General features: G+C 44.0%; 1 long non-coding RNA gene across 1 annotated transcript; it reads left to right on the top strand.

Annotated features, from left to right (window-relative positions):
* Nucleotides 1-19,493: 19,493 nt before the first annotated feature.
* On the top strand, nt 19,494-54,194 carry LOC113975465. The gene is made up of 3 exons (XR_003536830.1): nt 19,494-19,762; nt 23,234-23,290; nt 54,032-54,194. It is a non-coding gene; the product is annotated as an uncharacterized LOC113975465 (long non-coding RNA).
* Nucleotides 54,195-71,910: the final 17,716 nt, after the last annotated feature.

The raw sequence follows: 71,910 nt of genomic DNA, 5'->3' as shown, positions 1-71,910 counted from the left end.
CCCACAAGTCCAATGTGAATTACAGCACGTGCCAGAGTTCTGCACAATGAGCAGTTCTCCACCCCTCAGGAGGAAATTTAGGTTGGGGTATGAAACCTGAAATGCTCACGTTTGGGACACAGTGGGGTTTGTCGTGTATTTTCATTTTCCCAAAAATACCGTGAGAATTTCAACTTGAATTCGAGTCCACATTGTGACAACCTGAACCAACTTCAGGGCTCTGCTGCACCTGACTGGGAATTTTCTGACACTGGGATTGAAAAATCCCAGCTGTAACAGAGAGGAGAGAACTCGAGTTGTTTCTCACAGAGACTTGGACATCTTTCTCCTTGTAAAGTAGATGTACCTGCCACCACGAGAGTAACCCTGAATTACTGAACCCTCCATCTCTGGAAAGCTTCACTTATTGTTGTTGCTTTTCCTTGAAACTTTGGACACTTTCAATTTCTGTCAAGAGACGCATCAAATGTCTCCCTCAATAAATACCCACAAGCAACTGCTGCCTAGTGCCATGTTTCTGGATGCTTGGCCAGCTGGCAAAGAAGGAATGGGATGTGGAGCTTTTCCAGAAGAGCTTCTGAAGAAGACAAAATTTTTTTTTTGCCTCGTTCCTGCTAGAAATCAAATACTAAATATTGTAGTCGAAACCCCAAATGGTTTGGGTTCCAGAAATAAGACATCGTGGTGCCTTAGGAGCTGCAGTTGCCATGTTTCTTGGTCCCTCTTTTTCTGGGAGGTGCTTTGGTCCCTCTCTTGTCTCAGACATGGGGCGATGGCAGTGGTCTATCACATGGAAACGTGCTCAGGATGTTTTCCAGGAGGAAAATCACCCAATAATGTTGTTTGAAAGAAAGTTTCCTTTTCAAACGAGAAACGGAATAGAATTTTGGCAAAGTCCCACCCGCCACCCCGTGTTATGGTTGTGTGGAGCATCAGAAACTGCTTTTAATATGGTTTTGGAAATTGGATGTTGAGTGCCTGGGTCTCAGTTTTCACGATGGAGAGGTGTCTCCTTGTCAAAGAGCCAAACGCTCTGCCAAGATTCCCAGTGTTCTGTCCCTATATAAAGCTGAGGTTTAGTTTCAGGCACAGTGACTGAGGAAGCTGACACTATTCCAACATGTTGTTCATATCCTGAAGTCTTTTAATTTCCCCTGGCTGCTGTTGCAACAGCCCCGTTTCGCTGAATAAATTAATCAGAACATAAGATTTGTTGAATATGAAGCCTCAAAAAACCCCCCCCAGGTTCCACTTGTGACTTTGACAAAGCTGTTCTAGTGGGTGGTTAGTCATTATTTTTCCCCTCTATGGGTGAAACGGTTACAAGAACCTCTGCTATTGTTGCTAGAAAAAGTGGCTTCCTGTGATATAAAGTAATTTTTTTAAATAGGAAACATATGGCTGGTCCCTAACAACAAAGTAATATTCAGGTGCTGATGGCATATGCCTCCAGTCCTATTACAGGAAGCTATCTTGGAAATCTGGTGGCAGAGGCTTAGACACTAATTTTCAGGAAGTGGGGTTGTGGGGGGATGGAACCTGAAACTGATATCAGAAATACATTTACATTTTTAATTTCGCTGGAAGTTCTTTGCTGTTCCCGCTTTAGAAGTCTCTGATATTCACTCCCTGTTAGCTACAGTAAACAAATGCTGTGTGAGGTCTGTGCTGCTCTGTTTAATTCTCATTTGAGGAAAAAAAACCCAGTAAATTCATCCTGAGAGTTCCTCTCAGGAGCTGGTGTCTCACGTGGGAGCACGGAGTGACAGGGCAAGGGGGAATGACTTCAAACTGAAAAAAAGTAGGTTTAGGTTGGATATTAGGAGGAAATTCTTGGCTGTGAGGGTGGTGAGGGCCTGGCACAGGTTGCCCAGAGAAGTTGTGGCTGCCCAATCCCTGGAAGTGTCCAAGGCCAGGTTGGAGCAACCTGGGCTAGTGGAAGGTGTCCCTGCCCATGGCAGGGGGTGGATGGGAGGATCTTTAATGTCCCTCCCAACCCAACCCATCTATGATTTCACTTGACTGTTCCAAGGTTGGCCACCTTAAGCTGGGATTGAACATGACTCTGTGATCCTCAGGTTGGAGAAGATGCCCTGTGGTCCAACTCCACTCTCCACCTCAGGATCACAAGACCCAGATTGTCCCTTAACAGATGTTTTTCCACTTCAATATTTTTTTTTCTCCTGAACCCCTTGGTGAGCAAATTCCTCATGCCTTGTACTGAGAATAAGAAACCTCTTGTTCTTAATCATCCTTTTTCTCTTCTTTTTTGCATCTGAATTTGTGGAACTGCTCTGTGGAACTGTGCATTAGCTCTTGCTTTGCATTTCCCTGCCTCTTGCGTGGCTTTCTGGGAGCTCCAAGGGCTGCTGGGGGTCACCATGTGCTCACTAAATTACATTGCTTTTGTTGTTGTTGTTGTTCTTGCATTACCAGAGCCAGACTTGGTCTGAACCATAGCTGGGGATTTTATTTTTATCCTCCACTGCTGGCATTTTTGCCTACCTGCTTCTAATAATTAATAATATTTACTTTTGTTTCCTTAACACTGAAACATGAGCCAAACTACCTTTTTTTTTTCTTCCCCCTGGGTTTTGGCTGAAAACTTTAATTTTTAATTAAAAATCCAAGTGTTGTTCATCATCCCTGATATTCAGGCCGCTTCTCAGCTGGAGCTTGGGTTGGACTCAGTGCTGGTCAGCAGGACCTGGAGGTTTGCTCTCCATGTGCTTCTGGGAGTGGCAAACAAACCAGGGATGTGTGGAATCAGCCTCACTGGTGGCACAGCTCTGTGGGTATCACTGGGGCACTGTCAAGCCACTAAAATCCATCCTGGTTTTTATCTTCCTTGGCAGAAACTCGTGCTTAGGGTTGCTCAGCCCACTGCAAAATCCCCTTCCCACCATCCCAGCTCTTGCCTTCCTTATTGCTCAGCTCCCAATTAGTGTTCCCACACCTGCACCTTCATTTACAAACATGCTTTAACCCTTGGGAGGGCTGGAAAAACATGTCAGGAAAAATCTCTGCATGTGGAGTGACTTTTGTGTCAAGAAGGGACGTTTGAGGTTGTTTTATCCCTGTACTCCAGGGGTCGACACCTGAGCAAAGCAGGCAGTGATTTTTTTTGTTTGGCAACAAGCTCTTAGGGGGCAAATGGCACTATGGAATGTCTAAACTTCCAGCAGGAGGAAATAAATAGGCAAGTGAGAGCGCCGAGGTTTTCTAGGGAGGATTCTGAATCGTGTAGGATTCTTCTCCAGAGTTTCAGGCAAGTTGCAAAGAGACACAACAGCTCAGCAGGACTGATTAAGTGTCTGCAACTCTGAGTCTAAGATAGTGCTATAATAAAAGTGACAAATGAGGAAGAGTGGTGTGTCTGCTGGAAACTTAGCATGACTGAATGAAAAAAGTGCACGGGGTAATTTATTGTCAATGAAGAACCATCAGCAGGAGAGAGGGAACCTAATTCATCCCACTTAATTAGGTGTGGGACTTAAACCTTGGGCTTGCACAGCTCCAGCCAGAGTCACTTGGGCTCTCGGAGGACTTTGGCTGCAAAACCTTGAAATGAGTTTTAATTGTTGGTTCAAATGGCTGCCTGAACAATAACTGAGAAAAACCCCCTGGATCAACCTTGGCTGGGAATGTCACCACTATCAGCAGCTTCCAGAGGCTTCACCTGGGTGTTTTCCTGCATGTCCAGAGCTATTTGAAGAAAAACTGTGGTTTTCAAGAGCGTGTGCTGTTCAAAACAGCCACGTGGGGTGGCACAGCTTTGTGTCACCCTGCCTGGGCGCAGGTGGGCTTGGGCTAAAAGATCTCCAGAGGTCCCTTCCAACCTCAACTATTCTGTGCTGTGGCTGTGCCCACCCAGACCCTCAGCAGCCCCCCCAAAACCTGCAGGTAGTTTAATACCCACCCTCCCCTCCCCAGCCCCATAAACACAGAGTCCTGCTGCTAAAAACAACATCTCTAGTCATTCCCCAGGGAATATTCCCTTCTCCCAAGCCTTAGGAAGCACTGAATCCATGGAGAGGGGAACAGCAGCACCTTTTGCATGCGTGGCCAGAGAGCACATTTGGAGGGATAAAGCACATTTTGAGGGTTAAAGCACAAAGATGATGTTTTTTACGGGGCTGGGTGAGGCTGCTGAGCAACAAAGGGATCCCACCACGCTGAGAGAGGGAGAATTCCATGTGATGTAATTCCCAACATGAAGCTCCAGGCAGAACCAGTGTGGTCAGCTTGAGGCTGGAGTGGCTGAGGGGGGGAGCAGGGAGGAGGAGGAGGGTATCCCAGACCGGGAATGTTTCTACAAATAAAGGAACAACGACACAAAAACGCTCCTCCTGGAGCTCTTCCTCCCCTGCCGGCAGAGCCCGGGCTGGGTGTGCGATCCACATGAGCCGGGCTTGTCCTACAAAAATGATTTGTTAGACAAGCAGAGCCGGGGCTGGGAGCAGGGGGAGGTGGAAGGAGTCGGGGCGGAGGGGGAACCTTGGAATGGATTCAGGAATGACTGATGGGCTCGAGCGAAAATTTTATCCGACTACTACCTCGTGGAGGGGTGGGGGCTGAGAAGTGGAAGGGGGAGAAGTGAGAAAAGGCGAATGGAGAAAGGCTGGGCTGTCTGCTGGAGCATCGTGATGTTTTATTTTTCGCTGCTAAATGCAAAATTGATTTTTTTTTTAGATGCATTAAAAAAAAAAAAAGGCAAGCAGCCTCTACCTCTCTCTCATAATTCCCAGACAAAGGAAGCTGAAGCAGACACCCCAGACAATGGATAGTCCTGTCTCCCTTAAGCATTTGCCTTTCTCAGCAGTTAAGGTGGGGGGAAGAAAAAAAAAAGAGAGAACCAGAAAAACCTAATTGAAGGAATGAATTAAAGAGATGACCCCGGAAAACGTGGCAGCCTTTTTATTTGATGAGGAATCAAGTTCACAGTGTGTCAGCAGAGGTGCTGCGATTCAGTCTTTTATTTGTTTCCTGGCAATAAGAACATTCCTTTTTAGTCTGATATCATCCTCTCATCTTCTCCCTCCCTCTTTCTATCCTTCCCTTCCTCGTCTCGCATCCTTTTTCCTTCCTCCCTTTTTTCTCTCTCTCACCCCCTCGCCCTTTTTTTCTCTTCGCTTGCCAGTTCAGGCATTCTCACATACATTACCCCTTCCTTTCATCTCCAGAATGACCTGAAATGACCTTTTGCCTGGCACTAGACGTGACTTAACTGATAATAGCAGATACTTGGGGGCCTCAAGCGGTGGCTTGTCTCGGCACGTAGAGGGAGGGGAGGGAAAAAAAAAATCCCTATTTTTTTTTTTTCATAGGGAAAGCATGGCTTTCTCTTTGTGGCAGCATTTCCTGCAAGGTAGCAATTAATGACACTTATTGCCCGCTGGATAAAATCCTTCAAAAGGCTTTCCCGAGACCCAAAGCTGTTACGGAGAGAGGGAGGGGAAGGGGGAGAAATCTGTCTGCAAGTGGTTAAAAACTCCCCAGCAGAATCCTGATGCCACTGGCTACTTGTGCTCTGCATTGCGTCTTCCCTGTCTTTGTGCTCCCGTCTCAGCCAAATACTTGTTGGAACAGCACAAATGTCCTTCTGTCTGCAATAATCGACACTTTTAGGTGACTAATCTGGGCAAAAGGTTATTATTTGGCTTCTTAGCGTCCCTCGAAGCCATCGTGGGGAAGATAAGATTGCAGCCAGACCCAGTGGGTCTCTGATTTTTTAATTTTCACTATTTATTTGGATACTCGGTGAGGCTGGGTGAGTTACCACAGCAACGACTCTGAGTCTTGAACATGAAAGGGCTCTTATTGTGCCATGTGGTGCCTCAGAGATACAGAGAAAGAAGGAGGCGGGGAGGAGAATTCCTCTTTAGAGAAACAATAGCCAGACATTATGTGAACTTTTGGGGCTTTATTATAAAGTTTGAAGGGGGGGGGAGGAGAAAAGGAGCTACAACAGTCTGCGGTGAAAAAAATGTGCTGACTTCCAGAACTTTGGGAAGAGAGGTGTATGTGTTTATGGGAATATTAATTAATTAACTGCGAAATAAAAGCTTAATCTCCAGACACGTATTTAGTTCTTTTTCTCTGACAGGTCGTTTAGCTGGTGGGGCTGTGGGACTGCCCAGGCAGATCAGAGCTCGGGGTCAGAACCTGAGATAGGGGGATTTTTTTTATTTTATTTAATTTTATTTTTTGAACTTTGTTCTGCCCTTTCTTTGGAGAGAAAGGAAAAGGGGTGGGTGTTAAAATGTCAAGAAAGGTACCACAGTGCAGTCTGGTTTTCATTGTCCAAAGGAGCGGAGCGGCTGGAACTCCAGACAATGGGAAAACGTGGATAATAGGGTTACTAAAGGATGCAGGGCAGGAATACTCAGTGAATGGCTGCTTGTAGGAGCAAGTTGGGTGCAGGGGAGCTCATTAGTTCAGATTTTCCTCCACCTTGACCAGTTGCAGTCTGGGACTGAGCAGGGTGACACTGCAGTGTCACTGTGTCCCAGAAGGGTTTATTGCTGGTCCCACACCTGGGTTTGGATTTATCCTGTGCTGGTGTGGGGCAGTTCAGGGTGTCCCTGCTCCACCTCGTATCAAACTGGGGGTGACTGTGTCCTATCCCCAAATATTCAGGTGTTAATTTAAGTTCTATGCCCATTTTGGTTGGCCTGAACCCCTCTGTTTCCTCTGGTGTGACTGTGCCCTGCAGAACTCATGAGCTCTGGCACCTTGTCACCTGCTATAACTCAGAGATAACCCATTTCCTTCCCAAACACCCATTTGCAAGTCAATTCCGATTTTTTTTTCTCCCAAATATTCACTCCAGCTCCAGGCACGGCCAGGATTTGGGGTGAGGGCAAAGCAGGAATCAGGGATGGACCTGCTCAAGGTGACACTTGAGCAGCTTCCTCTGCTCTTTCAGCTTACAAGGCTTGTTTTGCTTGGCAAGAGTGGGCAGTGAGATGTGAACCACTGTGCTGTGGTTTTCCAGGATATGTTGGCACTGGACAATCCCTAAAACTCCCAGTGAAACTCATCCCTATCTCCCGTGCTTTGATATCATTTATTTGGAGTGATCATGCCCTGAAATTCCACACTTCTCTCATCGCAACTGAACAAAGTTCTCGGGGTTCCCCTAAAATTTCACAAAAATATCACCTTTTGACAAAGGAAAAAGGAGTCAGGGATTTCACCCTGGCATTTAAAACTCTAGGAATTTTAAACAACCACGTGTCACTTGTGCAGTGCTTCCCGTTCCTCTCTGCTCTGTGATATGCAAATCTCGGTGTATTAATTGTCAGTAAAATTAACATCAGACATAAAGGTATAAAAAAAAGGCTAAATTAACATTGTGGGAGTTACCATCTCTCTGTGGAGTCTTTGACTCCAAAGTGCTTAATCTCATCATCTTGTTACGTGTTTGTACATGTTTTGTGTGTACATTGAATATTTGCTGTCCTTGGAATATTTTTATACCACGATTACTTTCCCCCCACCATTGCAGAGCTTGTAGTTTAGACATTTAAAATTTTGAATAATATTGTCTAACTACTTAGGATTGCTTTCCCTCTCCAGTACAAGTTCAAACTCTTTTCTTAATTAATAACCTGGGTTCCCAGCTCTTCTTTTTAGCAGGCTGTTGCTAAATTGAGTGAAGTGGATTAAATTACTGTTGCAGGTGAAGGACAAGGCAAATCACGGTTTAGTGGAGGCAAATCATGGTTTAGTGAAGGCAAATCATAGTTTATTGCCTGAAAAGCATGACTGCCTGAAGTGATGATGATTGTATATTCCTGAGGATGTGCAAGTGTCAGCTGTCTAAATGTCTCTGGTATCATAAAAGATTTCTGGTTCCTTTCATACACAGGATGCCTGGAAGTTGGGCTGAGATCTGTCAGGATAATACTGGCACTAAACCTTCCTCTAATTCTCAAACTACATGTGAGGGTGAGATTAAGGAAAAAAAAGTTGGGTTAAATCTCTAATCTCTTTATCAATAAGAAAACACGATGCGGTGGAAAAGTGATTTGCCTTTGATGGCTGGTGTGCCTGTAACTCCAGGTGAAGTAATTCCATGATGGAGCTGTGCCTGGAGCTGAAGTGTGATGGGCCCTGCAGAGTGTTTTGGGTTCAGAGGCTTTAAAAGGTGCAAAGAAGAGCCACAACACAAGAGAACCTGTGCTGCAGAGTCTCCCCTGTGTTCCCCCAGTGCCCATCACAGAGATATGATCCAGGCAATGAAGCAGCATTTTCCTGACTGTTCCCTGTGCCACTTAACACTTTAAACATGTTGTCATCATCTTTGCCTTCCCTGTTTTCCTTGTGGTTAAACTAAAGGCCACATCTAGTCCCCAAAATCCCTGCTTTCTGTTGGCACAGGTTGCTCTGAACCCCTGAAGTCAGCCAAGAGTTAACATTAAACAGAAAGTGGATATGAGTCCATGGGAATGACTGGGAGTCTTTGCTCCAAAACCTCCTAATCTGTTCATAATTCTGTATTTGCAGAGTTTCTCCCATGGTAGGATAATGGACTCTATGCAGGAGGAGTAATAGCAGCATATATTATATGTCAGAAATGGTTATAAGCAATAAATTAACAGGATAAACTCTTTACTGCTTGAAAGCTGTGTGGATGTGGCACTTGGGGACATGGCTTAGGGTTGGACTTGATGGTCTTGGAGGGCTTTTTCAAGCTAAATGATTCTGTGGTTTAATATAGAGATGCTCATGTATTTATAACTGTTCCACTCATGTATGAACTCATCACACTTTATAAATGGAGCTGTTCCCTGACCTTAGAATGGAAAGGGAAAGGAGCACAAACTGCCAGGAGCCCAACACTGCAACGATCCTCTCTGTGGGGACCACAAAAAACCTTCTGCTCCCTTCTTTTCTGATATGGCCAGGAACTCACCCCATCCTTTTAGATGTGGAAGCTCATTTCGTATCAGACACCCAACAGTTGTTTCCTCTTTAATCACTTGCTTAACTTCTCCATGTTAACAACACCCCCAGCAAGTGATTTAGATAAGCTTGGGTTATTAGGAGATCTTTTTAGAGACTGTGGAGTACATCAAGCGTGTGGAAATGGCTGCTAAAAGCATTTCTATTGCTCAGTAATTTGAAAATAGAGAAACACAGAAAGGAAATGATGTCCACAGTGAGTTGGATGGTGTTTGTGCACCTCAGGAGATGGGAGCTGGAAACTGGAGATTTATTTAAGAGTTCAGACCCATGAAACTTGTGTCTCCTTCCAGCTGGCAAGTGAGCAGCACTGACTGCAACAGCACTTGCTGACTTCCACAGCTTTTGATGGAGAAAAGAGAGGGGAAGATTTGGATTCCTCTGCCTCTTCCCTTCCCACCTGTCCTACCCTGGCTCTGTGTCCTGTCTGACATCCTGTACAAGTGATGCCATGTGGAGTTTTTGGGCCTGGCTGCTCTTGGCAGTTGGGATTCCTGATTGATGTTCTCGTCTCTTCCACTGATTTCCAAGTATGACCTTGAGCCCGTAACTGCAAACCCTCGTTTGTGAGTGGGAGGGGGAGCATTTGGGATGTCAGGAAGTGAAGGCTCCCAGCTGTCCATGCATCCCTGTATTCCAGCCCTGTGGAATTCAGGCTCTCCCCTGCTGAACCCCTCCAGTTCACAGCAGTGTTGAAAGGCTCTGATGCAAGAAGGGACGTTTCAACACCTGAGCCATCCCCAGGACTTGGAAAATTCAGGCTACAGGTGCTTTATTTATCCAGCTGGAGATGCCAAGTGTTTAGGGAACACTTTGTTAACTGAGGGTTATGGAGCAGGCTGGGATCTGCAAACTTCAGAGCAAAACTTGTGTTGTGTCTGAGAGCTCTGCATCACTCTGGGCTGCACTGAGGGCTCTGCTCCTGTGACACAGGGGCATTCAGGTGGAAGGAGGCTCTTCACTTATTGTCCCCTTCAAGCAGAAGGAAGATAAGCTGCCAATAAAGAAGGAGAGCAGAGATTTGAGATTTACTCCTGAAATTATTTTTCTTTCTTTTTTTTTTTTTTTTACAAGTTATTTGCAATGAGAACTTCTGGTTTGAGTTGACTCCTCAGTGCTCTGCAGAAGAGATTTTTAAAGGTCACTAATCCAGTGAGAGGAAATGTGACTCTGGATCCGAGTGCTGTGACACTCCCTTGGTGAGGGGAAATGCAGGTGCCTGTTCCAAGCAGGGTTTTGTCCCATGGCTATTTAATGCAAAATAAAAAGAAGTATTGTTGCATTAAGCCTACTGTGTTTTCAAATATATCTGTGGTAAATATCTGTCTTTAAAGATGCTGCATTTAAAATGTGTGTTCACTCTTTGAGTTACAAATTTCTGCTGAGGTTCATCATGAAAATCTGCTTTAAGCCCCCCAGGTGTGCAGTGCTGTGCCCTTTGCAACTTGTTCTTTCTTTCTCTAACATATTTGCTCTGAGGTACCTTCAGTGTTTTGGTAGGTCAGCAGCCTGGTAAATAAGCAAATGTAATCCAGCATCTCCTTGTGCCATGGAGCAGGAATGGCAAAACACCATTTATTACTCCTGCTTTGTTACATTCAAATTGCATCTTAAGCAGCTGGGCTTTTTCTCCTGATGTATAGCTTTTATTCATTAATGATTATAATTTAATTGCATAAATTTCTTGCATGCTGATAGAAGAGTAGGCTCCCTGTGTAAGCATCTGGAGTGGTTTTATCTCCCCTGCTCTCTGGGTATTGTGACTTGTTTCTCTCCACATTGTTTGTGTGTAATTGTTTGTTTAAATGTCAAAAAAAAAGCTACAAATCCTGCAAATATTTACCACTAGGTGTAGCACTCAATACCAAGAGTTTTAGTCCTGCTGACTCTTTTACAATTATGTATTTATGGCAGGAACATGTTTTAAAGTGGTTTGCAAGTAAACACGAGACAAAGCTCTGCTTGCATGAAAGCTTTATGGAGAGATGTGTATTTATATATATATGTATTTATTGCATTTACCTCCATAACAAGTGAAAAGCTTTCACTTCCCTGGTAGGCACTGAGGTTGTTACTCCGAGGTCTGGAGTGATGTGGAGCTGTGTGAATTCACCCAGACACCTTAAAAACTACTAAATCACTAAAAGGGCTGATGAAAAGGGAAAAGGATGATGTGCAGTGGTGTGGGGCGGAGTTAAAGGGGTGATGTAGCCACATAAATAGACAGCAGCACTTGCAGGACAAGGTACTTTTAAATTCATGGGATATAAGACAAACACCCCATGACACTCGCTGTGACCCTGCAAACTACTTCAACAGGATAAGCCAAGACAAGCTACCAACAGGCAAAGAAAGGATAAGGGAGATATTAAGAAGAAAGGAGAGTTCTTGGAATAAATCAGCTATCAGGAAGTGGTTTGGAAAGGGATGGGAAAAAAAAAACCTCAACAAACTGTAGATGTTTTCAGGTGAAAGTTAAAAATCAATTGGTGCAAGATAAAGCTGCTTGGGAATTTCTGGATAAATAAATTTGGGTAGTGAAGTGCCAATATATCCAAAATCAAAGTGTTTGAATGACATTTCCCATGAGCTCTTTCAGAGGGGATGATGAAGAATCACACTTTGATTTTACAATCTTTTTCAATCTTGTCAAATAAAATAGTAGCATTATACCAAGGTTGTTCAAATCAAGGTGATCACACTTAAAATACTCCTTCTGGGATCCCCTGGCTCGTGGGGATGCTCATGGCTACCTGGGGACCCCCTAAATCCCAGCAGCTTCTCTTGACTTTCCACGTTGTTCCAAATCTTTGCAAAGTGCTTGGGGAACCCTCAGCAAAGCAATGACATCCTCAGAGAGAGGCTTTTATATTCCTGGAGGTGTGGAAACCTCAGCAAAACTCTCCTCCAGAAACCAAGCCCTTGATATGGTTCTGCTGCTGTAAATCCCCAAAAACGAAGCGAGAAAATGAAACTGTCACCTTTGTCCCCCCCTGTGCCCCAACCTGCTGTGAGCTGAGCACCACAGAAATGCAACCTGAAATCCAGAGGTGAAGCTCAGCAATCCTCTCAGTGCTGCAAAACTTGCTTTAGAAATGAGTTTCCACTGCTCTCACCTCGCTGTGCTCCCAGAGCCCTGAGCACGCTGGCAATGAAAACTCCTTTTGTTGGAGTGCCAAAGTTGAACTCACCAGCGACTTTAAGTGGAAAAAATGAAATGGATCCATTTGATTCATGGGGATGATGTGTATCCTGTGAAGAGCACTTGGAGCTGAAATTTAAGGCAGCCTGTTCTGACTTTCAGCTGAGGGAGATGATTAAGGAGATGGATATTATTGCCTTTTTAAATCTGTCTTGGCTCCGTTGTTGTGCATACAGACAGTTGTCATTTTTCTCTGAGATGTTTATGGGTTTGCCTTTGCTGCTTCCCCCTGGGAAGTGCTAAGTCTGGAGGTTTCCATGTGGGAACGGGGAGGCTGAGGTTCTAATTCTGACCAGTCACACAGCAGGGTGTTTGGGGAACGCTGGAAGTTTAATTTATGTGTTTAATTTACGTTGCAAGAGCCCATCAGAGAAAGGCAGCAGCTGACTTTCTAAAAACTCCTCCATCTTTGCTAAGGTTGTATGATCAAGGTGACCAGAAAAGCAAACAGCTGACCTGGTCTGGTTATTGTAGAAACTGTGGTTGGTTTTGGGGTCCAGCTTCATTCTGGGTTTTGTAGGAGCTGTGATTGATTTTGGGGTCCAGCTCCACTCTGGGTTTTGTAGGAGCTGTGGTGGGTTTTGGGGTCCAGCTTCATTCTGGGTTTTGTAGGAGATGTGGTTGGTTTTGGGGTCCAGCTTTATTCTGGGTTTTTTAGCAGCTGTGATTGGTTTTGGGGTCCAGCTTCGTTCTGGGTTTTGTAGGAGCTGTGATGGGTTTTGGGGTCCAGTTTCATTCTGGGTTTTGTAGGAGCTGTGGTTGGTTTTGGGGTCCAGCTTCACTCTGGGTTTTGTAGGAGCTGTGGTTGGTTTTGGGGTCCAGCTTTGTTCCTGTACCACTGTGATGTTGGAAGTGTCCTGGCTTTTGCCCTGTCCCCTGTGATGCTCCTGGTGGTTTTTGTCTGCTCTTAACCATGTTCAGATCTGATGCTCCCTGCACTATGTTCTGCTCAACTGAGGCATCTTGACCAGCCTGGGATTAGGTACCAGCAAACTCATTAATCCTGGAGGGATTGAGAGCTGGTGAGTCCTTTTCTGCTGGCAAAGACACATCCAGTACAATAGAATGGCTTTTAGCTCTACTTGATCAGAAGCAAAACCCTAAACCTTTTTGCCTTATATCAGAAATTACTAACAAATCTTGATTTTTTTCCCCCTTTTTTTCTTCTTTTCTTTCTTCTTTTAAAATATCATGTCTTATTGAAGTTGAGCTGTTTTCAGGTCAGAAACACAGCACAAATGAGGTAGTTCAGCTTCTTCAGAAGAATTGCACTTCAGCATCTCTCTACAAGTGTTTATCACATGTACCTATGCACACAAACATTTAGCCTTGAGACAGTTCTCTCCTGTGAGAGGGGAAAAACTAAATTCCCTGAGCTCAATACTTGTGCAGTTTGTTTCTTCTCCTCCTTCAATCCTCTCTATTTTGCCTGGAATATAAAACCATGGGAAGTGCCTGCTGCCATTTATTATCCTACAATAAGACACTGAGAAATTATAGTTCATCTAATTAGTGGAATCAAAAAGTCAGGAGGAAACAAGCAGCCCAAATTTCTGAGCAAGGCAAAAGCAAAGTCAGCAGGTGCTTCACAGTACCTGGTCTGTCCTTGCACCATCTTCAACGTTAAAATTTCTTGTGGTTTAACTTTTAACATGTCCAGATTACCTGCTGCACCCTGGAAAACAAGCCAGCTACTCATATTTAGTATTTCATCAAAAATAAATGCACCAACTGCTTCTCTAGATCCTAAAGTTGGAAGAGAGGTATAGTTAGCATGGTGAATTTTTGTGTACAATCCTACAGTTTCTCTCAATCTCTTCCCTCTGTGGCTCCTGGGGTGTGACCAAAGTATCTCTTGAGCAGGATATGTTGTCTTAATTTCCTTAATTGAATTACCAGCAGCAACAGTGCCCAAGTCTCTCTGGGATGAACTGCTCTGGTACCAGCTCTGAAGTTCCTCCTTAGCATCCTTTGCTCTCTTCTCTGGTACCTCCTGTCCAGTGATGTGATCTCCTGGAGGCTCCTCTCTTGGGGACATTTGGGGACACAGCATTCTCTAAAACCTGGCTGAGTTATTCCACCTGTCTATAGGAATAAGGTCTCCTGGGTCCCGTTTTTTCTCAGTGCAAGGCAGGAATAAGCTTTGCTGGAGGAAATGGACAGCAAGGCAAGGTCACAAAAGGCTCCAAAAGCCATATATAAACCCCACCAGGCAGCCCAGAGCCTCTGCTGGGGCTGTTAAATGAGAGCAGAAAGGACTGGATGTTTCTCCAGACACTCACAGGCAGGACATGCCTTTCTGCAGTTCCAGCAGGAGCCAAGGAGCCCAACTCCTGCTGAAAACCAAAAGATTTGAGGCTTCTGAGTCACTTAAGTCCTTTTGAAAAGCTTTTCTGTAGCCAAAAGCAAACATTAGAGTTCAGAGGACCAGAAACCCAACCCCACCCTTTACAGCCTTTCTTTCATTTGTCCTTTCCCACTAAGAATTCAAGGATGGATGCACCACTGAGAACAATGGAGATGAGAGCCAGCAGACAGCATCCCTTGGGAAATCCAGTTCTTTCCCTCTGTGGTGCTTCCAGGGGCCACGAGGAAGCCTGGACAGGTAGAGCTGAGCTCACCACGGGGCTGTGCTGGCACAGGCAACAGCTCCTGCTGCTTGCACATGGTGGAAAAATCAGGATGCGTCTCCAATCCCTCCGGGCAGGGAAGATGCTGTAAATAGCATGGCCAAGTTTCAAGCTCTCACAGCACAATGGGAAGCAGTCCAGGCTTTTCTGGTGTCAGGAAGGAGAGCAAGAACGCATTTTATGCGTCCTGGGGGGGAAAAGAGAGAGGCAAAGGCGTCCCAGCTGGAGTTGGGAGCGCCGGGAGGGGCAGGGTTTGGCTCCTATTAAAAGTGGGACAATAGTTCCCCTTGGGTTGGGTGATGGTGCCTTGGTGGGCTCTGCCCTCACCCTGGCAAGGACTGATGCCACGCCAGGGCTGTGCCTCGGGGCCCAGCTCTGCTGGTTAAACAGAATCCGTGGGCAGCAGCCCAAACCCCAGGCAGCTTCTCTGGCCAAGGCTTGTGCTGTTCTCCGTAGGGTTTTCACTTCTCCAGGCTTTCCCCAGCCCTTGTCCTGACTCATGGATGCCTGGAGGAGTCTGTGTTCTCCTCTCTCCGTGCTCAAACTCCATCTGGGAGTCACCAAACAGCTCCTGGGCATGGGCCATGGCTCTTTTTTAATGCTCCTTTCAGTCCCACCCAACGTTTTACTGTTTAAAGGCCTTAATTGCAAACCCTAAAGGGTGTTTAAGCACCTCATTCCTACTTAAAATAAGCTTAGACTTACCTGGTGTGTTATCCAGTCACAGGTAGGGCTGATCCCACTTGGAAATGAAATTATTAAAAAAAAATCCATGTAATCCTGTGTCAGAAAAGAATATGAATATATATATATCAGAATATATATTTTAGTACATATAACAAATATATATTTTTATAGACAAAATATATACAAAAATATGTTTGTTATATATATGTTATATATCTAAATATATGTATATTTGTTATATATAAAATATATGTGTTATATATAAATACATGATCTGATATATTTCAGATAATATATTTTATATTTTTTGATCAGATTCTATAATTTATATATATTTATATTTTTGTCATATAAAAATCTATGTATGTTATATAAACATATGATCTGATATATAGCAGGTCATATTTTATGTTTTCAGATAGTTTTATATTTTTGTTATATATATAAATATATGGATGTTATATATAAATATATACTCTGATCTATATCAGTTTATATATTTTACATTTTGAAATCAGACTGTATAATTTATATATATATTTATGTTTTCATTACCCATATATGTGTGCTATATATGAATATATAATCTGATTATATGAGTATATATTTTTATATTTTATATCAGAGGATATAATTATTATAAATTTCTGTTTTCTATTTTTGTTTTGTATATAACAAACATATTTACATATATGTTACACATATATGTGTGCTATATATAAATATATAATCTGATTATATAAGAATATATATTTTTATATATTATATCAGAGGATATAATTTTTATATATGTATATTTTCTATTTTTGTTTTATATATAACAAACGTATTTTTATATAAAAATATATAAATATATAACAGATAAAATAAATATATAAAATATATAAAATATATAAATGTATAATAGATAAAAATACATAAAAATATAAATATATATAATAGATAAAAATACATTAAAATATAAGAATATATTTTATATAAAATATATAAAAATATATAAAATATACATACACATATATACACATATATACACATATATAAAATATACAAAATATATACAAATATATAATATATAAAATATATAAAATATATAATAATATATAATATATAAAATATACATACATATATATACATATATATACACACATATATATATATACATATATATATATAGAAATAGATATATATAGATATATATGAGCTCATTTTGAGGTGCAGGCCGTGTATGTTTGCCATACATTGGTCCATACAATTTTCATATGAGTGCCAGGATAGAGCAGCTCTGTGGCCTTGAATGCCCTGCCTGGTTTTCCCTTCCCTTCTCCTGGAGCAAAGTGAAGGTAGCAGCGTGTTTTCCACTTGGACCCCGGGCCCTTCTGAGCGCTGGGCCAAGGCTGTGCCCAATAAATCCCTGTGCCAGGTGCTCCTGGGTAATTGGGCATGAAGGGAATCAGCAGTGGGGACTCACAGCCGGCGTGTTTGCAACGTGCCTCCAGCTCCCTCCTGGGGAGCTCACAAGGAAAATGGATCCCGGGCATCCTGGATTTGCCCTGGCACCAGGAGGAGGTGGTTTGTGGTACAGGCTGAGCACCTGCAGCAGTTCTGGGTGTACCAGGAGGGCTGGCACGCTTGGGTTTGGTTGTGTCTTGCCACCTCTCTGGCATCCCGGAGTCACAGCCACGATGCTCCCGAGGTGCTTTGTTTCCATTGGTTTGGCTCCTGCTCCTGGTGCCAATTCCAGCTCAAAGGATGCAGTGCCCTGTTCATCCTCCTGGGCTGCAGGAATGGGGGGAGTGGTGATGTGAGCATGAAATTCTCTACTCACAGGGTGCTGAGGCCCTGGCACAGGTTGCCCAGAGAAGCTGTGGCTGCTCCATCCCTGGAAGTGTCCAAGGCCAGGTTGGAGCAACCTGGGCTAGTGGAAGGTGTCCCTTCCCACGGCAGGCACTGGGACTGGATGAGCTTTAAGGTCTCTTCCCACTCAAAAAACATTCCATGATTCTATTATGTAAAGTTGAGTTTGAATTCCCTGGAATTTTCTTCCATCCCTGGAAGTTTCCAAGGTCAGTTGGAACAACCTGGGCTAGTGGAAGGTGCCCATGGCAGGGAAAGAAGTGATCTTTAAGGTCCCTTTCAACCCAAACCTTTCTGCGATTTTATGAATTAATGAAAGACACAGGGATGTCTAAAATCACCGCAACTCTTTGCTAAGGGAACGTGTGTGCAAGCCTTGGATCCATGAGTCCAGAGCTTTAGAATAATTCCTCTTAGTTGTGAATGACATGCACTGTCCACCTGCTTTCCACGGCTCTCAATAAACACCTGAGAGTTTTAGTTCTTGGCACAGTCAAGAAAAGTGTCTGAGAGACGGTCCAGAGGAGATAATATTCCAATTTAGCTGCCTCTTAGGAAGATCCCCTGTTAGGGACTTTCCTGACCCAAGGAAAGCTTTGGGATATGGAGTGGAAAAGTCTTTTGGTGGGTGCATTTGGGTTTAATTAGCCGGCCATGGCTGCTTCTCCAAATCCACACAAAACTTTCTCTGGGGGTTTCCAAAACCTCTTCAAACTCTCTATGCTAGAAATACAGCAGGGCTTGGTTTTCCCATGTAGTTTTGGGATTTTCCTTTCATGATTTCGAATGAAATCAGGATGACTGGGGATGTGTGGCCAGGGAAACTATTTTTTAAAGAAATGACATCACTTGGTTGCACCTTGGAGCAAAGGACCCGCAGTGGTTCTGAAACACATTAGTGTGAACATATTCCCACTGTGCACTGTCAAAACTTGCAGTCTAAATTGGGTCTATATTCTAAAGGTCTGGGCCATTTGGAATTCAGGGATTTAATGTCTTCCATGGTTTTGTCGTGTTCAAATCAGGACCCACAGCCCTGTGAAGTCTGGGGTTACTCAGACAATGAGGTCGTGACAGAGTTTTAACCTATTTTAAAATTTAGAGCTATATTCATTATCTTAGGGGGTAATGTCCCATCCAGTTGGGACTGTGATTAGTGCTCCTCACCCCCACAATATTATGGCTTTTGTTATTTCCCTCTGATTCCCACACTTGGCGTTTCTCTGAAGGCTGTGACGGGGCAGAGACTTCCCTACAAAAAGGCTCCATTTCTGGTCCTATTGTGGGGGAGAATTGAGACGTGAGGGCTCAGCGTAACCTCGGGGAAAAATTGGAAAGCTCGAAATGTAATGAAAAGCTTTAAAAATAACACATGCAATTTTGCAGAATTGCTTTTCCTCGGCGGCTCCAGTGAGTTTGGGGAGGAGGGGGGTCTGAAGGCTCGGGCACAGCAATGGTGTAAATTGCAAATTGAAGTGCCAAAACCAGTCTGGCCTGTGCAGGTCACTGGAGTAGACACAGCTCTTGCCTGAAAGCATTTGTAATCTAAAACCCTGTGCTATTCCCATTGGAGGTAATGACAAAACTCCATGTGATTGCAAACGGAACAGGATTAGACCTTAACTAAATAAAAGGACCTTTTTTTTTCCCTCCTTTTTTTTTTTTTTTTTTCTTTTTTTTTTTTTTCTTTTTAGTCACCAGATACTCGTTACCCACGACACATTCAAACAGCTTTTGTTCAGGGATCTTAACAACCGAATTTAGTCTGGAATAAAACTTCTTTCCTCACTTTGAGGCAGGTTTGGAAAGGCAAGATTTGAAAAGAGAATTCCCATCTGTTATTGAAGCATTTAATCATTCTTTAAAAGCCAGCCCAGTTTTATTTTCTCTGGGGAGTGAGCAGCATTAGCTGAGGCATAAAGCAAACTACACCAAGTGTAGAAAAAACTCACCCTGATGTCCTGTTTGACAAACTGACCTGCGGGTCACAACCTGAGTTTATTGATCTGTGGGGCCTTGTCTGGGTGTCGGGCATGTTTTCTGGACTTTGGTTTCAGCTGCATTCCTGACTTCTGAAAGAGTAGGGGGTGTGGATTTCTACTAGGAGTAACCACTGGGAAGGAAGTAATGTTCATTAAGTGTGCAGGCAGTGCAGGACTAAGCATGCTCAGTGAAAAAGCTTTTTCTCCTTTGCCTGTCAAGCCCCAGGTTTGAACTCATTCCAGAATGCCGGATTTACTTTTCTTCGGGAAGAAACAGTACCTGCCTGGGCTGCATTTTTTCCTTCCCTCCTCAGAAGACTGGAAACAATATTCTTTTGATGCCGGGTGCGCTCCCAGTAACGTGCCTGCCTGCAAGTGGGAATCTTGCCCTGGAGAAGGAGACAAACTTTGGTACCTGTGAAATGAAGACTCCTTAGGTCAGTAAGAGGCTCAGAGGGACTTTGCGAGCAGCTCTTGGCTTTTTACCCACAGCTTTTGTCCCTGCTCTCCTCTTTCCCTTCCCATCCTCAGCAGGGCTGAACTTTTCCCCCAAAAGTTTAGCAGCTTTTCTGGTTGTTCATTCTCTGGGCTAAGGTAAAACTTGGTTTAAGTGAAACCAGCCTGAGATTGCTCAGCTTAAAACCCTGAGTTGCTGGGAGCGTGGAGGTTTATTTTCTTTACTTTTTCCTCTTCTTTTTCTTTTCTTTCTCCTTTTTTTTAGTGGTTCCTATAAATGCAAGCCTGTGCTTCCAGCGTGTGTTTTAAAAGCCTGTTCCCCCTTCTCTCCCCGCCCTCTCCCTTAGAGCTGAAAATGAGACTCGTTCTTGAATAATAAACTGTATGTTATCAAGCAAATCTTGTGGCTTGTTCATGTGATCGTTTCCAGCCCCAGCATCGATGGGGTTTTTTTTGCCTTTTAATACTTTTCCGGTCCTTTCTGGAAAATGAATTGCAAAACTCTTAGCAGAGAGGTGAGAGAAAGCAATTTTACTTGATAACTAAATTTTACTTGATGACTAAATTTTTAAGCTTTTAAATTTTTAAGTGCTCTCTACTTTGGGGGTTTAAAAGCATATTTAGAACTCCAGTCTCTCGAGGATTCAAAATATTCCCAACCTTGAAGTGGGGAAGGAAAATAATTCCTTTTTTTTTTGAGACTTTGTGCTGCCTAATGGAGATTTTTCTGAACACAGGCCAAATGGCCAAGAAACAAAATGCCCACTGAATAAGAAGTGAAATGGACTCAAATAATTAGAAACTGCCTGTAGTTAATGATTGTTTGAAGTAGGTCAGAAACATTTGGCAGCTTGTGGTGTTAAATTTTGTCCTCTGCTATACTTTGGAATGGTCATATTGTTTGTCAGAAGTTTGAACTGAAGTTTGTGTATGCAAGGAGTAGGTACAGCCTCTGATATTTGAATTCTATGAACTTTAGACACTGGAGATAATTGAAGAAATAACTTTGATGCGTGCCAATGTAAAATCCTTGTGTGTAACACCTTTATATTTCTATTTATTATTTGGTTCTTGTGAGCTGGAAGTTGACAAAGGATCTCAGGAGGAAAAAAGGGGTAGCAGGTTAGTCCTGATTCATACTCAGAGGGTTAGAAGTGCAGAATATCTTTGCAAACTACACCAGTGGTGCTGCTGCTCAACCCTCTCAGCTGGAAACTGTGCAGAAACCCCCCTCAGCTCCTCTTCTGTGCCAGGGAGCACAGAGAAGGGAGTGGGTTTTGTTGGATCCCACTGGGATTACCTGCCCTGTGTCCGTGCAGGGACAGGGAGCAGCCAGGCCAAGCAGAAGGAATCTGCAAATACCCAAAGCTGGAGCTCTCTGATCTTTCCCTACCTTTATCCCCCGAGATCCAGGGAAGCTTTTGATGAGGGCAGGCTGGGAAATACCTTTGTGTTTTTCCTCCTCTTTGATTTAGGAACCTGGTGGGGGTTGTGGTGCTGCAGATGGACACGGTGTGGCCACAGGGGTCTGTCCCCTCTGTGCCTCCCACACCTCCATTTCCTCGGCTGGGAAATGGGGAGGCTCCTTTGTGAGGTACTTTGCGTATTTATGGAGGGAAAAAAATGCCTTGTGCTTACAGAGAAGTGATAAATCCAGGCTGGAAAAGTGCACGTCCTCATTTGAGTTCTGAACATTAACTTTTGGAGGTTCCCCAGGTCCCCTCAGGGGGTTTCTCCTCGATCCAGTGGCAGTGGAAAGGCAAAGTATTGTCCTTACCCAGGCACAAACAACGTGGCCTCCCCCATTGTTCATTTTCAGGTATCCATGTTGGAGGAATCCAGCTCTGTACAAACCCACCTCACGTGCAAAATAATAATCAGGGGCAGGAAATGTTTTGGGATTGTTTCATTTCCCCTCCTAAGGGCTGAGATTTCACAATTTACAGGCTTGCAGAAGTTAGAGGTGGAAAACAGCTCTTGGTCCATGGAGCCCAGACTGTACCCACCCTACCTGTGATGTACAATTGTCATGTCCACTAAATAAATATCCCCCAGATTTTGACCCATAAACTGTTTAGCCTCATGCCCATCTTTATTTTCATCCTTTTATGTTTATATATAATCCTCATATCTATACATTTATCTATATATAGATATCTTCCTTCACCTTCCCAGGTATTCCCAAGGCAAGTCTACTCCTGTTCTGTGGTTGGATTTCAATCCTTCTGTATTTTTTAAAACAAGAGAGGGGAATTCCATAGTTCCTGGAAAGGCCCAGGTCCTTCTAAGGTTTCATTTACCTCCAGAGTGGAGCAAGCCATGGCAAATGTGTGGAGCTGAATTTGTGTGCTGAATCCTGTTTTTTTGACCAATTTAAATAGGGAAAAACTTAAAATGTGTGTCTCCTGAGCTCCACGTGTGATTTTGCTCTTTGAAATGGAGATCTGAGTTCTGAAACCAGCCCTAATCCATAGGCAGGGGTGAAACTGGGATGGAGGAACCAGGAGGTGAGGAATGGGTTGGATCCCATCACCTGGAACCACCTTTGCTGTGAGGCTGTTCCTGCCCTGGGATGTGCAGAGCAGGAGCCCAGTGGGTTTTTGGAAGAGTTCATCCAGGCAGCTTCCTCATTCCAGTGCTTACATATCCTTTGTTTTTGAAGATGGTGATTGCTTAGAGCCTTTGGAATATCAGGATGTCAAGATCCATCCAAAACACCCTGGCTAAGTCCCTGGGAAAAGGGAGCCAGCTGGTCCAGCCCCCGCATGGGTGTATCTCTAATGGGTCATTCTTGACCTACAGATGCTAAATGTGATCTGTGCAGATAAAGTCCCCTTGTGATTGTTGGAATGTCCTCCAAAAGTGGGCAGGGAAGTGTAAGACAAGCAGGGGATGATTTATTTTGGAGAGATGACATTGAATGCACCGATGTCAGAATGCCCAACTGGATTTTTTCACGTCTGGCAAATAGAAGTGCAAGGCAAAAACTGATAATGGGACCTCAGGCTGTATTTTAGGGCATCACAGGCAGCACTGTGCATTATCACCCTGGGCTTTTGTCCTTGGGAAGAGCCAAGGAACAGCAGGGCAAGTCTCTGCAGGCTGTTCTGTCTAATGTTTGACCAGGATCATGTGCCTCAAAACGCTCCTGGGAAACATCTTGGATGTGTCTCTCTGCCCGTTTTCCCTGTCCCCAAGACTAGCACATGGAATTAGTTGCAGGGAATGAGCCCTGTAGGAGCTGGAAGCCTGTGGTCTGTCCGAAATCATCTTTACAAGTTCATGGTAAAACCCTTTCCCTCAAGGTGCTGACTTTACCCTAATTTTTCCCCAAAGGCAGAGAGTTGCTGCAGGTGTTGCTGCATCATTTGAGACGTGGGACAGTGATTGTAAACCAAAGACAACCCTCTAGTGCAGCACTGGCATTAATGGTGAATTAATTTATTTTACAGGTAGCAGAGGAAATGAAAGCAATTCTATTTACCATATTGCTCACAGGCTCCACAAATGTAAGTACAAATACAGTTATTTTGCCATAGGTGGAAGTGTGAGTCTAATGATCAAAGCACAATACAGATACAAATGTTGTGTGGGTTTTAAAACAAACAAATAAACAAGGAGGTCGGGGAAAGGTACTTATTTGACATTTTCTTGCTGACTTTGCAGAAATCAGGGTTCATTTGGATTTAGATCCTGCTGCTTTTGGGCCAAAGTTGTCTCTGGAGAAGTCTGGGAGGGACAGAAGAGGAGAAAAGCTTTTAGCTCTGTCTGTTGAGAAACCTCCTGGGTAGCAATTTCAAAAACTCCTGCGGGACTGAGAAGTTTAACTCCTATTTTTAGAAGTATTGGGGGAGCTTAAATCAGGCTTTAAAGCTTTCAGGAACCTGGAAACGCAGGTGGGAACCCTGTGGGACCTGTGAAGTGTCTGAACAGGTTATGTGCCTCACTTTGAGAGTTAATACTTAACTCACCATAGGGACATTTAGTAAAAACCACTCGACTCCTGCATGAATCTTCATATATCCATATCCTTATAAATCTTATATCTCCTCGTTTCAGAGGAACTGGGATTCATAAACGCTAAAACCCGAGTTTAAGGTTCTCAATGGATGTAAGTGATTTTTTTGAATATATTATCCACTGCATTTAAAATCACAAGTGAGAGTAATGAAAGCAACACACACACATTAATGTCTGTTGGTGCCTCCTGGACTTGTTTCTGAGTTCACTGAAGTTCAGGGGATTTTTTTTTTTTGGTTTGAGGCAGCCACTTGAGAGGCTGCACAATTCAGGCTGAAGTTTAGTGCAGGTCCTGCTGGCTGGAAAAAGTTTTTAGAGTTGCAACCTGGGCCAGAGTTCAGCCTCTGGGTCTCCTTCCCGGGGCAGGGGTGCAAAGAGACAGAATTTTCTGCCTCGATATGCAAATTCCCCATAGAAATGGGGCTTTTCTGAGTCGCCTCTTGGGGTTCAGGTGGTTGAAAAAACGAGCTTTGTGTTCCCAAGGCAGCAGGGACTGGGGTTTCTCCAAAGTGCCTTTGTCTGGGGATATGCAAAGCCATCAATGCGTCATTCTTTCTGCTTCAGCTGTTAGAGACTCCCATCTTCTCTATTGATTTTACCCAGAATTCTTCCTGCCCTTGAAGGTGTGACCTGTACCTCAGGCTAATTTATTTCTGTCATGGCTGCAGCATATTTTAGAGGGCAGAGGGGGTAGGAGAGAGAACAATGAATTCAACATGGAATATAAATCCCAAGTCTGCAGCCTTCAGACATTCCAGTACATCCCCTGCTCCATTCTCTCCCCTTTGGCATTCTGCACGCTCTTGGATTAAAAAGGGGGGAGGAAAAAAAAATAAAAGGGGCAGGCATTTGTATAACTAATCAGGTGAGCCATTCTGGGTAATCCCTTTGGTCACACATCCTGCCATGTATATTAAAATTTGCTGGGCTTCCAAACAGTTCACAAGGACGTCCCAGTTCGTGAGCCCGGCTGCAAAGTCTCACCTTGATGGCCCAGAAGTCTCTTGGATCTGAGCACTGAAATTTTGTGTTGTGGGATGTGGTTGGACAAAGGCTTCAGTTTTGTGCTGAGAACTCATTTTGGGCCGTGGGGAACGTGATGGATTATTTTTCTTTTATTTAATTTTATCTTTCATTGCGTCACATATTCTTTTCTGCTTGGTTTTTCTAGACTTAAATGTAAACTTAGATGATATGTAAGCACAGAAGTTTGAATTCCACAAAGCACCTGGCCTCTTTCATTATTCTGCTGAACTCAGTGGGGTTTGCTCTCATGACCTTTCCTTCCAACCCCAGGATTTCCCTGGGGAAAAACATGTTGCTTCCATGTTCCCCTGGAGAAACGGGGTGGCCTGGGCTGTGGAAAACTCTGTTGGAAAACTTTGTTGGACTGGTATGGTGTCCTTGGGATGCCTGGTGTTTTATGGACTCCCTCCTCCCACCTAGCCTGGGTTTTTGACCAAATTGGAGGCACAAAGTAGTGACCCCTGGATCACCAGTGGGATGATGGTGATGTTGGGGTTGAGGCTTGTTGAGTTCGGCAGCAGAGCAGAGGCAGCTTTAAGGAGTTCACAAAAAGCAAAGTCACTGCTTTCCTTGGAAATTTAGGGCTCATTCTTCAGGACTGTTGACCCAGGAGTACCTGGGCTGGGGTCACTGCTGTGGGTCAGGGCAGAGGGGCTGGGAAGGTCAGGCTTCAGAGGGATGCACAGAGCTCTGGACCTGAAGTGTGAGAGATTTCCAGGTGATTTGCTGGGAGCTGCTGCCACAGAAAGCACTAAATTAGCCTGGGATGACTGAGTTTAGTGAAACTTCAACCAGTCTGCCCTGAATTCAGAGTTTACAGTTAAATCTTGTTACTTGACATGTGATTTGGGTTCTGAGTGGGTTTGTGTTGTGCAGCCATAAATGTTTGTTCTCCTTCCCCCAAAGATTTTGTGCAGGGAATCACTCAGAGACATTTCTGTGGAGGGGAAAAGTAAAACAGAAGGTATCAATTCAGAGTGGAAATGAGAATAAAAATAAGGTTTATGATTTCTTCAAGGGGCAAAGAGATGTTGTACCGTAGGCAATTAAATGGTCCATTGGTGTCTTTTCCCACCTTCACTTTCTTCATTGTGGCAAAGATATATAAATATATATATGTATGTGACCTCCACCAAGATGCTAGTTATTCTCAGGGAACAAAGCAGTCAGGGTTGGGCATTCAAGCATGAAGTCAGTCTCCTTGTATCTTGGCATCTTTGTGTTTATGGGTCTCACTCTTTTCACTTTGCCCCCAACAGCAATAAACTCAAACAAGATCCGGTCTTTTCAGAACATTGCCACTCTCCTAAAACAGATGGAGGGAGAGAGAGAGGGAAAGGCAGTTCCAGCACAGAAAAGACCCTGTGCTTCTGTGAATTATTTCTTGGACCTTCGAGGAAAACTTGAAGGAGAGGGGGAGAAATGCCAACATTTGACTGATACCTGGTACCAGCTGCCCTTGAGATCCAGCTCCTCACCTGAGATCCAATTTATCTCTCTCTGATAACACCAATCCTGGCTAGAACCCACCTCATGGGGGTTTTTTGGGAGCATATCACTGGAGAAGAGTTGCCCAAAATGTCTTTTCCCCAATTTTTCCAGGAGGGTCCCATTTTTAGTTGAAATGGGAAAATATTGGGTGGTTTATAACTCGGAGGGAAACCTGAAGATCTTGAGGTTTCTTCCACTCTTGTGTTGCCACTACCAAGATATTTTTGTGCTTTAGGCATAAATTGATGTGAGTAGCTTGGTGACTTTTGTGTATCCCTGTATTTTTTTGTGTATCCCTGTGTACTTTGTGCAAGAAACCCAGGTTTTGGCAGAGCTCTTCAGCTCTCGGTGCAGAGGGTGTCGTGGGACAGCAGGAAGGTTCCTGCTCTGACCACTTTGGCTCCTTCTGAGTCTCAGTTTCACCTTCACATCATTGTGGCCTTTCCTTTAATTTGCCTTTTCTCCTTGCCACGTGGGATGGCACCCACTGGATGGGAAAGTCAGAAGGAAAAATAGAACAATTAAAATTGCCCTCAAGTGCCTTCCTGAGGAGCTGCTGGGCTTGGGTTTGTTTTAGACCCCTCAGCGTGTCTGAATCCAGTTCACATTTGCTCCATGTCCTGTTGCTGTCCTAGAAGCCTTAGAAAAAGTCCTAGAAAAAAGGAGTTTTTCCTCCTTTGCTGTCTGTCCCACAGAGGTATCTCTGTGCTCACTTTTAACCCCAGAGGCAACCACGTGTCAGTGATGGGAGAAATGAGTCCCAAGGCTGATGGCAGGAGCAGAGAGTTCCAGCAGGGCAAAGAAATGCTGGAGATAAGATGCATAAGGTGCAGAGGGAGATTTTTAGGAGTGAAAAGCATTCCAGTAATGCTGAGAGGTTATTATTTAATATCTCACAAACCAAAAACATCTCTCAAGTTTTCTAGCGTGGAAAGGGAGAACTACCCAAAGCTGGGTCTGAGAGGGATGGTTGCAAAATAATTTAATATGTGAGATGGCCTCTGGTGTGCTCCCCAGATGTACAATCCCATATGTCTGTCCTGTTAGGCTGATTATGGAATACATGCATTTATAGCTCAGAGCAAAGGGAGGATTGATTTCTTTCTAGAGTGGTGTGGATGTCGCTGTGTTCAAGATAATTAGACATTAGAACTGGACTGAAAGGGAGCATTATTGCACATGGAGATGTAAAGAACTGTGGGCTTGTCTACACTGGGATGGGCAGAAGTTAATTCATATTAAACTGGTGATGAATGGATAAAATGCATTAAACTGCACTGAGCCCCTTTGTGGTCACTCTTGTTCATGGTGGAAAGTGATTTTGTTTCAATTTGACTCTCTTCCAAAGTAAATTTAGTGAAATCTAATTCAAGCCACTCTGATTGTGAAGTGAACCATCTAAACAGGGATTTAAATAGTGCTCGACTAACTTACCTCAAAAATTAACCTGATTTGATTATTCTGAGTGCTCTGGTGTAGACATTCTGTGCTTTGTCCACTTTTCATTTTATCATTCGCTCCTTGTAGTATTTGGATTTTTTGCCTTTAAGGCCGAGCTCCAAGGCAATGTGCTAATTTCAGCTTTCATAAAATAAAAAAGGCATGATTTGTTGCACAGAAGATCTTGGAGAATATTAACCCCAAAGCAGTCAATGTGTAAATTCAAGTAATTTTAGACTAATTTTCAAGGTGTACTTTTGAAAGTTGGGGTTTGTTAATGCTGAAGATGATTCTGTATCCTGGGAGGTGTGATGAATATTGAATTTTAGTCAGTGTCATAAGTGGAAATCTGATCTCTGTAAAGTCCAGCTCAGGGCTTAGCACTGAATTGTTCCATACAAAGAGGGAAAACAGCTTGGCTGAGGGATATCCATGGGATGAAATTTGGTTGTGTGTGGTTTTGGACTTATAGAATCATGGAATGGCTTGGACTGGAAGGGACATCAAAGATCATCCTTCCACTATCCCAGATTGTTCCAAGCCCCATCCAACCTGGCCTTGGACACTTCCAGGGATGGACACAACCTGTCCAAGTCCAGCTGAAACTGCCAAACACAAGCACACACAGGGAATTCAGGTCAGTGTGTTTGGAAGCTCAGCCTAAATGTAAAAATCTGGGTCAGACTCCGTGGCTGAGTGTGTAAACAAGCTCAGTTCCACTCTGAGTACAGGTCTGGGGCTGCAGAGAGCAGGTGAGATGGAGCCATGAACACTCACCCTGAGCTTTAGAGACCCCTTGAACCCAACTCACAGGTGACAGCACAGACTGAAGGCACCCAGGACGTGGTGATGAGAGTTCCTTGGTTCCTTAAACCATAGAAATGTGTAAACCTATGTGACTGACACCTAAAATTTTGCTATTAGTCTGTTTAGAAGTGGAGGTATTTGACAGACCTGTGTTGGGTGGAGGCATAATAATTTTATATAGATTGGGACCAAGGACAACAGGAGCCTGTTGGGTTTCATTTCCACTTGTGTTGCTGGATTCCTCTGTAAGCTTGAGGGGCAAGTAATTTAAGAGCTCTGTGTGTCTCAGTTTCTTCACCTGTCAGTTGGGGGAATTACTTCACAGGGGACTGGTAGTATCATTATAATGATACTTGCAATGAGCTTTCATATGCTGGGTAGAAGAGTGGGAGCGTTAACATGTACAAGAGAAAAAGAAAAAAGTAGGTTAGCCTGTCTGAGCTTGTCATGCTTCTCCTGTGTCAGCAAACTCGGGGAGACAAGAGAAAGGAGAGGAAGAGAGATCAAAAGAATACATTAAATTAAAAAGTAAACAGAGAAAGTTAAACTTGGAGCAGCGAGGAAGGAGTTGCACGGGGCCTGTTCTGGGCTTGGCTGCATTAACCTCCCTTCCCCATCCCGGGCCAGGATCTTTGTCATCAACAACTCCCTCCAAAAATCACCAGGCAGCCCCTGTGGCCTCCCTTCAGGGACTCCCTAAAGCACAGGCTGCACCTGGAGCAGCTAATGCTGGACTTCAGCACTGAGCTTGAACTGATGCAAGGCTGACGTTGGACTTTCCGTGTTCTCCCTTCTCCCACAGACACGAGGGAGTTAATTCACCTCTCTGTGCCTGTAGTGCTGCTCCTCCAAAGGCTGCTGCAGCCACACAAACAGCTTTCAGAGCCTGGTTTTCTCCCTTCCCTCTGTTTGGGGTGGGAGCAAGAGGTGTCTGTGCAGGATGGGGTGGGAGCAAGAGGTGTCTGTGCAGCACAGCCGCTTCCTCTGGGCTTTGTCACCACGTCTGCCCCGGGCTGGGCTGGCTGCACCACTGCTCCCTCAGCTGCCAGGGCCAAGGGGCAGCTCTGCCCAAGTGTTTCAGCTCCCTCAGCTGCCAAGGCAAGGAGGCAGCTCTGCCCAAGTGTTTCAGACCATGTTGGACAGGGCTTGGAGCAACCTGCTCCAGGGAGAAGTGTCCCTGCTCGTGGCAACGCATCAGAACGAGAAGATCTTGAAGGTCCCTCCCAACCCAAACCCTCCTGTGATTCTGTGACCAGTTTTGAGCAGTTGGTTGTGTTCTGTTGAGTTTAATCTGTTCTGTCTGTTCGTGAAATAGGCCAAGGAATCTTTATATGCACATCTATAATATGGTAAATTTTCCATACGAAATAGGCCGAGAAGAACAAAAAGCACATGGGGGAAAATTCCTGACAGTCAATATCTGAAGGGTTAGTTATATTTTTACAGAATTATAGGTCAAACACTAGGCTGCCAAAAGCAATCATACCAGCTGTAATCTTCTTTAACTGTATCCAGTCAGAAAAGATGAAAAATTGTTTTTCTGCCTTTGAAGAATAGAAATATCTTTTCCCATATCCACTCTGACCTGTTTTACTGTAACAGATTCTGGATCCACTCAGCTAAATCATCATAAGCAGGGTGTGATGGAAACAAATTGCACCACAAAGCTTATCCTAAAACTCTGCCTTTTGCACCTTCAGCAGCTGGGTAGTTTTTGAAGAAAAAGTGCTCAATTTACATCCTAAGCTCCTCCATCTGCCTTATCTGTGGCAAAGCTGGGCTACTTGGAACCGTGGGCTGTGCTGTATAATCTTATTTTTACACATGGTCAGGCTGTTTTACTGCGTGTCATCCGAAATGCAGCCTTCCTTTTTGGAAAGCCACAGAGCGACCACGAGCTTCCCCCGAGGTGCCTCGAGAACGGGGAGCTTTTAAACGGCCCCGAGGAGTAAAAATAAGAGGGGTTAGAACGTGGCAGCAACAGAAAACAAAAAGGGGGAGATGGAATCTCTCAGGGCCTGTCCCCCAGGCAGCTGAGCTGGTAGAACACCTGTGGTGAGGTGGCACGACCCTGAGAGAGGCAAAGCAGCTGCTTGAACGGGATGAGGTTCAACAAGGCCAAGTGCCGGGTCCTGCACTTTGGCCACAACAACCCCCGGCAGCTCCAGGCTGGGACAGAGTGGCTGGAGAGCAGCCAGGCAGGAAGGGAGCTGGGAGTGTGGATGGACAGGAAGCTGAACAGGAGCCAGAGTGTGCCCAGGTGGCCAAGAAGGCCAATGGATCCTGGCCTGGCTCAGGAACAGTGTGGCCAACAGGTCCAGGGAAGTGATTCCTGCCCTGGACTCAGCACTGGTGAGGCCACCCCTGGAGTGCTGTGTCCAGTTCTGGGCCCCTCAGTTCAGGAAGGACATTGAGGTCCTGGAGCAGGTCCAGAGAAGAGCAACGAGGCTGGGGAAGGGACTGGAGCACAAGTGCTGTGAGGAGAGGCTGAGGGAGCTGGGGCTGTTCAGCCTGGAGAAGAGGAGGCTCAGGGGAGACCTCCTGACTCTCTGCAACTCCCTGACAGGAGGTTGGAGCCAGCTGGGGGTTGGTCTCTTTCCCCAGGCAATTGTAAGAGTCTGGGGTATTTGCAGAGTACAGCAGCCCAGAACTAACTTGGGTTCCTCAGCAGGGCAAGCAAAATTCAGGTGAGGTTTGTAAGTCCTAGTCTGAAGTGTTGGCAAACATGAGATGTACCAGAGAAGATTATTTAGCTTTTAATTCAGAACTGCAGATGGCAGGTGAGTAGTATCTACTGTAGAAAAGAAAATAAGGGTTATTATCAGCCTTTTTATTTTTTGATTTCATTCATTACAGTCTGCTTAGCTGGTGGATGGTCAGTGATGCCATAAAATAGAGGCCATCTCTGGTATTTACAGACCATCAACAGTTGAACAGCCTGGTTCTTGTTCCTCTTAAAGGACTTTCCCCCCCCCTTCTATGCTTTTGTGCAAGCCAAGTAGCAGCCACTTTCCATTTTCCTAGTGGTACCTAAGCAGTAAGGAAGGCTGGCCACTGGCCAATTCATTTAAACCTCTAGAATAATAGTTTGCTCTCCAATGAATAGTCTGGCTTTAAATCTCTCTATTCAGTCGTGGTGGCACTCCTGGAGTTGACAGGTACTTATGAGACGCTGAGGAAAGGTCATTTGTTGGGTGTTACTTTCATTGATTTGTCCAGAGAACCTTCCAGTCATTCCTCTCAGCTCTTCAAAGGCAATAAAAAGAGACAAAACCCAGGCAGAAAATTCATTCATTTTCTCATATTTGCTTGGGAAGTCACAAATAACCCATTTTAAGGAAGCAGTTTTCTGTTTTCTGGCGGATATCCCAGGATTCAGCTTCACAGTTGGCATCATCTTATTCTGATGAGGGAAACTGAGGCACAGAGAGAGGGGAGGACTTGTGCAGAACATCAGCCCTGGCTGCTGATCTTGGACTGGAATTTGGGGGCTCCTTGGGACTGGCTTGCAGAGAGCTGGAGCAGCACTGCTGTAACTGGATTTATTGCTTACTTCATCCTCCTTCCCCTTTACCCATAAATCAAATGCTACCATTTTCTTCCTGAAGCTGGAACTTAATGAACCTAAAAGCAATCTGAGGAAGTAGCACAAAAACTGGCTGTGCTGAAGCCCTGTTCCATTTGCAAAGGAAAACCAAGAGCTTTGGCAAAGTTAATTTTGCTGTAACTTTAATTTACTTTACACGAGGGTTGCCAGTCATATATTTCAAGAACTTGATGCCTGGGAGAATAAAGTTTAGAGTGACTTAGACATCTCTTAAACCTTGCTGGGAGGGAATGGCTGCTCTCTGGGTTGATGGTTGGGCTCAATGGTCTTTTCCAACCATAATGATTCTTTTATCTACTTGCAGTGGACAAGAATGGGCTTAAATCACACAGTTTTGGACCTCATACTGAATTTTCCTTTGGGAACTTAGGTGGTTGGAGGAGATAAATGTGATCAATGTTTGTGCAGGACCTCTCAAAATGCTGGAAGGGAAGAGTAGAAACTCTTCAGGATCTGCCTGTGGATGTGGAGCTCCAGCCACTGCTCATGTGTCACTGGAATTGCTCTTGGAAAGCTGAATGTGTGTGAGAAGAGGATGGAGAACTGTTAGAAATTAGGCCCTACAGCATTAAAAATGGGAGGCTGAGTAAAAGATCCTTTAACAGAACAGGTCAGCACAGCAGAGTGACAGAGATCTGGGGATCAGCCCTGGCATGGGTGGCACAGGAGACAGGGAAACTGGGGTAGGAGAAGGGGACAAAGGGGTTTGGTGTTGTAGAATGAAAGCCAAAGTGAGAGGGAGTAGGAAGGTACCAGAAAAAGGGTTTGTGTGGACCCACAGGTGGGGCTGGGAAGTTTGAACCTGTTAAGATAATGCAGAAGAAAGTCAGTGGAGCAAGGAGTGCTGTGGCCAGGGCAGAGCATGGCACGAACAGGAACATTTCCAGCTGCAGATAAGAGCAGAGCACGCCCCAGGTGAAGAGTTCTCAGCCCAGGGAAGTTATTAAGTGTCTGAATTCCAGTCCCCTGGCCTGAGGACATTGTTAAGAGAGGAATGAAGTCAAGCATGGACCCCCACCATGACTTGGCTGAACGATATTTAATATTTAAGCCTTTAAAAGTGGAGTGAACTGTGTGGGAGCTCCTCTTAAAGAAGAAGGAGTCCCTGGTGATGGGCTGTGTGCATTCTCCATGACTTCTGTTCAGGCAAACCAGCAAATGAGCTTGGTGTGAAAAGAAACTTTGGAGAATTGATGCTTTTCAGTGATTCCCAAATCCTAATTGCTCCTTCTCTCCCCTTTTTGCTTTGGTTTGGTTGCAGCCAAGGATGACAGAGTTTGTGGCTCTCGAGTGATGCAGCATGAAGCTGCTCAAAAGCAAAATAATACCTGGTTTGGTTTTTCCTGGAGCAGTTGTACTTTCCAGAGGGCAAAACATTCTGTGTTGTCTCTGTTGGATTGAGGAGAGTGGAGGGTTGGGGAAAGGAAGCAACTTGGCCCCCAGAAAAATGATTGTGTGGACAAAAATGAAACCCAGGGTTCTTCTCTTGATGGAGAGAAATTGGTCAGACTGGAGCATTTTCTCCAGGGTACAGGGTGGAAAATCTGGTTTAGAAATTGGCCATTTTGCAGATCAGACCATCCCAGGAACTGAAGGTGATTTGGGAAGGAAACAAAGATGACTGAAGGTCACTGGAATTCTTTCCATGGGAGCAAATCTTTGTGTAACAGGCAAGATCACACTCAATGAACTATTCCCCAGCTCAGTCCTCAGGCTCTGCAATAAATAATAAATAAATACTGCCCTTCTTTCACAGCATGATCACCTGTTGGGTTTCCATATGGAAAATGGTCCATATTGGTGATAAGGAGGGGTAAGACAGACTCTGTGATCTATATATACCCCTGAATTCTTTCCTAGGGTCAGTTGACTCCTGTTTGGAGCAGGAGGGAAGAGAAAAAAAATGGAGGTGAGGTGGAATTGCAGCAACAAAAGTGAAAGAGAGAGGAAGCAGAAGGTATTTACTTCTCACCTGCTACAAATTACCCTGCAGCAGAGAGCAGGGAGGAGGAGGAGGAGGAGGAGGAGGAGGAGGAGGAGGAGGAGGAGGAGGAGTGGTGCTGGGAACAAAAGGCTATTCTGAGATACCACGCACCAAGGTGGGAGCTCTGGGCTCCTCAGGAGTTTGGTTTCCCCAGACAGACACATCCCATGGAAGGGCTGGGAAAGGGGCTCCCTGGTGACCCTCAGGCTTTGTCCCGTGGCTGCTCAGCGTTTTGCTGGCAGGGTAATGTTACAGTTGTCCCAGAACTGGTTCCATATTGGCGTTTGATCCTGGCAGAACGGGGAAAAGCTGGTCAATAAGGTTCTCATTAGCCAAAAAAGCTGGGCCATGCTGGAGTCATTAGTAGTTTGTTGATTGAGTTAACTGTGCAAGGAGGGCTGGGACTGATCATCTGCATTCTCATTAAATATGCCTCAGTCCCGGGGAGTTTGTTAGGGAACTGCTTGGAAGACACGAGGAATCTTTGGTTTCAGCCAAGAGCACCAGTTTTAAAATATCTCTGGGCTTAAAGCTCCAAGTGTATAATTAATATCAGAGATGGGACGGAGGTGTAACATAAAAATAATCTTTCACTGAAGCGTTGCTGCTCTGGGGTTGTGTTTCGGCCCGACACAGGGGCTGAAACTTGAATCCAAATCTAAACTTTGTTAGTGCTGCAAAGAGGGAAGTGGTGAGGGCCTGTGGCTGGAGGATTTCCACTTGGAACTGTCTAGTAGGTATTGGAAGGAAGGAAGCATTGCTGTGCTTCATTTAAAGATAATGAGCTACAGCAAACCCCCAACCAAAAGTCAAATTCACTTCATCTTTGCCTTGCTCATGAGCGAGTCAATAAGTTAAAAAGATCTATATAGAGAGAGGTGATATAATTTCACTTTCAAGAAATGGGTGAACAGGAGTTGCTGAGGAGTGTTACCTTGAAAATATATCATGATCACTTTAAACCTTGTCTATGTCTTTCAGCTTTTGAAATGCTGAAGATCACATCTTGAGGGAATTTGTTGGAGCCTTTGAAGTATTTTTATGTTAGGCCCCTATGGCAGAAGATTGCACAGATCAAGAAAGTACCGGGTAGATTTATTCACAGAAAATGCATTTAAATTACCCAGCTATACGGGCTCACATTCTTCATTTATAGCCTGGTGTCTGGTCTCTGAAATCCTCCCAAGAATCGAGGTCACAGAATTTGAAAATGAGCTTCTGTACACCATCCTTCTGGCCTTTGGGATGTAATGGAGCCTGCACTGTGTGGTAAATTGGACGGAATTCAGAGAAGAGCAACAAAAACAATTAAGGGCGGAGAGGAACTGACTTACATGGAAAGATTAAAGCGTTACAAATTTGTGGCTTGGTGGAGCAGAGGCTACTGCAAGTCATTGGAAGGTTCTGGAGGCAGGAATGCAGCTTCAAAAATCCCTGGTCTTGTCTGAACCTGTTTTTGTTTGTGTGTTTGTTTTAAAGCGAAATCTTTTCAGAGCAATATCCTCATCTGGTGCAACTTAGAACAGTCCCAGTGAAAACAATGGAGCAAAGGGATCTGGGCCAAATTATACTGTCTGAAAATGCAGCCCCAGTGCTCCTTTAAAACTGGCACAGCAGGAGTGCAAGTGGTAGTTTAAGGAGGCAACTGGTGTTTTAACTCCTGCAAGGTAATTCCTGATATATTTGGAATACAAAGAGGTGAAAGCAGATAATATTCGGACATCTTCCTTCTGTAGCACCTCTGCCTTGGTGATGTCTGTTCTGGGGCAAAATGCTGGCAAAGCAGGGCCAGCAAAGCTTAAAATTTCATTTAATGCTTCAGCTGAGTATTGGCAAAAGGATGGACTGAAAGGACATTTCTTTTACCTCGTTCTTCATGTGCTGTTGCAGAAATGCAGGCAGCTTTTAAGCCAGTAGAGAAAAATCTAATATAGTCCCAGAAAACGTGGGATGTTGCCATGAGAAGCACTGAGGAGCTGCAGGTGTAACCCACTCCTGGGTGTACGTGGCACTTGCACAGAGGAGCAGCCTATAAATACCCCAACTACTCAGTGTAGCTGCTCGGAGTAGGTGTAGCAGCTCGTGTTTTCAGCCTTCCAAACCCTTAGTTCTGTCCTTGCTGAGTTGATCAGGGTGGTGGCAGCTCTGCAGACACAAGGAAGGAATTGTTCCCAGTGGTCCACGGGGATTGAATTACAGGGAGGCTGAGCAATTAAACACGTGGGCTGACTCGGAGGAAAATTAAGTGTGAAGCCCATTGTACTGAGAAACAGGCTCAGAAGGGAAGTGATGGAGGCCCTGTTGCTTGGGATGTGGTACTTTTCCTAAGGATGGAGTGTTAATTGAAGCATCATGGCCAAATTTTAACGGGGAAGTTAATTTCTGGCTCCCTTGCCTGCTCCTTGTTCCAGCTGGGGAGGGAGTGATTCCATCCCAGGGCTGAAGTCTGGCGTGTCTTGGCTGCACTTGGAGAGAAGCTGCCACCTTTCACATAAGGGATTGCTTTTATGGGATGGGTGAAGCTGCCAGGGAGCAGAGGAAGGAGGTGGGAAGGTGGCAGCTACTTCATGGAAGTTGCTACAGATCCCAGTTTCCTTTGGAATTCGTGTGTGACCTTCCCTGAGGGAAGAAAGTGGCCAAACTTCTCAAACATCATTAGGACTAATTTTCAGTCTTGCCAGTTGCACCAAAAAGACAAAAGCTCTGTGGAGACTGTGCTGCCCACCCTGATTCCTCTGGGTCAGGAGTGGGGCACATCCAGGTACATCCTCCCAGTGACATCCAGCTCAATGGAGGAAGAGGAAGGAGTAGAAAACCCCACCCTCCTGAAATGAGTGTCTGGAAAACGGGGATTTTTGAGCGTGTGAATGAGACAGTCGCAGGAATACGGAATGTGGACCGAGGATGCCGGGGGAATTGTTTCCATAGAAACCCAACCACGGAGGCTCACATGGCTCCCCCATCTCAGACTTACAAATTCATGTGATTACCTTAATGGTCAACATAATGGATTGGAAAAAAGGGATGGGTGATGAGTAAAATTTGCTCTGAGTTGGCTGCAGATGTGGGGAGCCTCGTGCTGGAGCCCTGGGTGAGGGCAGCTCAGGGTGGCTCCTGTGCTGGGGGTGTGTGACTCCCAGGGGCTGCAGTAAATCAGGACTAACTCCTGAGGACTCAGTGCCATCCTACTGGTGTCAAACAGAGGGAATCAGGCCTGGTTTCTTTTAATTAATTTGAGGGGGGAAAAAAAAAGCTCTCCATTTTTTTCTTGATGCATTGTTCTCCCACCTTTGTCGCCCGGTCCTTTTGCGGGGCTGGAGATGAAATCTTGTGCCCGTGAATCAATGGAGTTCAGAAATGCCCCAGGAAATGCTGGTCTGAAATGTTCTCAGTGGAGGCACATGCCAGATTTTATGAGGGGCCCCTGGGAGTCTGTTTTCTTCATTTGTTCGTGGAAACATCTCTTCTTGGAAAAGCCAAGGTGTTTAGGGCTAATTTATGTTCCTTCAGCCCCTTCAAAGAAACCAACACCTAAAAGTGGTGTGGTTTTGGATGATGGGCTTAAATGGCTGAGCTTTGACATTAACAAAGGGTATTTAACTTTTGGTTTCAGGAAGTGAGGGTGTTCTGGGCTTTTATGGGTGGCATTTCTAGGGTCTGGGCATGATCCTGGGTGAGCTCCCAGTGATGCCAGCTGAGGTTTTTGTGGAATACTGTTGGCCAGTCCTGCACAGGCACAAGCAGAACAGGTTGCTGTGATATCTCAGCAGCAGCTGATAAGATGGTACTTGTGATCCTCTGGGAAGCAGGAAGGATGAGACACAACCCATGTTGTTATTTTATATATTTATATAATTATATATAATATTATTAATATAATAATATATAATTAATATATAATAATATTAATATAATATTATATATAATATTATTATATATTATTATTTATATAATTATCAGGGATATGCATCCCAATAGCTCCCATAAACCCCCAAATGCAACACTCATATAGGAGACAAATTTTGTGTGGGAGAAGAGGCTAAAACATGGGGTTTCAAGTCCTAGTGCAGATGTGTGACTTGGGCTGCTCTGACCATCTCCTGTGATCCTCTGCTTTGATTTGGGCTGAGCTGACATGCTCTATCTGATTTTTTTTTTTTTAAACATCCAAAGCTTCACAACCCACAAACTTCATCTTTAATGATAGTCATTTGTGCTCTATTTAGAAGACACTCTGTGTGGAGGGGAAAGAAGGGCTTGGAAATGGAGACAGGACAATTTTCCACGTTTTGCAGTAACATGTTTGTGAGCCACTGCCCTGTTATCCAAGAAATGGCTCCACAGCCAGGAGTTTGTGTGATGTTATTTTTCTGGGTGCATTTCTGGGGGGGGAAAGGAAAATAAAGGCTAAAATGATGGAGGAGATGGCTCCCATCTCTCCTCCTTCTTCCCCCAACCTCTCAGAGCTGTCAAAAAGTTGCTGAAGGCCCTGAAAGGCTTAAGAGTAACCCAGGTCCAGGCTGGTTTGTTGGCAGCTGTGAGAGGAAAACATCTGGGCTTTGGGAAGGTCAGCCAGGAATGACATAGCTGCAGATCTGCAAGGCAATCAAAGAGCTGCAGGGTCCCACCCAGGAGAGAGGAGAAACCCCAGAGGCAGCTGGGCCAGAACTGAGACAGGATTAACAGGGAGAAGCATTTCCCCCCTCAAACTTTGTGTGTGGGTTCAGTGCTGACCCTGCCCCATGTTGGCCTGGTTTTGAAACGCCCTCCCCGGGACTAATGGGTGAGATTGTTCTTCCATGGCTCCTGAATTACAAGTTTTTTTGTGGTGAATTGAGTGATGTTTGACATTTTTCTTAAGGACCTGGACTGTGGAGTGTGTCAGGAGCCTTGAGGTGCCCTAATTTTAGATGGAACCTCTGAATGACTAAAATCAAAATGTTGCCTGGTTGATTTTAGTAGCCAGCATGGGGCTGGGTTTGGGGTCTGTGATGAACACAGGGGTGATCACACAGGGATGTTTTATTGACTACTGCACAGAGGCTTTTCCTGCTCCTCACCCCACCAGTGAGGGTGAACAGGGAACTGGGAGGGGACACAGCCAGGACAGGTGACCCCACCTGACCACAAGGATATTCCAGACCATACATTGCCATGATCAACATATAAATCTGAGTAGCCACTCCTGACTTCCCAAAACAAGGAGAGAAAAGGTACAGCCTGTCCCCAAACCCTCCCTTTAAGCAAACATCCTCTCTGCCCTGGACACTGTTGGAAGTAGAAGATTGTTGGTTTACTGATGGTTTTTCCCCATCAATTAGTGAGAAGTGTAGCTTGAACCAACTTTGTCAAGGTTTTTATGTCAGGGAGACTTTTTACTGAACTGCCTCTGCATGGGAAATGTAATTGGTTGCCAGCTCACACTTCCCTGACCCGTTCCCAAAGCTATTTCATTTGATTGTGTTGGGTGATATTCCTGGAATTATTTCTTGACTTTTATCTGAAATCCATTGATAATGGTTATTTAAGCTCTTTCTGTGCTATCTGGTTGTTTTAATTTCAGGCAGTGCATCGAGGAGTTTAAGTGTGTATTAGTTATCATATTGATGGATCAGCCAAGCAAGGAACATTTGCAAATTCACATATTCCTTTTCACTGACCTGTGATAGTTGAAAGATAAGCCTCTTGCATGCCATTAGCAGTTGGAGCATCCATAAACATTTCTTGGTGTGTTTTGACGTTGTTTTGGAATAGTTGGAGTATTTACATGTAGATTTTTTTCCCTTGACTCTATCCTAAAATACTAATTGCCTGTGTGGTTTGCTGTTTGCCATTTATTCCATGCTTTTCCTTTAAAATAGCAATGATTTAGTTTGGGCTCAGTAGATTTAGAGCTCAACTTCTGCAAAAGCAACCCTGCTGATGTTGTTTTGGTGTGAAATAACACCCAGAGGAAGCACAAACAGCACCAATGCTCTGCTTGGGGTTGATACAAGGAAAAGGAAGAATAAGAGATTAGAATCACCAGAGCTAGAGGTGCAAAAACTTCAGTGTTTTGTGTTACTCTATTCTCCACACAGAACTCAGAGAGTGTTGGACTCTCCAGCAAATGTGATACAAAATTTCTGGATCCACTGATACATCTGAAAACGGGATGAGTTTGGGTGAAGTCAACGGGCTTTGAGAATGATTGTTGGAAAGAATTTGGCCCCTGGAATGATCCGTAGGGGTTTTGTGGTGCGGCGCTGGTTGCTTGAGGACAAATGAATCCGTGTGTCTGCGGGTTTTCCATAGGAACATCCTCAGGAAACAGGGTGGGTCAGCTCCTGCTTGGCTTCTGAACTGTAGGTCTGTGCTCAGCTGCTGCCAAAATTTGGTACCTGTGGTCAGGTGTACTCTGAGTTTAGTGTCTGATGATCCTTTGACCGTCTTTTTGCAGTATATGTGATTTTCCCACTGCTTCACCCAAAATTCTTTCAGATGTAACTCTGTTAAAATCTCTTAAAACTGGTTAAAACTTGGTAACTTGATGACACGTGATGGAAGGAGATCCCTTCAATCTTTAATTCAGCTGACCCAGATGTGGAATCAACAGAATTATATTTACACCCTCTCCAATAGTGTTGTGAGGCTTCATTCACTCAAGGGTGCAAATCACTTCATGATTCTTGGATAAAAAATATAAAATAAAGAGCACAGGCTGCAGGAGTGGTAAAGAATAATCTCCTGTTTAAAATTTCACAAGCATCTTAGTTCTGTCCCACACCACCTCTCTGGATTCCTGGTAACTGCACCAGGAGTTAGATCTGGTCCTTAGGCAGGGAATTAATCTGGATTATTCTTACAAAACACATCTCAAGTGAAACTTTTGCCTATATTTTTCCCAGAAGATTCTTCTCTTTCAGTCCAGAATTTTATCAGCAATTCTTATGCTAACAGGGGTCAGGAGATGAGATGTTTCTCACGTTACACTTGAAGCTTCTCATGAATAATGGCCTGTATCACCTCTATTGTCTGTCCAAAACATAAGCAACCAGACATAAGACCAGAGGAGAAATTTAAAGAGTGCTGAATAAACCAGCAGGACAGACCAAGAACTAAGATAGTCACAGAGTGAAACAAATACAAGGTGGAGCAGATGGTTATTTGGGGAAATATCCAAGCAGATTAACTACCAGGCAGCTAGAGAATGAGTCAGTCCCTGGTTAAAAACTACCCTGAAATCTTCAGAGCAAGATGAACTGAAGCACAGATGAACATCACTGTAGCCAAAATAAATTAGAGGTCATTATTCCCCAGTGAATTTTCTTAAGTGTTAAGTAGAGCACATCAGGCTTTTCAAAGAAATCTGAGGGGGGTTGCCACACTTCAGACCATCACTTGCTCCTGTGCAAGGGCAATCTGTCCATTTGGAAGCAATTTTTCCCATTAGTATTGTCCTTTTCTTCTTCTTCTAATTAATTTCTTTGCCTTTTTTTGTTCTCATATATATGTATGTGTATGGGGGAAAAAAAAATAGCTGCAGTTTGGGCAGGATGAGAATCCCAAAATGCGTGGGGCTGGAAATTGCCATCATGGAAATTTTAGTTCCCCCCCCCCAAAGCCCTTCAATCTTTTCCTTCAGTGAGACTGCAGCTGCCATCTGATTTGTATTTATATATGCTCTTTATAGATATTAATGCAATAACAGATTAAACCTAAAGTAACTGTTACTACACAGAGACATCTCAGGGGGCTGATCTTGCAAACACTAATGCCTCTGAATAACTTTAATCTTGTGCATTGTATATTTGAATTTAATGGGGACTTCTTGCATGCCAAAGTTTCTCACATTTGTGAATGTTTGCTGCAACTTCAGACTTTCCCCATATGTTGATGTCAATTTGTTTTTGCAACCTCAATACGGTTTAGAAACCTAAGGCTCTGATCACGGTTTGTATATGTTTTTTTCCCCAGTTCTTCAGGCTTCTTTGGGCCAGATTTTCAACTGGAAAAACAGGCTAAAACCTCACTGCTCAACCCACTTATTTATACCAGGCTAAACTTGCCTTACAGAGGGTGTTTTTTTGGGTCTGAGCAAGCTCATAGGTAATCTGAGTTATAGGGGGGCAACGCTGTTTTTACAGCATCAGCTTCTCAAAACACTTTCTGAAGGTGAATTCCTAAGAGAAACTGGATTAAAAAAGCTTGGAAAATGGTCTGATAAGCCAGTAGTGTTTGTATAAATAGCTGGAAGTGTCCAGGACACAGACAGGGCAGGTGTATCAAACTTGTCCAGTGGAGCTGGCCTCTGATCTCTCTGTAAGGTAAACTCAGTGTTCAGACTCACTCTTTTTGTTCTGCAGGATCATCCACTCTGTGGGTTTTAGGTGCCAAAAACTGCTTAGAGTTTTTTTTTACCAGATTATTAATTTTACCAGATTTCTACAAAATGCAAAGCTTTGATAAAACCACTCCAGACCAAACAAGGCTGGTCTCAGAATTCTTTGGGGGGAACCAAAAATCTGTTCCTCTTGGACTCTCACACACAGGTGTTCAAACTCATGTGCCTTCTCCAGTGAGCCAAAGCAGTGTATAATCCTGATATTCTGCCTTTGAATCACACTCCCAGTGCACACTCAGCCTGTTGTGTTCCCCTGCAGAAAGCTGAGCCCAAACACCAGCGGTGAGCTTGGAGTTCAATAATAATGGTAATTTTCCAGGCTAATGGAAGGGGAATAAACTCTTCCACAAGGCAGCTGCTGTGACCATCAGCAAAGTCTTATTCCTGCAGGTTCAACAGTTTATGTGGGACTGATGTACCCTTGGAGAAGAGGTGAATTCCCTTTAGAAATGCAGCAGCTGACTAAAAGAACACTGATGTGTCTGTGTTTGCAGTTAGGGCTCAATAACTCTTGGCATAAATCTGAGAAGCATCTGATAGGACCTCAGATTATCCAATTTCTCAGCTTTTGAGTGAATAAGACTTGTTTCTTGGCCCACAGAAATGTAAATAGATTTTCTTTATTCCTGTGTCTTGGCATTATTTAAAATTAAGATGGTTTTTGTAAGAGTTATCTCTATCTCTGTCAAAACTAAATATACATGTGTGTGTGTGTATACAAGTGTAGGAGAGGTAGGAGAACAATAAGAAGGTGAGAACCAAGGTAACAAACCCAAGAAAATCATTAGGCAGTTGAATTAATGAGATATTTCCTTAAGTAGCACAAATAACATTGTCCATAACCTTTTTGTCACAAGTTCCAACTCCTGAGGTATTAAAGGAGTGCACAAGACTTGTCAGTCTGAACAACAGAAAGTCATTTGGGACAGTTAAAATACCGGCTGGGGCTTTTCAAATGGGATATTTTTCATATTTCATTGGATATTCAAGGGTTTTATCAGTTTTAGGCTGCTGCATCCATGTAGGAAATCCCAGTGTTGGTCATCCAAGGGCTCAGACACTTTGGAGAGGTCTAGTTTTAAATATCTAAAAATTAGGAGTTTGGGGTTGTGCTGGTCAGTCAGGATCTCTTTGTAACCAATGAAGAGAAGGGGGGGCATGTCCAAAGAGTGAATAACTTTAAATATTTTAGATCCTGGGGTAGGAAGAAGTGAGTTGTCTGCTGGAATTGTTGCTCTTCCCATTCATCGTGGAGGGAGACCGTGAATAGTTGTGATAACTGATATTTTTACATCAAAACTTACGAGTATAAAGTCAACCCTAAACATGTAATGCCTGTATTTTAAAAGTTTAGTCATTGGGAGATGCAGATAAAGGCCCTGTGAGGGTCTTTTGTTGGTTGGTTTTAAGTAGAGTCTCCATCCATGGGCTATTCCTGAAAATCTTCACAGCATCTGTGGGCACTTACACAAGTCTTGAAGGAAAAAACCTCTCTCTCATTTGGGTGCCTAGGAAATATAAAATTTTCCCCATTTTCCCTGCCTCTTGTGGAAATCCCTCCCCTTTCTTCAGATCTTATACCATGTCCAACCTCTTCCAGCCTTTCAGTCCCATCCACATCCTCAGGATATTTTAGCACCTTGATGCCATTGAAGGTCCCTTCCAACCCATCCCATCCTATGATCTCACTTGAGGTTTTCCTCTAATTTTCTTCTCTGCCTTTTAATAATATTGTGCTGTCAGGTAATGATCTGTAAAAGGCAGGTGCTGAAATACTGAAATACCTGCTTTTATTTGGATGGAAAGGAGGTGGTTGGAGCACTCTGGATTTGGAGGAAGCTGAGGTGGGATTCCTAGAAAGGAGACATAAGAGAGATTTTACAGGTGGTGCCTGGGTAGCAGCATCCTTGTTGAATTGATTGTTTTAATGCTGAGCTGTAATTGTAGTATTAATCATGTGCTAGAGCACCAGGAGCATTGGGAAGGTGCCTTTTTAGTTACAGTAAAAAGCAGGAAAATGAATAATTGCTATTTAAAATGTTGGGATTGAACCCAGGACCTTGGTAGCTGAATTCCCAGAAATGTGGAACTCCCAAAGCTTAGGTCTGGCCGTGACTTTGAGCAGTCCAGGTGGCTACTTTTTGTGTCCTGTCTGCTGGCAGGGGCTGAGTGAGGCCCCACAGCTTTTGCAGACAGATGCATTTCCAGGAGCCCAGATGCTGCCGTTGCCCAGCCACCAGACAAGGCAAACAATCCGAGAAGCCTCCTCTCCATCAAATCCACTTGCAGTGGTCGCTCCCAAAGCTCCTCTGAGAGAGATGAGGAAAAGGAGCCCGGGAATCCCTGCTGAAAGCCTGTCCAAACCCATTTCAAATGTAAAAAAAAAAAAAAAAATGAAGAGAATAGCAGTGTGTGAGCCTGTCTGCAGCCACAGCAGAGGGGAGCAGATGTAAGCAAGCCTGCCTGTGCCTCCTGAAGCTCTGGGAGCTCCTGGAAGGCAGCCAGTGCTGAAATAATGGCTGGAGGCAGCACCCCTTTCTCCCCTCTGCCTGACCTGCTCTCAGACAAGACATTTGTAGGTTATTCAGCTGGGGAGCACACACTGTGCCTGGCAACTGGGCAGAGCAGGGCACTGTTCAGGGCTGCAAACCTCCAGTCACGCCGGGGGAACCTTGGATTGTGTCAGCAGTGCCACCTGCCCCAGTCCTGGGCTCAGGGACTCCCTGGAGCTGCTGAATCTTAGTTATTAAATGCACAAAACTACCTGGGGGTGTTGGGAGAGGGCCTTGGAGGTCACTGAGGTGTGTGTTGGTGCTGCCACTGTGCTCCAAAGCCTGTTCTTCCTGCCACACCTACGACTGTGTGCCTTTATGTCCCCTGCACAGAAAGGACAAGATGCAGTGATGTGCAGTATAAATATTTTGCATTCAACTTCCTATTCAAAGTTCCCTTTTCTCAATCTTACCACTTCTCCCCCTAGATTCCTTTTCTCCTGTTTCTTTAGCTCAACTCTCCCGTGCTTTATTGTAAATGAATTGTCTTTGCTTGGGCACAATTTATTTATTTATTGTCCTTTGTCTGGGCGTCTCTCACTGTGCTTTAGTTGCAATTATTTGGCAAGTCAGCTCGTGGGCATGGTCCCATTTCCCTGTTGCCCTGGTGTTTTCAGTTCCCATCCTGGGTGCTGGAGCTTGCAGCCTGTGTCTGGCTCCATGGATGGGCACATTCAGCTGCAGCAATAACAAGGCTGGTTTTTTGTTTGGTTTTTTTGTTTGTTTGTTTGTGGTTTTTTGTTGGTTTTGGTGTTTTTTTTTATTTAAGGATGCTGCTGAAATTTGAAATTACTGAAATCTGAGCATAAAAGGTATCAAGAGGCAAAGCCAGGAATGATCCTTTAAGAGCACTCCTTGATATTTGGTGAAGTGAACCTTGAAAAACCTCCCTTGTTTCCTGTTGTTCCATCCCTTGTTTTCTCTCATAAAGGCTTTTTTTCCCCTTTCCAAAATACACAACCTCCCTGGAAGTCTATTGCTCCCAAAAGAAGGTCTTGTTGTAGGTTTTGACCCAGGTCCATCTCCTATCACAGCTGCAGCTCCTTCCCTTTGAGGTAAAAGCCAAAGCTGCTGAAATAATGTCAGTGCTGGAGATCGGGGCCTTCATCTGCCCCAGAGGAAGGGTTGGTGCTGGTGGGGGAACTTCTCCTCTGGTTTCCTGCCCAAGGCAACACAAGGGGATCTTTCAGGAGGCAAAATTTGTCCCTCATCACTGCTGACCCACTCTTGCCTCCTGCAAGGTCCTCCAGATCACTCCTTCCTCCCAAGCTGCTTGTCAGGTGGCAAAACCTGTCGGTTTGAGCTCAACACTCAAAAAGAAGGTTTTTTTTTTTGTTTTTTAAGGCACAAAATCTACCTTTTAAAAGAAAGGCAATTCCAACTGCAATCCTTTTACCAGTGGCCATGTTCTGGTTAACTGCAGTTTTCCCTTTCCTGTCGTGTTCAGCTCCTCCAAACAATCCCCCCAGCGCCCGCAGTGAGGGAATTGAAATGTGCTTTGGCAGCTCCAGCCTGCAAAGCCTCGATAATTTTTTGTCATCGATCCAAAAATCTTATGCCAGTTCACTGACGTGAGGTCACTCTAATTTCATCCCAGGGCTGCTGGTAGAGGGTGATTTTTTTCTTTTTTTTTGGTGTGTGTGTGTGTGTGTCCCGACTGCCCTCACCCCCTGCCCAGCTCTCTTGCCCCCACCTCGTTTTGTTGGAGGTTAATCACTGCGTGAGGTAACTCCAGCCTTGGCATGTGTTGTGAGCTGGAAATCTGGTGGCTAATTACTGCCTTCAGAGCAGAGGAGGAGGCTGCAGAGTCCTGCCCTGGGAGGGACTGTGCTCACATCGCAGGGAGGACATCCCTGGCTCACACCAGGCTGAGCCTGGAAGAAAAATAGGCTTCTCTTTATAATCTAGAGAGTCTGCTTGGTGCTTAACAACAGAAAATACCTGTGTGGAAAGGAGACTGTCCTGCTTTTAAACGAAAAAAATAATCCTGTGTGATTTCTGCTTTGAGCATTCAGGGCTTTGGGGTGACACCGAGGCTTAAACGTCCCCAAAAATCTCGCTGGGAGGATGAAATTTTCTTTTCTTTTCCCCTTTCTGGTCACGTTTTACCACTGGAGTTACTCAGCGAATTAATAGGTATAGAAATGCAAAGCTCTTTTCTTATTACACGCCATCGATCTGATTGCAGTGTCATTAATTGAAAGACTCGGGAAATGTGATGGATGGTTCAGTTCAGGATTCCACATTCGTTTTGGCATAGCCCTGCAGGAGAAAAGCTGCATGAAGCTGATTGAAGGGCTCTTTTTGTCTGACATGAATTATTCTTTCATTGTCAAACCTTGTAACAGCATTCAGACATAGGGAGATTTACAATGTGAAATCCTAAATGGGGTCTATTCTTAAAATAAAATTAGAAAAAAAAAAAAAAGAAAAAAGAAAGAGAGAGCTTTATCTCGCGACGTTGAAAATAGCTACGTTTAAAAAAAAAATAAAACAACCCACAACTATTCCTACAAATTAAATATCTTCTGCAAAACCCAAGGGGCTGATGTTTCTCACTTAATTTTAAATTATTCCAATGGCAAGGCCTTAAATGAATAAAACAATTGCTTTAATCACATAACGGTTGTCAACATTTTTATTACGTTCAAATATATTTGTTTGTCTGAGAGGGTTTGTTTGTTCTCCCCACTGCTGTCATTTACCTAACAGAACCATTAGTTGGGACTCCTGCTCATCCTGCAAAATGAGACCAGGTTGGCTTTTTTTCTTTTGGGGGAAAACCTGCCTGGACGTTGCCGAAATGCTTATTTAAGGAAATCATTTTAGAAAACATTATCAAAGAAAAACCAAAACAACAAAAAACCCCTCTCAGTGTTGTGTGCAGGGTTTCAGCTTCTCCCAGCTGCTGTCTGCAGGCAGATCTTGTCAAATGGCTTTGTGGGGTTTCATTTTTTGCTGTTGATCCTGGTTTTGCAGTTCCGTGGTTAAATTCTTGCTCTTTTTGCGGGTCGTAAAATTTTTTTTCAAAAACTCCAAGACTTGCCTGCAGTGCTGGGAGATACAACTCTTAAAAAAGTAGCAGAGGGGCTCAGCCCCGCTTGGCTTTTCCACGCCGGGGCGTTTGTGAAGTCGATGAAGAGTTTTGAATGCCAAGTAGCCACCCAACTTGTAGCCTCATTTACGAATAAAATACTGAAATAACATTATACGAGATGGGAATCAATGTCATGCCTATTACAAATGCTGGAGCTGGGAGAATAGCTAGATTACACAGAGCAGGCAGATTAGATGAAGAAGAGTATTCGATTACATTACATCTGATTAGTGGTGTCTATTCATCTGCGTGGGGCTTCTTTCTTTTTTTTTTTTTCCCTGAAAGAAAGCTGACTTATTTTATCTGAATTGGGAGCGTTTGAAGGAGTGATGGTGCAGACTAAGAGTGAGAAGAACAGGGCGTTAAATAGTGGTAAAAATACGCAGCTCTCTGCTTTAACCACCTTCCTCCCTCAGCCCTCACGGTTTTGGGTGCCCAAGTGTGTTATAGCGGGCTGAGAACTATAGGAACGAGCACTTTTAATATGATTTAACTACTTCTCAACCCTAGATGAGCGTGGAGTGGTTACTCTCTGATTGAACCCCTAAACAAATGCCCCTTTTCCACCAGAGCTGTGCACTTGCAGGCGATGACACCGGCCCCACGAACGAGATGAGTAATTCCCATTAAAAAGGGGGGAAAAATCAGCCTTTCCAGAGCCTAAGAAATAAACGGCGTCGATGGGAAATGTTGTTCTCATCCCCCGCCCCCTCCCCCCTGCCTATCTGCATGTGATACCCTCCCCAACGTGGATTTTTAAGGTCTCATTGTTCGGCGAAGGGGCGAGAATTATTTTGGTTTTTTTTTTTTTTTCGCCAGGGGTTTTTCCTGCCCTGGCGCCGGTGCCACCGCTCTCCTCGCTCTGGAAACCTCCTTCCTTGTGCTCCTGCAATTCCCAGCAGCTAAGTTTGGAAATGAAACTGCCTGGCGGGTCAGCACAACCCCCTCCAATCCCCCCCCCCCGCCTCCTTGAGCTTTTTGGAGCCCGTTATTTGCTTTATTTTTGGCTGTACACCCAGCTCTGGGACGCTCACACCCAGGGCTCCTCGAGGGGGCAAAGCCGGTGTGAAACTGCAGCTTTCCTTTAACCTTCCAGCCACTAGACTGGTCCTAAAAAAAAGGTGAGGGAGCTGGGGAGGGATTTCTTTAAGGAGGTGTTAGTTATATTTGAAATTTATTTATTAATTTTTTTTTTCCCCCCTTTCGTGTCATCTAAAGCTGAATAAACCCGACAGTTTCTCCGAGCCCCAAAAATCAGGAGGAATATTTTTCCTTTGGTGTCACTAATTAGCCTCCCACGGAAGCTGATATAAGTAGAAAGGGAGCTAACGAGAGGGTTGTGCAGCCCTTGCAGGACTCTGAGCATATTGCACGTGAGGGGGGAAAAAAAAAAATAAAAAAAGCTTCGTCTCAGCAACAAACTCCTAATTTTCGGAGTTCCCCGCGCTTGGAAGCGCGGGGTATGTAATTTCTGCAAATTAAATTAGAGTTGGGAGCCGTGGTCGCTCTGATCAGATCTGTGTAAATAACGTTGTCCACAGCCTGTGTAGTCACCTCTGAAATGCTCTCTGGATATCAGCCTTTTCTTGTGCTGGAGTCAGGGTGGTGCTGGATTTCGGAGCCTTTTCCATTTTATTGGTTTTGATTTTGTTCAGGGCTTTTTTTTTTCTTTTTTTTTTTAATTTATTTTATTTTTATTTTTTAGCCCATTTTGACTCTGACAGTTTTTAAAGGTGAGGCTCATTTTTGTGAGGTTAAGAAGAAGGAGAGAGTCAAAGGTACCGTATCTTTCTTCTTAATTGTTTGCCTTAAGTCTAAAACATCTGAAAAAACACCCTTAAAACGGTCTTAGAAGTAACAGTCGCTTAATTAATAAAAATAGTAACAGATTTAGCTTACCCTCTTTATGGACTTAACTTCAGGAAATTAGGCATCCACTCTGTCTCCTCTGGAATAATCAGCTTCTTATCTAATATATATGAAATGACCAAATACATCTTACATCATTTGCATCTTTAACTCAGGAACAATCGCTCAGAAAAATGGAAGCAACTGCTACAAGATCAGAGAATCTTGTCGTTTTCAAGCCTTTAAGCCACCCTTTATTTCCCTCTAGTTTGGCTTAATTTCCTTTTATTGTGTCGTTGGGGGACGAGAATATACAATGCCATGGCTAATTGTGTTACTCTTCACATTAATAACCTGCAACTTTCCATCACGGCGAGCGAGGAGCACGGAAAAGGCAGAAACAGATGCAATTATTTGGTGCTGGCTAAGTTACTGTACGTGACCCAGGTGCTGGAGTACTATTTGCATGTGTTTCTCACCTTTGTTCACCCAGACACATGGGGATCTCGAGCTATTGCTGACTAATTGATAGTTGTAGTAACTGCTATAGGCTCCTTAGATTAGAAATGCATGCAGACGTGTGTCTTGATTCAAACATTAAGGAACACACACACTCTCACTTACTTACATGGGCAGAAAGTCTTCATACTATTAGAGGTGTGTGATGGAGATAGCAGGACATAAAACAGAGGAGAGAGAGACACAGAGGGAGAGAGAGAGACAGAGACAGAGAGATGGCATGCAGCATATATACCCCTACAAATAGTTCTAAAATGCGTTTGCAAATGCAGAAGTCTTCAGAACCATCCAACAGTTCAGCACACCCTTTTTATCTCTTCTCTGCGGGACGTCTCCATCCAGATTACTCGAAAAAAAGCGGAAAAGGTGAGAGCTCTGCCATCTTAGCTCTGAATTCATCTGATTTCCTTTTTTTTTTTTTTTTTTTTATATCTCCCCCCCCTCTCCCCTTGTATTCCTCATGCCATTGTCCATTCTTATGATGGCAGCCGCCCTTGCTCTTGAATGCAAGTGTCACAGCGGGAGCAAAAAGGGTTCAGGGCTGCATTGTCAAAGCCATGGTTGCCTATTGTTTCTTAGCCTTTCACTGCTCTGCTTTTCCGAGCCTCTTTCCCTATCAGTGGCCCCTGTCAAGGGGAGGAGTAGGGAGAAAATTGCAAGAGTTAGTCGTCCTTTTTATTGCACACTGTTATGATAAACAGCCCAGCAATACATCCCACAAAATTAGGAATTATAACGACGGGACGGGGGGGGGGAAAAAGAGAAAAAAATTCTTTGTAAGGTTTTTTTTTTGCGTTTTGTCGCTGCCCTTATGTGTCAAAAGCTTGGTTTTTCTTAGGATAAGACTTTTGTATTGGTGTTTTGCCCAGCAAAAAATAGAGGCAGCTGCAAAGTGAACAGTGAGCTATTTAGCCACAAGGTAAAAATTTCCTGTTGCTATTTGGATACTGATGCTTTTCAATTTTAAGGGTGTGGGGGGGGAGGAAGCATGACTGAAAGCATTTCTCTAGCTGTCCATTCATTCATCCATCCATCCATTCATCTGTATTTCATGTTTTAAAGGCGATTGCAAATGATTTTTTTAAAAAGGCCAGAGAGGGGCTGTTTGCGAGTTGGTTTTGTTGGGAAAAAAATATCTCAGGGTAGGACGAGGTTTGTGTTTCAGGTGCTTGAATCTTGTGCTGGGAAAAGGAAGGGGGAACGACTGTCCTGCTCGTGCCAGAACGTGCTGGTTTGTCAGGTCATCTAAAAGTAAAATCTTGTCACAATTTCTTCCTTTCATTGGGGGGGGAAAAAAAACCCCAATATAGACAGGACTTTAAGTGACATTTAAGCATGTGTTTGATTGTCTTGTGTGCACCAGGCCAGCTTTTCCCGTGTTCCAAACTTCAGGGAGGTTACAAAGTCGTGGCCTCGAAAGTTTTTGTGTTTTTTTTTTTTTGTTTTGCTGCGTTTGATATTAAATTGTGTGGAGAATAAAATGATTTCTAAAATATGGCTTCCAAGGAGAGTGCAAACATATTTACGTATTCGAGTTGGAAACACTCTACTAATTTCACTTTCAGTATTTTTTTTTTGCTTTAAGAAAAATCTAACAAAGTGAAAGAGAAGCAAATGCAATTTCGTTTATGCTTATAAGTATTTCTGTAAATAGGAGCATCTTTTCAACCCTTAAATGTATACTTATTCTCCTCAGTGTGCAGTATATTTAGCAGTTAGGGGATTTATTTTTTAGAGGTCTATTATTACGTTATTTTGACTGAGCTATTGTGTGATCACAAATTATTAAAAGAAAACACTACAGACCGTTGAAATATGTGCTTCTTGAGCCTGAATATCTAAGTCATTGCAAATGTCTAGTGCTATTTTGTCTTGTCTAATAATAACAGGCAGAGTGCTTTCACAGATGTAAATATGGTTTAAGAAGCTTGCAGAGAAATACTCCTTAAACTGCTGAACAGTTGGGCTCTTGTTTTGGTTGTATTTCAGAATATCGAGTTGTCTGAGCCTCCCAAATGATTGTTGTGAGTTTAGTTTGAAAGAGAGGGGCGAGATATTTCACCTGAATTCACTCTTAACTCTCAGAACGCCGAAATAGGAGCGATTTGATGATTAAATTCTCTCATTCCATCCCACAGACAACTTTCTTCTCCTTTCAGTGTTTTTTACACGTATATATCGTCCTGCACCACCACGTTCTAGGTCGAGTATGTGTCTGTTTGGAAGATCTTTAGGTTTGAAACTTTTTGAAGAAACGATGAAAGAACTCCTGGCCTTGTTTTAAATCAAGCTCTGAATGCAGCCCAGGCCACCCTGGGAGCACAATGTTTAATTTCCATTCGACATCTGCCTTATATTTACCATTGCAGGCCGGGCTCGGCGTGGAAGGAGAGCGCTTATCGTTGATAAAAAAGTTTGGCATCTCTTTTGTCAGGGGTTGTAATTTCTGTTCTCTCAATCTGGACTGTCATTTTGTAAAAAATCTTTTGTCACTGGGGAGCTGAATGGAAAACCTGGAATGTGCAAGAGATTAAAGAAATGGGGGAAGAGGATTGGAACATGTGGAGCGATTCTGAGCGCTTGGCTCTCGGAGACAGATGGTGCCTAATCCTGATTTTTCCTTATTCCAGTGTAAATTCCGAGCTGTCCCACTGAATCCACTGCTGAATACTGATGAATCAGAATCAGGCCTGGCTCATTGCTTTGCTTTTTTTTTTGAGACTGTGGGCTTATCTGGCAGTGCTTTATGCATGCACAGCTCTCATTTTACACTCCTGATGAGAGATGCCCACTGAGTGACTTGGTGCTGATTGCAAACACAGGGGTGTAAAGCCTGGGTTTCACTCATTCCTCCTCCTTTAGACGTGCTATCAGTCTGACCTTCCAGGATCTAGGAATAAATATTTGAATAACTTGATGTGTTTTCTTTAGGTAGGTCCGGGGGAGGGAAATATTATCCTCTCCAAAGGACTGGGGTGGAATTTTGCATGTCTGGACATTCCACAGGGGCAGTGGGAATGGTGGTGGTGGTGGTGGCTGAGATGTCAGGTCTACCCTGGGAGAAAAAGAAGTTTATTCAGCCCAAAGGCAGAAACATTTGGCCCCACAGACTTATTTTTGCTGCAAAAACAGGTGATCCAGGGGGATTGACTGTTACAGCCTGGGGATTGAGAGAACTGTTTCAGGTAGAGAAGGGAAAACTTCACTCTGTGTTTAATTTTTTTAAGTGGATTTTTATCTCCTTATTAATCAAACCTACTTGTGTTCATGTTGATTTTAATATAGGAAAATAAAAAGGCTTTTTTCCTCCCTAGATCCATCCTGTAATCTGAGGATGAAATGCTCTGTGTGCAGCGTCAGCTCAGGTCCCAGGCACCTATTTAACTTTTCCTTGTGGGATTTCAGTGAAGCACAACCCTTCTAGTCCTGCTCTACATAGGAATAAATGCATCTCTTTTTTCCTTCCCCCCCTGTAGGAGTAACTTGATGACTTCAGTGGGAATTGCTCTTAAACAAGAGAGAGAGAAAGGGTCACCTGGATTCTCCTGGAGTGGGAGTCAGGGGCACAAGTCTCCAGGAAGGCACAAGAAGAGGATCTCAAATGCTGCCTCTTCTCCAGAGGCTCCATCCCACATCGAGGGCCAGGCAAGTATTGTTTCCCCTGGTTGGAGCTTCACTGGTGAGTCCTTACAAGGGTTTGCTTCTCACACAGGGAAATGGTGTCACTGAAGTTTTGTTTCATTAAAATTTGATGAGAATTTGCTTCATTAAGCAGAGGGTGGGTTCTTGTGCCCCACTGGCCAGTGTGGCATTGCACTCTTAGGGAGAGTTTATATGGTCCTAGTCAGGAAAAGATGAACCACTGGATTATTAAGCTTTTGCTAATTCCAAATCCATGTCTTGTTACCAACTGAGGCACACAGAGGTAGAGCAATCTCACTTGAAATCACTGGTTAGGTGACCCTCTGCATTTCCAGGCCTTTTGGGTTTTACAAAGCACCAGAATCAGGTCATTGGAGTGAATTTTGTGTCCAGGTGGGCTCTGCATGCCATGGGCAGCATCTCCCCCAGGCATTGTCACTGGTTTCCATGCCACTGTTTATAGAATTAGGTATTATTTGAGAGGAGCAAAGCAATTCCAGCCTGACAGGTAGAAAAGAGGTTGGTTACAGCCCTGTTCAAAGTGGAGGAGCCTGAAATAAGCCATGAAAGAACATATTATCTTCCACTGGGAAAAGCCTGCATGGAGAGACTCATTTAGCCATGGGAAGCTGGGGGAGAAGTGTGGAGTGAAAGACCAACCAGGCAATTACTCTGCTAATGGCTGAGATGAGGTTGGATTTCAGCAAATCAGTGCAAATTTGTGGTTAACTATGTCTGTTGAAAAGATTCTGAATGCAGAGAGTGTGAGGGGACGTTTTCCTTATCTGATGGAAAATGCCCCAGTGTTCAACATCAATTGGATGTTGAACTTTGTCAACATCCTGGATGCTCCAGGTGCAGGTGGAAGTTCTTGTCAGGGACTCTGTCCTGCTTGGGATGCTCTTCCCTGAACTTGAGACAGTTTTGTGCTGGCAGCTTTCACTCCTCCTTATTCAAAATGGGACAGAGTTTAAGCAAACCAGAACTTTGAAAGTCATTGTGTGAGCCCAGCAGAAAACTTTCATGTGAGAATGTTGGCAAGAAAGAGAAGGGGATTTTTTAATAATTGTTGTTTCCTTTCTAACTTGGGGCAATTGCTGTGTTTTGGTGCTGTGTGTCAGAAGTGCCACATATGCTCAAATGTGTCTTAATTCAGATTTCAGAACATCACTTCAGCTTTGCAGGATATCCCTTTCCCACGAGGTGATTTGGGTAGGAAAGCTATTTGTGGTGTAACTTCAGTTTTATTCAGACACTTGAAATCTTCTCAGTTGCCTTCTCCAGCCTGTGCATGGAATTCCCACATTTATTTACATGAATGCACTTTTCTGAACCAGAGCAGTGAGTGTGGAATTGTTGTGTGTGTTCTGAAAGTCGTGGACATTGTTTTGTTTCTTTACATTGACTTTGACTATGATGAAAAACTCAACCTGAGTGTGAGTCACAGGTTTAAAAAGGGCAAGTCTCACAGGTTGTGTTTTTAGCTGCCACTTGTTCCTTTGGTTTTACAACATTTTTTTGTCCATGGTTTGAGAAGGGACTGATGTCTAATGTCATTTAGAGAGTTTTAGATTAGATATCAGGAAGAAGTTCTTGGCTGTGAGGGTGGGGAGGCCCTGGCATGGGTTGTCCCATCCCTGGAAGTGTCCAAGGCCAGGTTGGAGCAACCTGGGCTAGTGGAAGGTGTCCCTGCCCTGGCAGGGGATGGGACTGGATGATCTTTTAGATCCCTTCCAGCCCAAACCATTCTGGGATTTCTGTAAGGTGCAGAGGCCTGTTCAGGGCTTTATCAGAGGGAAAGTGGAGCTCTGCACTGTCAGGATTTCCCATCCTTCACAGGTTCTCATTATCTTGTCCAGCTTCATCCTATTCTTATGTGGCAAAAGGGGAAGGAATGAGATTAAGAAGCTCCATGATCTGCTGGGTGGAGGGGGGGCATCAGCTGGGGCAACACTGGATGGAGCCCCAAGCACCTGAGGAATGTGCTGGGTTGGGTTTGTGCTGAAGGAGCAATAAACAGTTGCCAGTCACGTTCTTCTTCCTGCAGAATCCACCTCAGGCTTTGTTCCTGGTTATATCTCCCCCCGTTCTGCTGTTGGTAACTACCTTGATACCCAACTCTGGTTCATATTCCTGCCTGTGCATGGAAAATCCTTCCAGTTTCTGCCAAGTCATCACCTTCTCAACATGCAAATCCTTCCTCAAACCTCCCTTCTTCGGTATTGACCACATGAGATGATTTATTCTTCTAATATATCTGCATATTTGTCAAGGCTGGAGATAGATGAGCTGGACAGTGGGCAGGGATCTAAATGAGCTGTGTGGTATTTTCACTGCAAGCAGGGTTCTTTTTTCCTCATTTATTTGACTTTCTTGTTTTGTTGTGAAATAAGCTGATAAACTGCCTGAGTTAAGACATCATGTCAAGTGATTTTAGTTATTCTTGTTCTGCATTTTGAATTCTGTATAAATAATGGGTAAGTGATAAAAAAAAAAAAAGTAAATTGATTCAGGTACAAGCTGCAGCTGAGAAAAACACCCAGTTGGCATTAAAATTCAGCTACAGGCAGTGGGAATCAAATGGTGGTGGTGATTACCCAGAGCAACCTGGTCTAGGGGAAGGTATCCCTGCCCAGGGCAGGGGGGTGGAATGAGATGAGTTTTAAGATCCCTTCCAACCCCAACCAGTCTGGGATTCTGTGTTGTGAGTGTTCAGCAATTAAATATATAAATATAAATATAAATATAAATATAAATATAAATATAAATATAAATATATATATATATATACAGCAAGATAACACATCATGCAGCACATCCCCTCTTCCTTGAGGGTTGGATGGGTGTTCTTTAATTTCATGTTCCATTCTTGGCCTGATAGTTCAGTCAGTAGGACAATATTTTGTTCCTGGGAGCACTGGGCCCTATTTGGAAGCCAGAAGGTGATGGAGAAACCTGAACCTCTGTAAATGATTTGTAAATGATCTTTTGGACCATCTGCTCCTCACTGGTTTAGGAATATTGAGAAGAGTAGCTCAGACCAAGGACTGGATGACAAACCTTCCTTGTTCTGAGGTCTAAACCAAACTTGTTGTGGCTGAAGATGACAGGGGGAGTTTCCCAGAATTCTTGTTGTCGTTTCAGTGCCGTGTCCCTCATTAACCAAGCTGTGATTAATTACAGCAGGGCTGCTTTAAATTTGAAACAGGCACCACAGGCTGGGCTTTCCCTTAAAGTACAGATCAGATGGGGGCTGGCTCTGCAGGACTTGAAAGATTACATATCTATTTTTAATAATATAAAATATTATAATAATATAAATATAGCTATTCAATAGATATATTTCTATTAAATAGCTTTATTATATATTATATATGATAATTATACAAATATATCTATTCAGTAAGTATATTTCATTTAATAGATATATTTATATATTTATATAAATAGATCTGTTCAGTAGATCTATTTCTATTGAATAGATATATTTATATATTATAATTATATAAATAGACCTGTTCAATAGATATATTTCTATTGAATAGATATATTTCTATTATATATTATAATTATGATATATCTATTCAGTAGATATGTTTCTACTGAATAGATATATTTATATTATGTATCATAATTATATATCTGTTTAGTAGATATATTTCTACTAAATAGATGTATTATATATCATAATTATAGAAATATATATCATTTCAGTAGATATATTTCTATTGAATAGATATATTTATAGTTATATAAATTATAAATATAAATATAAATATATAGTTATATAAATATAAATATAAAATTACATACTATATAAATACATCTATTCAATAGAAATATTGAATATATTCAATAGATATATATAATATAATTATATATTATATATATTATTTATAATATTATATTGAATAGATATATTTCTACCTAGAAATAGATATATTTATCTAATAGATACAGATTTATACAGGTAAATAAATACAAATTATTTAGTATACAATTAGTCCACACTCTTCCCAGCACTTTTGCACACACGTATCTGTGCTCATGGGATTGATCCAGTCGAAGTCACAGCAACTCCATGTAGGTCCAGTTGTTTAAACAAGTTTGTGGAACCCACTGGTACGTGTCTGATGTGTGTCCCCTTTTACTGGCAGCTTAATAAGTGCTGCTGACCTGTGTCTTGCCCTCTCACACACTTAAGCAGCCCCAGAGAAACCCGAGTTTGTCTGGCCTGTTGCTCAGCCAGCCTCCCCTGGGACCAGATTTTCTGCCTCGCGAACTGGATCCGGCCCCTGAACTCAGCAGCTGGATATTCCACTGCCCGGGAGGCTGGAATGTGGGGGGAACAGGCTGTTGGTTGGGATGCTCAGAGCAGGACCAGCCTGGCTGATGCAGAGGTGGATTGTGGCATAAATGTGTTTTTTAGGGGCTGAGCTGGTCTGTGTTCCTGGAGCAGTGGGATTGTCCCTCTGTGCTGCGTGTCCAGGGAAGAGAACAGAGCTGGGGAAGGGGCTGGAGCAGCAGGAGGGGCTGAGGGACCTGGAGGGGCTCAGCCTGGAGAAAAGGAGGCTCAGGGGGGACCTTCTGGCTCTGCAACCCCCTGACAGGAGGGGGGAGCCCGGAGGGGTCGGGCTCTGCTCCCAGGGAACAAGGGACAGGAGGAGAGGGAACGGCCTCAAGCTGTGCCAGGGGAGGGTCAGGTTGGACATCAGCAGGAATTTCCTCATGGAAATGGTTTTCAAGCATTGGCAGGGGATGCCCAGGGAGGTTTGGAGTCCCCAGCCCTGGAGGTGCCCAAGGAAGGCCTGGACATGTCACTCAGTGCTCTGGGCTGGGGGACAAGGTGGGGATGGGGCACAGGGTGGACTGGATGATCCTGGAGGGCTTTTCCAACCTTAATGATCCTGTAATTCTCTTATGCAGCATCTGAGTGCCCAAATCTCAGAGGAATTGGATCTGTCTTGGCCCTTGCACTTTGAACCTTCAGCTCAGGGTGTAAAGAACAGTTGGTTTAACTTTGCAGGTCCTGGGTGCAGCCCTGGCATAGCTGGACAAGGCAGCTGGGACAAACTGACAGGTTAAAAAGCCCTGGGCTGCACACTTGCAGATAAAAAGCTTATAAACTATTAATATGGTTTTATATCTGTGACATTACAGCCTGATTTTAAGAGGAGGTGACTTTAGATGTCTTCATGAACTAACCCACCATAAAGATGGGCAGCAATTGTGATGCTAACTGGTTTTATTACAAGAGAAATAGAAGCAACAAACCTAATTCTCATCTCTCACTGCTTTGTCTCTCATTGTAACATCATTTCAATTCAGTGGGATGCTCCACTACAGGCTCTAAAACAAGGACATTAGAGTGGTTGCAAAGAAATATATGATATTATGGAGAATTATGGAACTACTGTAAGCTGTGGATCTGTCCTTGATGGATTTCAGTGAAGTCCCAAGCTTGGGGTGTTTGTTTGGATCTGATTTTGGCTTTAGGAAAAGTCTGACAGACACAGGCAACAAGTGCAAACCAGAAACAAAGATTGGGAAATTTATGTCAGGCTCTCTGTCAGGCACAATTTAAGCTGTGGTGTTTAAATAGAATTGAGTAGTTTGTGGCAAAAATTCCCCATTGGAATGCTGTGCTGGATCCTCAGCCAGGATGGCATAGCTGGAATTGTGGCTGAACAGAGCTGACCATGTGGTTTGTGAGGTCATTGCTGCCAATGGGACTGTTCAGAATAAAAGAACACGATTTAACATCTTTGATATCAGTCAAATCTAGGCAATATTTACTAAAAATATATTTCCTTCTTAAGACCCTTAGTTTTACTTCATGGAAGCTGATTCCAACCAGCTGGTTGGGTTCTTTCAGCGAGCTCCAATGGATTTTGGATCAAACTCTTCCTAACATGTGGATCATCCTTTATTGACTTTTTTACAGTGGAATTTTCACCCTTCTAAACAAGAAGCTGCTGCAAATCAGCCCTCAAAGGGTACAGCAGACAAAAGTGGCAGCCCCCTTATTTTAAAATGCACTAATTCTCAGTGAACTGATCCTGCCTTTTGCATCACTGTTATTCTGTGAGCCTGGTTCAAGCTACGCCAGGAAAGTCACTGTCAGGTCAACAACTTTCATTTCCTACTGGGTTTTCCTAGAGAGTTGAGTCACATTTTGGTGCAAGACTTCACAGGAGGAGGTTCAGGAACACCTCATCCTGTCCCCTGAGTTCATCTGGTCCAGACAGATGGTGGTTAATTCACTTAACACTTCACTGAAATGATGAAGGACTTTCTTATGATTTTATTTCATTTACAGACAGATCTCAGTGCAGACAATCCTCTGAGCTCTGGGGTGGGGCTGATTTGAGCAAAAGCCCTTGAGTACCACAGATATCCTTCCTTCCCCTTTTGCAGTTTCTTTTAATGCTCCTCAGGTCCCCTTTGGTTCAGTATCTTCCATATTCTTTAGAATTAAGAATTAGCCTCGCTGATGTGTTTCCCTGTTCCGGTGGCACTGGAGGCAGATTAGTGCAGCCTCTTTGAAAAGTTGGAGAAGGAACACAAAAGCAGAATTTGCTTTTCATCACCTTGCATATCTCCTCCTTTGGCTCTGATAAGCAAGTCATCTACAACCATAACAGCAGATATGGATACAACCTAATGCTTAGAATATAATTTATATTCTCATTATAGTCCTGATTAAAAAAATGCAGATTATGACAAAGGGCCCTAACTAATTGAAAATTAGGCTATTTTGCAATCACTTGACATTCTTGAATAGGACAGAAATGTGCTTATTATTCCTTGACCATGGTCTCAGCATCAGTCCAGAACCTTTGCTCTTGTTGGGATTGAAGCAGTTGAGATCTGGATGTGGTGGCACTGCTGTGGCTCTTCTTTGTACCCAGAGGTGAATTCCTTAGAGCAGCAGTTTAAAAAAAGAGATTTAGGAACCTATTCTGTGCTTAAAAATAACACCTGCTTCAGCTCAGGAGATGGCATTAAATTGAGGCAATTAATTCCCATGGCTTTCAATGTTTTTTACTCTCTGTTGATATAGAGCTTAATAACTCACCACCCTGTTGTGCTTGGTGTCTTCTACCTGTGTAGGAATAGAAATAATAAGCCCTGGCTAGTTATGGAGTGGGTCACAGGGACTGGGTGATAATTTTGCAGGTCATATTCATTTCCTGGGCTGTGTTTTGTTCAGGCAGAGATGAAAGGTTTCCATGTCCCAGATCCTGGGTGTCTGCTCAGTCCTTCTGCCCTGTTGTCCTGTTCTAATTTGGCTTGCAGCTCCTCCTAATCAGCTCTTCTCCATCCCCACTGGACTAGGCTGGCAATAAACTGAATTTTATGCCAACCTCAGGTGCCCAGTGTTTGTAGGTTCATGGACAGTGGCTCAAAATGGGACAACAAACTGCTGCTGGACCCAGTGACCACGGCAGGATCATGGGGATGCTTTAATTTTGACTTTGTTCCAGGAACAGAACTATCATTGGAGATTTTAAGGACAAAAAATCACAGAAATCCCCCTGCACAATGAGTCTGTGAGAAGGGAAAGACCCATATCCCACTCACTGCCCATTTTGGGCTCGGGTACCTTCAGCTGCAGGAGGTGGAAAGAGCTGGGCAAACAAGTCCTGCAGTAATTTTTTCCTCTGCTTAAAAGGCAGAGAGAGGGGTTATTCATTCTGATATAACTCCAAGTTGTGTCTATTTGCACACATTAAGTGGCTCTGTTTGCTGTGGTTGTTATTTGGGGCTTTCTATACACACACAATGGTAATTTATATCTAAATGGGAGGCACAACAGTGTCTGTGGGAATGAGCAGATCCTGGATCCTGCAGGGCGAGAGCAGCCTCAGCATTTGTAGCCCTGACTCCTGGCACATGAAGGGCCCTCACCAGCACTCCTGTGTGCTGGGGATGGTGGAATTGGGCCCACAACATTATGGCACAAAATAGAAAACACACGACCCTGCACCAGCTGTAATGGCATAATAGGATAAGTGCGAGGGAGAAGCAGCAGGACATAATAGGTACTCAGCTGCCTCTGAGATGGGGCCTCTGTATTTACCTGGATAGGAGAAAGCTGGGAAACTAGGGCAGCATAAGAACACAGTGACAGTGTAAGTGCTCCAGGAGGTGGCTGTGGGTGAATTGAAAACCAGCAATACGGGATGTTATATAATAAATAATAACAATAATATCTGTGCTCGGGTCCTGTTCAGCCTGAAATGCTTCACCAGCTGCTCTGCAGAGCTCCTGGGAGCGTTGGGGCCTCTTTGGTGTTGGATTTCCTAATTCCTTCTCTTCTCCTGCTCTATAAAAGCCTCTGTGTGGTGTTTTTGTGCGCTATTATGTCTGGAGTGTAGAGGAGCTTTCATCTCCCAGAAATGTGTATGAATGATCAACAGCAGCCATCATTTGTGATATTTCCCATCCCTGGAAGTGTCCAGGTTGGATGATGGAGCAACCTGGGCTAGTGGAAGGTGTCCCTGCCCAGGGTAGTGGGTGGAACTGGATGATCTTTAAGGTTCCTTCCAACCCAAACCATTCTGGGATTCTGTGAGTGGAACTGATGGGGAAACAGGAAATCAAATGGGGGAAATCCCAACGCTCCTTTGAATCCCAACACTCCTTTGAATCCCAACACTCCTTTCCTTCTCCTCCTGACAGCAGAGCTCCATCCCACGCACTCTGGCTCCCACAGGAGGGGTTTTGCTGCAGGTTGCAGAAATCTGGATTTTTTTGTGATGGCAGCAGGCTTTGGTGTTGAAGTGTATAATCTTTCAGGCCAAGACATGACTTTCTGGCACTCATTAACATATTTAAGCTGTGCTTTCTCTGCCACTCTTTGATGTAGACTCATGGCTTTGTGGCTTATCTGTGTTCCTAATTTCACTTTTAACTTATTTGCTGACTTGGGTGAAGATCCTCCTGCTTAAGTGATGAGTCATTTTTTTTTAACTTGCAGGAAAAAATTTGCATTTATTTTTTCCAGAGAGGCACTTAGGAACAGGTTAAATGAACCATTTAGATGATTGAGAGAGAGAGATGCCAGGGAAAGTGGTAATGTGTGCCATGGTGCTGTTCTGTTACTCTTTGATTCAGATTGCTGCTATTCAGTTAATTCCTTAGATGTGGATTGCTGAGTAGTGCCTCCCTCTGCATTCCCTCCCTTCCCTGGATTTCTTGGGCTGAATTGGTTGGAGTTCATTGGTGTATTTTAACTGTAGGTTAAACCATCTAACAATAAAATTCGCATTATAGTTCCAGGAATTGTCAAGGTGGACTGAACTGTTGACAGTGTACAGAAAGATGCACATAGGAATCTTTAGGAATAAAAGATGAGGTGTCAAAAAGTAGACAATTAAATTTTTAAATGTATTTTTAGTAAACTTTCTCAACTGGAGCAAGTGGGTTTAGAAGGAATAGTTAAAAAAAGAATACAACATAGTATGAAATACAATAAATTTTAGGATTTTTAGAACGCTTTCAAGGGGCATATAATCTTTCCACTCCTTTGTGAGATTTATTAAGGGAAAACCAATTTGGATTTCTTTTTTTTCAATATTCCAAGATGGAATAATTGTGCTGAATTACAGGTGGTCACACAGGTCACCAAGGGAGGAGCTGAGGGGCATAATCTAATTTGGAATCCGAAGTAAGCAGGGGACATTTGTTTTTAGTGTTTGGGGTGGTAGTTCAGACATCACCTGAGAATTTAGAAAGAGAAGTTGAAATAGCTGAGCCATTTTGATGGTGTAAAATCATCTCCATGCTCAGGCTGATGTGGGGAGAGAGAAGGACCTGAGGTATCAGTTAACAGGAGTTTGATGCTTTCTTGAGCTGTAGGTAACTCCCAGCAAATGATGTGTTACTAATTGGGTTAAACCACATCATAATTCCTCTCACGTAAATGCAGGCTCTTGCCTGGCCTATATTACTGGAATATCAGGGTCTGTCCTATTTTCCTCATGGAAAAGCATCCCAAAGGTGGGATGCAGAGGCTCTGTCCTGCCTTACAAAGGGGGAAACTGAGGCACGACCTCCCCAAGGTGAAGCAGAGCGTGGGGGCATTTTAGGGGCTTGAATGAGGACCCTTCCAAATTTCAGGCTCAGGTTTTAGGCTCAGACCTTCCTGGAGGCCCAGTTTGCAACCCCTGTGCCGTGGCTGGTTACTGATGGGTGATCTGGGTGGGGATGTGTCGCTTGCCTGGGTGACAACACACATCTAAATAAACGCACAGGCAGCATTTGGGAGCATCCAGGAATCCACTTCAACGAGGGGGTGGTTTGGAAGTGGGGCTTGTTATTAAACAGCCTCTTTGCGTGGGCACCGTGTGTGTGTGTGTGTGTGTTTCTAAAAAACCCAGGGTCTCCTCGCTCTCCTCCCATCCCAGGTCTCTAAAAAAAGCCGGGATAACAAACATCCATATTCAAACCTGCCTTGAAAAGACGTCTCCCCGCAGCTGTGGGAACCTCAGCCCGCCGGTGCAGACGTGTCACATGATGGGCTTCAATCACATTGAGCCCGTTTTAACTGCATTTGCACCGATTTGCTCCATCTCGAGTTATTTAGCATTATTGATTCCTCTTGACTTCCCGGGTGCATTAGTTGCCGTTGACCCTGGCATCTCGCTGGAGCAGACTGGCCCGTCATGTGATACTGTCTGGCTTTGTCCTTGTTCCCAGTCAATTCCTGTTTTACTCAGCAGATGTCTTTTGTTCCCGACAAAGATTGCTCATCCCATTGTCCCGGGTGTGCCCCGTCCAGCCCGGGCTCCCCGGTCCCAGCCCTTCCCAGCCAGACTCTGCCCCTCCTTCCCCCAGACTCTGAACACCAGAAGGAGCCTGGTTTGCTTTTCCTTTTTTTTTTTTTTTTTTTTTTTCTCCCCAGGGGTCTGGCTGGATTATTTCTGGAGCTGGTTTCTTTCTTCTGTGAAAGTAAACCAGGGAAAAAAGGTTTAATTTTTTTTTTGTAGGGTTTCTTGGGAAGCACCTGGGCCCCACCTTGACTAAATCAGCATCCATCCCTCCTTGGTTTTGATTTAAATCTGGCCCCCAATATCTAAAGAGATTGTTTGGGTTTGGTTTTTTTTGTTTTGGTTTGTTTTTTTTTTTTTCATTGCATGGATCTGCTAGAAGGGATGGGGGAAAAAGTTATGGATTATGATAGGGATTTGTGTAGCAGCCTACAGGATTTGGGGGCCTGATCCACTCCTCTCTCGTGCCAGAATCTGATAAATTCAGCATTCCTGCTCTTCAGATCCCAGAAGATAAATCCCTGTAAACCAAAGCAGAGCTCTCTCTGTCAGTAGGACTGCAGTGCTTCAGGAGCCTTTAGGGCACGGAGGTACCTTGTGGGTTCACTGCTCCAGGGAGCATTTTGGGATGTTGGAAAAGCAGGGATCTGGCAACTGCACAGTGTCCTGGAATGTCTGAGTGAGGAAAATGGGGATAAGGGCAGGTGATGGGCAGCAGAGAGGGAGTGAGACTCAGTCACTGCCTGAAGGATGGCTGGTGAGCCTGCAGCCTGGGGCAGGAGAAGCTGATAAACTCTTAGTGATCTCCTAATGACTTCAGAGTTCAAGGTTTTCCCTTGGAATCCAAGATTTTAGCTCTACTGATTCAATTTTAGGCTTTCTCTGCTTGTGGGGTACGTGAAGTCTGGGCCAGTCCAGGGCTTGGGTTCTCCCCCACTTCAGGCAGGGCTGATAAACCTTCTGCTCGGTCTCTCTGTGTGCTGAACTGCATTTTCTCTCCCAACAGTGAAGCAAAAGATGCCTGGATGTGCTCTGTACCCCAGCTCCCTGCAGCAGGGCTGTTTGTCAGCATTGTGCTACTTCACTGCAACTGGGTGTGTGGAACCTGACTCAGGTCCATAAAAGCTGCTCAGAGGCCCATTATTTTCCATTATTGTTCCTTTTTGTACCATTATTACTTTTTCTCGGGAACTAAATATTTTTCCTTTTTAATTTAGTGTGGGTTTAAGTTAAACCCACACTTTTCCTACTAAACCCACCATAAATTACTCTGTTACCACCTCACCTCACTGACTGCAGCTTTGTTCACATGGCACAGGGATTCTTGGGAAGGAGGGGATATTTTATTTCTGTCACCAGCGGGAATTAGAGTGGAGAAAGGGCGAATTTAAATTAATAAAAAGACCCGTGAAAGGAAAACTGCTGCTGGTGGCAAAACTCACCTTTTGGTCAGTCCTGTATGTGATCCCCCTCTTCTGGTTGTCTGTGGAATTGGATATGGAGGGAAGTGGAGAGTAGCACAGACAATGGGATTTGGGCAAATTGGATCGTTTTCCTTATGCTGGTGAAAGACCTTCGGAATTATAGAGCAAAATGGAATTTTGCTGTGGATTGGGTTCACCCCGGAGTGACTCTTTTGCTGGTGTTGATGTGCTCTGGGTAGGAGCTGCCTGGGGTCTGGGTGGAGCTCAGCTCAGCTCTGTTTGGCCTGATAATTTTTGGTGTGTCTCACAGGAATGGCACTGGAGGAGACTGGTTTTCCCTTGCCTGGCACCTGGTGCCCGTGAGAGGCCAAGGTGTGAAATGCTGCCCTTGTGGTTTGGTGCTGCTTGAATTTTTTTCTGTCTACATAAAAATCCTGGTGGGAAGGAGGCAGTTTGGAGCATCCTCAGGAGGGGTTGTGTGAGGCAGGAGCAGACAACAGGCAGAACAAAAATCACATCAGGTGCCTGATCTGTCTGCCAGGGATGGTCCTGATGGTTCACAGCAAATCCCTCATGGAATGTGGGGTGAGGAAGGGCAGTGGGAGATCAGGTTTGGAACCTCTGGGCTGGAAGCATTGCAGTATTTTTCTGGGTATAGGTAGCATGATTTTATTTGGCTCAAAGGGGGTAAGCAGCCACATTTACATCCATATCCCACTTTATATCCATATTCCAGCTTCATCTCCCAGAAACTGAATCAAATCATGAAGGTCACTGAGGTACAAACGTGTTCCTGCCTAATTTTCCAACATCTGCCATCTTGCTCCATGGTATCCCCCTTCCTTTCTGCAGCACTAATCACACTGGAGTTCATAACCTCTACCCAGACATTTTAAAAGAGGCAGGAAAATATTCTGGGGAAGGTATTGAATTACAAACTGGGTTTGGATGGAAGGAGAGAGCTGAAAGGGAAGAGAGATCCCATAATGCCCCCCCTTCCCAGCTTAAGGAAGCAGCATTCCCTCACTGGTACCCATCCTTTCCAGGGAGAGCAATGAGCTGAACAGTTTTCTCTCTTCTTTTGTCCCTCCTGGGCTCAATTTACTGTAATTCCTGGCTGCACATGGCACAAATGACTGAATGTGGATGTTGAACCCACTGTGGCATATAAAACGAACCAGAGAATCTTCCTGGAGCCTGGAAGCTTCTAGAATAGAAAAATATCCTCTCTTTCCTAGGGCAGGAGAAAATCCTGACCCTGAAATGGAGCCTTATGATAGAAGGAGGTTCCTTCTGGCTCTGTCTGTGTGCTCCTGTCACATGTGGAAGTGTCAGACAGAAGTTGGTTTCACAGTTGTGTCAACTGGGGGAGACACATTTTCCTTAATGGAGCAGGAGATGATTTTTTGAGAGATGTAAATGCCAAAGCATCCAGAAAACCGCAAGGTAACTTCATCCCTCGTGTCCAGCAAAAGTGTCCTCCTGGCCCTGGGTGGGAGGAATTGGCCTTGGGCTACAGGTTGATAAATGTTTCGGGCTTAGAGTAGGGAGATGATGTCATGAGCGGGTTTCAAGTCACCTCTGGGCTTCTCCTTCTCCCTTTCCTCTTGCTGCCTGCAATCTAAATATTGAAATCTGTGCAGTGCAGTGAGGCCTCTGGGCAATGCCACAATGCCAGGAGTGTTTATATTCAATACATAATATTATCACAGAATCTCAGACTGATTTGGGTTGGGAGGGACCTTAAAGCCCATCCAGTCCCACCCTCTACCCTGGGCAGGGACACCTTCAGACCCTCAGTGCTGAACCTGCTGCTCTTAAATCAGGTGCCCCTTTACCTTGGGAAGGGGAGAGTCAAAAAGCTGCAGGAGCTGCCTGCTGGAAACCCTGAGCTCTGCCCTATTGAATCCGTCTCCCTCGCTGCCAGAAAGTTCCCAAGGAGTAATAAATTCACTCTGGGGCTGCACTGAATGCAGAATTCATTGATCCTGCTGCAGGAGCCAGGGGGAATCAATCCAGCACGGTCCGGGTGTGCCCTGCACATCCATTGGCTCCCTGGCCCTGCCTCCTCCTGCTCTGACCTGTGCATGCCACAGCAAAAATTGATTTTTGCATGAAACCAAAAGGTGAACCGTGGCATCAGGCAGCTCAGAGCCATCTGTCTTGTCAGGGCTCCTGTCGGAGGGATGGTTATTTGGAATTATCCATTAATGAAGAGCAGCCAAAGATGTTTCCCTGTGTGCCACAGAAACTGTCCTTTGTGTTTTCCCCCCTAAAAACCCTCTTTCCCCACAGGTTCTCTTTCCCTTAGGTCAGCACATCCAGCTGCATGTGTGTTGCTCACGTGTTTTCTTGCTGAATCATTCCCAAAAAAATCATTCCCAAGCACCTGCAACACCCCCCCACACACACACAGGAGGAATTGCAGCTTCCCAGAGCCAGGGATGCCACCAGAGATGTCCTTTAAACTCACCCAATGCAATAAATCCACTGGAAGAAAGCAACAGATGCTGAGTCATCACCCAGCGCTTTTGTACCACTGTGTCCACCCAAAAATCTGGGAATGGGTTGGCTTTCCTTAGCTGGGGAAGGAGGGGAGGACAGGAGGGTATCCAAAAATCCAAGGGAAGAGTTAAAGTAGTTTTGGTAACCTCTGCAGTGTGTTTTTCAGCACTGGTATGTCTTTGAGTGAGTGTGTGTGTATATATATATATGTATATATTTATTTTTATATTTTTCCCCTTGTATTTTTCATGTTAATCTGACTCAGTTCCTGATTTTTGCTTGTCTTGGGTTTATTTTTATCCCCTGCTGCAGTCTGCAGGCAGGTTCTCAGCTCAGAGGGCACGTCAGAATCGTGCCACATAAACTGCCCTGAAGCCAAAAGAAAAAAGAGAGTTTACACTATATCCTCCTTAACTTCACAAATGCTCTCTATACCTTGAAGAAATCAGAGGGTTTTTTTGGAAGAGGTTCAACCCCCAGCCTGCAAACTGCATCTTCCCTTTCTTATTCCAATGTTGTCTCACTGGAGGAGCCTCTGTTTGGAGCAGAGATTACAAAGCCCCACAAACCCTCTCCCATCCCCGAGGAATCAACCAACCCAAACTAATACTTTAATGACTCCTTTTCCTCCCAAGGAAACAAATTCAGGCTCACACACACACACACACACACGCATGAACAACAGAAAAAAATGCTATTTTTTTTTTCTTTAAAAAAAAAAAAAAAAGCTGGAGGCTGAGGAGGGACCTCGTCTGGTCAATGAAAGAAAGAGACGGATGTCTGGTGCCATGGCAATGGAGCAGGGATTACTTTGCACTGGAAAATAGGTTCTTTTTTTTTTTTCCCTCTTTTTTTTTTTTTTTTTTTTTTTTTTTTCTCAGGCAGCTAAGAGTTGTCACCGAGTCTGAGAGGCCCATTTAGAGGAAAACGAGCCTCTGAGGAGAATTGAATGCTTGCTTTCAGCGGCTGCTGCTTGAACAGTCTGCTTTGCTTTTGGGGCAAGGCAGGATGCAAACACCCAGATTTGTTTAGAGCTTTCCCAATCCCTGCGTGTGTGCATGTGTGTGGATACACAGCCATAAAAATAAGAGGGGCTTGGGCTGGTAGGAACATTTATTAGTCACAAAACGAAGCAAACATTTCATTGAAAAAGCTCTTTAACCTGAGCTGATACATTGGATGTGATTCTGTGGGAATTTATCACCTCACTGTGTCTGATTTGGGCTGTATTTTGCATTTTATTGCCATTAGGCTGGATTTTGACCGAGATTAATTAATTCAATTTAATGCAGGTCAAGACATTTTTGTGACAGAAGGTATTTTTTGTGGAAAAGGCTGATTTGTGGAGATTTTTTGCTGTGAGCAGTTTGGTTTTTGTGCTTATTCCCTCCTACCCCCAATTCTGAATGTTGGGGGTGAGGGTTTTTGTTTTTTGTTTTTTCTTTGGTGTGTTTGTTTTCCTTTTTGTTTGTTTGTTTTTTGTTTTGCAGTTTGTTTTGGTTTGGTTTTGGTTTTTCTTGTTGTTGGTTGGGGTTTTTTGTTGTTTTTGGGGTTTTTTTGGGGGGGGAGGCTGTGTTTTAGTGTGGTTGTTTCATTTTGTTTTGTTTTTTTTTTTAAAACAAGCTACCAAGTTTCAAACTGAAGACAATATTTTGCTCAAGCCCACTTTGTTTTAAAAACTCATCTAATTTCTGTAAATGTTTAACAAAGAAATTGCCCAATGGAAACATTCTGGAGTGATGCTCTTTTTCAGGTGTTTTTGGTTTTTTTTGAACTGGCTTTTGAATTTCTGAACTTTTTATGTATTTTGGTGGGTTTTTTTAATTTTATTTTTATTTTTGATACCTCTTGGGGTGAAGGAAAGGCTTCTTTCAAATGTCTGCCAGCCTAGAGATGAAGGTGTTCTCTAATCTATAAATCATCCACCCACCAGCCTCCAGACAAGGGGGTACCAAGTAGACTATTTAAAACAGGTAAAAGGGAATAAAAGACCTTTATGTGACTTTTCTGAGCTGCTTGAGGGGTTCCCAGGTCACACTTGGGATCCCCTTAATGGCTTTTGCCTCTCTGCTGAATTCCTCTCAATTCACCACCCCAGAGAATGAGGATGTTCCTTCCCCATCCCATGGGAAACAGAACCCTGGAGTTCATTCCACTGCAACCTGTTCTGAGCCTTCCTCCCATGGATTTTGAGGGAATTGGGTGGATTTCTACCATTTTAAGGCCTAGGCAATGTATTAATTCTGCAGTCTGGGCTTCTGGGTCATTCAGACACCCATTTCACTGACACCAACAGTGGCACAAGTTGCAAAATATTTACTTTCTGCTGACATTCTTTTTTACCACAGGAAAACTGCCTTAATATGTGAGCCAAAATACGGTTTTGAGACATGTTAATCTTATTCCACACGTGCCCTGCTTTTTGCACAGCAGGGCCACGCTGAAGCCTTGAAATGCCACTGGAATATTTTGTGCTCTCTGTCCTTTCTGGGCTGGGTAGATGTTATAAGCTCTGTTGTTGTAAATGTGTCTCCTTTCTCCTGTCTGGAATGAAAAATAGCTCCCCTCTTTGATCTTCCCCTCATTTGCTAAAAAGTAACCAAAAATAATCCCCCCTTTTCTTTTTTTATGTTGGGGGGAGGTGGTGAAATGTGCCAGGATTCAAAAAAAAAAAAAAAAATAGAATTGTGACCCTCCTTTTCAGTGCTTACTAACTGTGAAACATAAAATCCCTGTCCAGGTAAAAAATTTGAGTTGTCATAGCAACAGCAGGATGGCTATTTATTTTTGGATTTCCATTTTCACTGATTTATTTAACACATTGACAATCCATTTATAATGAAGAGGAATTCAAGAGGGGTTTTTGTTTCTGGCTGGGTTTATACTGAGCCAAGCTTGGGTTACTTTTCACCAGAGAAAATAAGCAAAGATAAAAGGGGTAAATAGAAAGGAAACCTTGTGGCTTTCTGGGGGTTTTCTTGCAGGCAAATACGGGTGCTGGGTGGTGCA

The sequence above is a fragment of the Neopelma chrysocephalum genome, unplaced genomic scaffold (genome assembly GCF_003984885.1).
Source record: "Neopelma chrysocephalum unplaced genomic scaffold, ASM398488v2 Primary Assembly neopelma1_138, whole genome shotgun sequence".
Taxonomy (NCBI): domain Eukaryota; kingdom Metazoa; phylum Chordata; class Aves; order Passeriformes; family Pipridae; genus Neopelma; species Neopelma chrysocephalum.
The sequence above is the reverse complement of the archived record's forward strand: the minus strand, read 5'-3'. Positions and strand labels throughout refer to the sequence as shown.